The following is a 72,089-nucleotide window of genomic DNA, read 5'->3' as shown; positions in this document are numbered from 1 at the left end:
GCAGAGTGGTCATTACATACCCAAAAACTCACCTCCTCCCCTGGGAGGTATAAACCTAGCCTCAACAAAGCACCCTGGTGCTTCCAAAAATGGGCAGGTGTTTTGAGACATTAAACTTCAGAAACTCTTGTACTCCTCCGTCGCCTCGCTATGTGTATTTTGAAGACTAGAAATGCTGTGTAAGCCCAGTTCAGCAAGGACTGAAACATCCCTGGGTTATCAATGCTGTTTTGGTCACAAATCCAAAACAGAGCACCATAGTAGCTGCTATGTAGAAAAATAGCTCTCATCCCAGAGAAAACCAACGTGCAGCTTCACTAAAAATGGAGTTTAATTAATATCAAGTCATGTAAATTAAAATATTTTTATTAAAATATAGTGGCAAACACATATAGGACATTTTAAAGCTCCTGAAGTAAAAGGTGAGCCTAGGAAATTAAAAACGGATTATGCATTGTTCTAAAAATCAATACATCAGTATAAAACTGTTAGAAGTTTTTCTCAGCTATGCTACATTGATAATAAAAAAATGCTAAAATGAAATGATTAACATGAGTATTATGAAGAAAATGTAAGTTGACCCCGAACAATTAAAATAATGAAGAAAGGAATATATATAAAATATATGAGAAGGCCAGCTCCAATCTGAACTGAACTACACTGACAAATTAATGTTGTTCTCTAACTACTGAATGTTTTTTGATAAGGTACCTTAAACTGAAGTCCAAAAGCAGAACTAATAAACACTAAGTTGATAAGTCCACATTAAAGAGAGGGACACTGGATAAAGAGCACCACCAAAATACCTTAAAAAATAATTTTATGAGGTCAAACTAATTAATGCACGCTCTTTTTCATATTATAATAGGTCATTGTCAAATGTGATATATTTTTAATCTTCTACAAGGTCAGCAGCCTGTCTTCTACTTATTGTAACTATTTCTTTGTGCTGCTTAACAATTTGCATCCAAAGAATTCAACATCCATGTGGGGCTCTTATTATAGGACTTTTGAATACATTACCCTTCTCTGTTGTAATTAATCTTTTAATTGCCTGATCTTACTTCAGCAGAAAGAGATGGTCAATTAATGCAGATACACATGTCTATGTATCCTGTCTGTGCCTGCCGATAGCATTCCTTTTGATACTGCATTTGATGGAAACAATCTTAGTGCTCCTTTTTAGGGTTTACAATGCCTTCATCAAAGCACTTACAATCTTCAGTAGGAAGACTGTTTTCTTTGATTTGGTAAAACTTTATATTTTATTTTGCTTCTATGAAAGAATTTAATTTCTCATTCTATTTGTGGTTTTCATTTTTCTTCAGTTCCCTGTACTCAATGCACATTCAACATGCATTCTTCAGGCAGTTCTGGGTACCTGAGGCATTAAAATCAAGAACTGCAGTGATCACATTTTGTGGCCCATGATGTGGGGAAATTATTTTCTTAGGAATGTGTATCTGAACCAGTAAAAACTATCATTATTAAACACCAAGTGGTTTCATGGACTCTAATTCAGTCTGGAAGCAACCTATTTGAACAACATAATAGGAAAAGATCATCTGACAAAAGGGTACAGTCTTCATTGAAATGCATAGTTAAGGTGTGAGATAATAAAAAGTGTGGCTAAATAGTACCCATCGGATTTGAAATTAGCTTTCAAATCAGTAAAAATCTACAGAAAGTTCTTTACAGCAAACTGGAAAAATCTGTAAGACCAAGTTCCCAATACTAGATGACAAAGAAGGAGAAGTATTCAAATTGAAAAATGCAGTATTTGTTGTATTCAACATGTTCGTAATGTTTTAATTTACTTATCAATTATGAGATTAAGGTATTAATTTTCAGTCAAAATTTGAAATGTGCTTGATGGTTTTATTCAAGGTCAAATGGAAATAGGAAGCCTCACCAAGTGAGAATAGTATTTTTAAATAGAAGTATTTATTTAATAGTATTTTTAAAGTAGAAGAAATATAGAAAAAGAGGAGGCAAAACAGTTCATTAAAAGATTTCCACCATGATTCTTGAAAACTCTGATAATAATTGAAACTAAGCAAAACAAAGATACATTGGAATCCAATATTTCAGTAAAAGAATAATTATATGATTTTGGAAACAACTTTGATATTTTTAATTCAGATTGTAGAAGAAATAAAAAGAATTTGTGCTCTACCTTGTGAATGTTGCTGCTAAGAATGAAATAGACACATTTTTATTAAATGGAGAGTTAAACAGAATCATAGGATTTTGAAAAATTCAAAATCTTACCTTTCAGTCATATAATTCAGCCAGCTTTTATAGTGTTCACTTTTTGCTAAAAGACTATTCATAAGAAAAAAACCAAAAAACTAACATAAAGATCTTTTATACCAACAGCATAAAGTTATTTCAGTAAAAAAGGCAAGCAAATAAAGAATTTGAATGGTTTTGAATACAAAAATAAAATAATTTTGAGTGGTAGGAAAACAGCTTTCTTTTAGTTGAGCTCAGATGAAACAATTACCATCCATGAAACTATAAAATTGGACATGAGATTTTTTGTGGTAGTCATTTCAAGTATTTCTTAGCTTTCTGGAGTGGAAACAAGTCCCATAAGTCCCATCACCCTCACCTAGACATGGTCAAGGCCAATTTAATGCTGACATTTGCAGATAGTCAGCTGGCATACTTGCCCAAGTGTGTTCTCCAAATAGACTTCAGATTCCACATGACCTTATTTTATACTGGAAACTGACACAATGAACCACCAAGGAAGCCATATGAAATGCATGAAAAATGCCTCTATTTTCTCTTTCCATATTTTAGACGGTCTAAATGTAGAGACTACTCTAATATTGATGCAGAAAAGACAAAAATAAGAAATAACTATCAAGGTTTCATGACTTATGGTATGCTTTGGTAGTGTGCCCATTTTGATCTAGTACAGCATTTTTAGGTATCATAAATAAATACGACCTGCAAGCCATTAAGTTTGACTCAGAGACTGTGACATATGGCTATTATACATATACAGTCCCTCGGATTCTTACAAAACCTGACTAAGGTCAAGGAACCCTGTGCCTTCCCACTCTCATTTCTATTTTATGATTCAGGAGCAAGATGAAGTCCTCTAGACAGCTATTACTGAGTCATACAATAGATGGATATGCTTCAGATTATGATTTATCAAGGTCAAAAAGTGGTGTAACTCACCAGATTTTGACACAATTGTCTTCACAGATACTTGAATTATTAGGAAATAGCATAAGACAGCTTAGTTTCACTTCAGGAATCCCTAGTACTTGAAAAGATAATCACTTTTTTTTCCACATGTAATTCATAGCATTAGGAATGTTATCATCAATTCTCTAGGTAGCACACAATTAATATATTCTTTCATATTCATCATGTGCATATTTATATTGATATGGATAAGTGCATTTTTCATTATATTTCTTAGCCAAAAGCAAAATTAGGTCCTGTGCCAGTTTTCATTCTATCTGTACTAAAACTGAAATTCTATACATGGAAAGAAAAAATAATAAATTGATAAATGTGAACTGAATTGTGAGGTATGTTCTTTGTTGTCTTATAGAATCTCAAACGCAAAAATAATGAGATCATCTCTGGCCTGGGGCTTGGATCCCAAAGCTTGTGCACCCACAGGACTTTATGAACTTTTACAGTCTCATCAAAATCAATAGTGGTATTCATGAGATAAAAGTTATTTGCATACTTAGGTCTTTTCAAAGTCAATGGTTTTATTATTTGGATTCAGGCTTAAAGTTTTTAGTGACCAACTGTGTCAGTGGCTCACGGAAAGAGTAACAGAAAAATTATGCCTGTCATGCTGAGTTCAAGAAAAAATACTTTCTTCTTTTCACCTTCACTTCCTCTACTGTGTGCTTTGAATATGTCAACAGCTTGATAAAACAAATCAGCATGCCAGTGGTTTATGAATTTTTTTAAAATATGCTTACATCAGCATTCAGCAAGTATAGATTACTTTTTCTATTATTGTAACATTGTTCTTGGCTGCTGAAGTACAAAAATGTCACAGATTTTATATGTAAATCATACAAAAGCACAAAAATAATACAAATAAAAGAGCTAGTGTGATGAAGACATCTAGGATTCACATAACAGACAGACAGACACCTAGGAACTTCAATTAAACAAGTGGTGGAGGACATAGAAGAGAGATCATCTGTTAATGGGACCAACACTGAAAATGTACAGAAATCATCTAACTCTGATCTTTGCAGATCAGCAAGAGCCAGCAACAAGATGCTGAAACTGCATAAACCAAAACCGGAGCTATCTCACTGACCCCTTGTTAGAGTCAGCAGTAGCAGAAACATTACAGAAGCGCCACTGAAATTGCAATGTCTAATTGTCTTTTTTTTTTTTTACTTCCTACATATGAAAATAGGCTATTCCTCTTACATATCTCCTCTGTAACAAGAACTTGATAGGCTTGTGCCCCTGTGTCCTTCAGCTAGGAGTTTCAGATGGGAGAGAAGGAAGATAGGAAAGCCACTCACTATACATTTTTAAGAACTTAGTCTAGATAAGACCTTACAAAGTGTCAAATCTATCAGGTTGCTCAAAGCTTCATCCATCCCAGCCTTGAACAACTCCACAGATGGGGCATCCCCAGCTTCTCTGGGAAAGCTGTTCCAGTGCCTCTCCAGCCTCAGTGAATAATTTCTTCCCAGTATCTCATCTAAACCTACAGTCTCATTTTAAAGACACTCCCCCTTGCTGAATCACTACATGCCCTTGTCAAAAGTACCTCTCCAGCTCTCTTGTAGACCGTTTTAGGTGCTGTAAGGCTTCTCTAAGGTCTCATTTCTCTTCACCATGTAGAACCACCCCAATCCAATCAGCCTATCTTCATAGGAGAGATGCTCCAGATTTCTGATCAACTCAATGTCTCTCTTCTGGACTTTCTCCAGCAGGTCCATCTCCTCCTTATGTTGAGGGCCCCAGAGCTGGATGCAGTACTCCAGATGATCTCATGAGTTCTGAAAAAAGGGGGACAATAACCTCCTTCAACCTGCTACTGGATATTTCTTGCTCACAATTTTATTAAAACATCCATTAAAACTTTGACATTTAATCCTTAAAGACAATAAGTACAGCTATAAGAGTATTATTGCATTTTTAAAATTTACCTCTCTAACTTCGATGAATTCCTTTTGCAGGTGAAAATCATGGGCAAGTGTATTTCTGTGCTTAACAAAACGGGGATAATATTATCACTACCAAATTTCTTAAATAGCAAACAAGAAATACCATAAAGTCCAATGAGCACATTCTCCCTCTCAGAAAACCCCAGAGGAATACACACAAGGTTAGTATATGCAATGTACTTATTAATAACAAAATTGTAGATTCTGAAGTTCCCAAAGTAGGTACAAGTATCATACATCAAAGAATACTATTAACAGGTTTTTTCACCTCAGTTCTTTAGTTTGTTTAAATATATTTTTTTTTCTTTCCAAACATGTGTTACATAGTTTTTATCTCCATTTCTTCTTCTCCAAAAACTGGGAGCATTGTCAGGAAGCAAAAAAAAGAACACACAACCATTTGATTTTGGTAATATAAACAGTAAGGGGAAAGTACTGCTACAATGCTCCCAGCTGGCTCCAAACTGAAGGACCTCCTAATGCTGTCTGCTTATATATAGGGGATGTGTAAAAAATAGGCACAGTGAAGCATAAGAGTTGAAAAGCCAAAGAAGTTTACACAGGAAGAGGTGAGAGGAAAAAAATCCTCCGGGAGGGGAAGGCTGGGAGTTTTGGCTACACAGACTCTAGTAAAGCCTCTGCAGCCATTTCCCACAGCATTCTACTGGATAAACTGTCTGCTCATGGCTTGGATTAGCATGCTCATTGTTGAGTGTAAACTTGGCTGGATGGCCAGGCTCAAAGAATGCTGGTGAAAGAGGTTGAATCCAGCCAGTGGTTGGTAACCAGTGGTGTTGCCCAAGGCTCAGTATTGGCTCCAGTTCTGTTTAACATCTTTGTGAATGATCTGGTCCAGGGGATCGAGTGTACCCTTGGTGAGTTTGCAGTCAACACTAAGTTGGGCAAGAGTGTTAATGTGCTGGAAGGTAGGAAAGCTCTACAGAGGGATCTGGACAGGCTGGATCAATGGGACAATGCTAATGGTATGAGGTTCAATATGGTGAAGTGCCAGGTTCTGCACTTGGATCTCAACAACCCCATGCATCCAATTTTAGTTGTGCACGAGTTTTGAAGCTACACAGACTGCTCAGTTATTATAGTAGCTGGACTGACTAATTCAATATATAGCTATCAGAAGCCAGTAGAATTTTCTTCTTTATTTTCAGTTCATACAGTTTTGTCATGAAATGTGGCTGCATTTCCATTGTCTCTATTCAGAATGCAGCCTTAAGTATTCTTTCTGCCGTTTGCTGAAATTCAAGTAGCTGTTATTAATGCCTATTTTTTATCCAATCAAAGTCATTCTCATATCAAACAGATGGATAAATATTATCTTAACATTTCCTAAATTCAATTAGTGCACCATGTATATGCACTTTAGCAATACAGACAAAAATTTTTTTGCAAAATTTCCTTTCCTGAAACATGACTGGGGTTAACTGTAGTTTCTCCTTATTCTCAAAACATTAAAACACTACACAATAATGGAGAAGCTGCATCCGGTTTCTATGGATGCTAACTGTGAAGCAGGGAACACGGTGCCTGTGGAAATTGCAGGCCACATAGCTTTCTCAGTCTTGCCTGGGACAGTGGCCTGGGAATCATAAGGAGGAATTAAAACAATCCTCAGAGATAGAGGACAGCCTTGCAGGTTGTTGGGAAGGTAGAATTAGAAAGAAATTATAAATATGACTCTTTAGCCAGAAAGGCTAAGGAAGAAATACAAATGAAATCACGGTTTGAATAATTCAAAGAAACCGGGCTGGTATGCCAGAACACATTCTTTCCTGCAATAAAACTAAGCTAAGACCCCTCTTCCCAGCCTTATAAGGAAAGGTCTGAAGGACCCTGAGATAACTAAAAATATGCAATAGCAGCGATTTCTATAGGTCACACACAAATGTTACTGTATTAGTATACTTAGAAAGATTGGTTAGTGAAAGAATAGATTATTCAAATGAATAGATTATATAAGTAATTGTAAAAGAGAACTTTCTCTCTTAGCTCTCTCTTAGCCCTCTTGGTCTCTCTTAGCTCTCTTGCTACTCTCTTGCTACGCTCTCTTAGCCCTCCTGCCTCGCTCTTTCTACACTCTTGCTGCTCTTTTCCCCGGCTCTCTCACTTCTGTCACTCTCTTTCTTAAGTCTTGAGCTCATGTATTCATATTCTACCCCCTTTTGTATTGTTCCCTCCGAGCCCACTTTGAGCTCTATCTGCTGGCTCATAGCAGGCTCTCTCTCTCTCTCTCTCTCTCTCTCTCTCTCTCTCTCTCTCTCTCTCTCTTTTTCTGTCTCTCTCTCTCTCTCCCACACCCTGAAATAAACTTCTAACAGCTAACTCGATTATAGAGGTCTTTGTGGTGTCTCTGACCGTCCACCCCAGAAAGCGTCTCCTACAGCAGGTGCTTTTTGTCTGTTCCTTGTTTTCTTGCAAGAGAAGGTCGAGGGGTGGTGTACCCCACTGACCAATGATGGTGATGTGTTAGTGCACTAACCAATAAGAGTTTTCTTTTCTGTACTTTTCACGTATCGGTCTATAAAAAAGACCTGAGGTAATAAACCGGAGAAAAACTTCTCCAGTTCTGACTCCATGAGAAAGTCTGTGTCGTTCTTCTCACCACTCCCAATAGAGCAACAAGTTTCAGTTCTGAAAATGAAGGGAAAGAGCACTGGTCCCTCAGTGGCTGATTTAAACCATGTCATCACTGTTCCTATAGGAGATCCTTTATTTCCTGTTTTTTTTGCTCTGTCCTGGGGTGACTTTATGATGTTGAATTGTATCCCCATTCATCTTTGTAGCCCAGAAATAAGTCCTGCACCTTTAAAACTTGATCCAAGAGTGAAGGAAGGGGTTAGCAGTGGTGTGCAGTTTGCGTGCGCAGAAACTTCACTTTCAGTGTCCCAGAATTCCTTTTCTCTCTGTGCATGTTGTCTGCAGCATAGGCAGCGGATCAGAGCTCTCCTTTGCTTTAGTAAGGTTTTTTTTTTAGCTAGCTGAGGCAGAAAAGTTCCCCTGACAGTGGCTTTTCTTTTTCTTGGAACTGATTGACCCTTCTCTGGACTGAAAACCCAGAAAAACACTGGGAGCTCACACCTCTGGCCCACTTGGGCCCAGGACACGGCATTTTCCAGAATGGGAGGGACTGAACAGAGACTGAGCAAGCAAGCTACACCCCATGAAAAGGACTCTCTCTGAATTTGCCAACTCTTCAGAACAGCGAGAAGTTTCATTGTTTAATATTATTCATTTTTTCCATGTTTGTGAGTTTGATGAGTTTTTAACTTTGCTTGTTAAATAACCAGTTTTTTTCACTTTTCTCAAAAGATGTTTACCTCCCAAACCAATTGGTAGAAGGGCTGCTTGAATTTACTTTCTAGAAAAGACCAATTCAGAAGTTTCCTCTCAAAATTTGGCCTAAACCAGGATACTCTTAAAAGTATTCCAAGCACTTCATGATGTGTTCTAGACACAAGACACTTAGTGAGTATATTTCCACAGCCATTTCTTCAAACCTGGGAGACCAGCAACAGTGTTTTGTTTAACTTTCACTAGCAGCAGTACCTATTGTTCCATGGCAAAAAGAAATATATAAATTGCAAGGGGATTTGTCTTTGAGAAAAGCTGAAGATCTCTGTTCTCCCAGACATGAAAAATTGTAGATCATGTGAAGGATGGTCATGGTTTTCTTTGGAAGTCAATACTTAATGCAGCCGTCTTCAGGACTGTATTACTGAACTACCTTTCCATAAACTATTAAAATCATAAAGTTGCCCAGTCTCACTGAGGCCTCATTCCCTTTTCTCCAGAAGTCAAGTATGATAGAGCATACCAACTAGCATAGTAGAGTAAACAAGATTCTGATGTTACTTGTCAGTTTTCACAGCTTTTCAGGTAAAAAAGTATGTATATCCCACACATTTGGCCAAACCAAGCACTCAAAATGAGGCAGAGTAGCAATAAAAAGTGAGACTAAAATAATATTCCTGCTTCTAGATATACTTTGATCAAGTGCATTCCATTATACCTCCATCTCATGGTTAGTTGAAGCAGCTATTGTGACCTACTACAGACTGAAATAAAGAAGGTGGTCTATAAATAAAGGCATAGAAATCTACTCCTTGTTTTGAAACTTCCTCTTTGGGACACTCCTTTGTTTTTCTCTAGGAGAGACAACTTTTTGGCTCTGAAAGGAAAAACTTAAAGTACATAAAATTATCAATTGTGTTCAAATGATTCCTTCCTCAGAAGTTCATAGGCCAAATGTTCACAAGTCTTCCAAATTTAGGAAGGAGAAAATTCCATTCAAGGAATAGAACACTATACAACTTTCTTGAAGGAATTGCAGCTAATCAGGCACAAAATAACCAAAATTCAATATCCTCTGTGAAGTAGACTTGGTCAGTTCCAAGACTGAGAGGTTTGACAATGCCTCATATGAATAAAGCTGAGAAATAAATAAAGCAATAGGCTCAGCTAATTATATAATGTTATTGATAAATGTATGGGTAGATAGATTGTTGATATTTTTTGGAAAAAATAGTTCACTGCAGAAAGAGAGGAAACACTAAATCAGAATTTAGAGAGAACTGTGCAATAACCATGATTAAGCAGAGAATTGGCATATAAAGATATACTTGGATTTCCTTGGGTGGTGATAATATCATGCTTTCAATGGCTCATGTCTTACCAGAATCAGCTGGTTTTAAGAATATAATTATAATTGGTCCCACAGTTAATTGATGTGCCTTAGATCAATCTAAGCTTTTGTGTGTGGTACCTTCACAAAAGTCTGTTCAGAAAACAGAATTAGGTTCGGGAAGGATACTGAATAACCTATAATTAAAACAAAACTGGTGATTTTAGTAGATTGTATAGTGGGGAAGCTTTTTTAATGGATTGTCAAGGCCTCTGGCTATATACAGAAGACACTGAACATAAATTAAGTCTTGAAACAAAAAGGAGTATCCTTGTTAAACATTAGCACTGGATAACTGTGGGAGAAATAGTGTTACAACCAATCAAAAATTTCTTGTATAGGAAAGATCTGATTGGCAAGTACAATTTAGCGGATCTGTGGTGAGAAAACATCACATTAATTTGTGTTCGAACTTTTACAATTACATGACTGGGACAAGGAAAAAAAATGTAACTCATTAAACTTTTAGAAATTGGTACTGTGCATAAGCTGAAAGGTTTTTTCTTATGTCTACCTAAAAGTCTAGAATAACAAAACCAAGAGGATCTCAGCAAGACTGAGAAGCTGTATTTAGAGAAAAGAGGTGAAAAGCCACTTGCATGTAACACTTGTCATTCCTAATCTCAAACTGAAAACAAAGGAAATGAGCAACTTCCTTGAATGGATTTGCCTATACACAATATAAGCATATATAAATCCTATAGAATCTTGGATTTTTGCAGCCAAAGAAAAAGGTAACTTAAGGAACCACTACAATATCAGGTGAATATATTCTTCAGAAATACAGAGCAGATAGCCTCATGGGAAGTTCATCAAGCTGTGATAGGAATAGGCATTCCCAAGGGAACACAACTTGTTAAAATGTACTCAGTGGTCTTGAAAATTCAAGCATGTCAAACTGGGCACACAATGCAATACAAAATAACTTGGTCTAATTCCCTGTATGTGACAGCAAAAGTGAGTCTAGAAGGTTTGTTTCCAGATTTCTGAGGAGAAAAAAATCTATATAAAATTCATTAGAACTGCAAAATACTGTATTCAAGCGGGAACCATCAGCTGCATGATTATAGGATAAGGAAAAATATCCTAGGATGCAGCTGTTCAGGAAAGAGAAGCCATGAATGATATAGCAAGACATGAGGTCAGCTGAATTCAGTATTTCCCCAGTGTTCTAAACAAGATAGTTGCAAGACTGGGAAAATAAACAGTATTGTATCTCATTAAATCCTCAGGTATAATATTTTGAATACTTTTGAAATTTAAATTTTGAGTAAGATAAACCTGTATGAAAAACATCAATAGAATCATGTTTACCAGAACTGCCACTGAAAAAAGACTGAATGAAGTAGCCTTTTTCAGTGAAGACTGGTGGACACGCAGCAGATAAGATGTTCTCATTCAGATATGTGCACAGCTGCTGAAGAGAGAAAAGGGAGAACCAACTTTCAGAGTGCACTATGGCAGATCATACAGACCTGCATGTACTGGTACCCAAAACCTTTTTATCAAGGTACTTCTAGAAATCAGTGAACCATAGTTCAAATTGATTTTCACATCAGGTAACAACAGTGTTGTGGTGAATGGTCTTGAAAGATACAAGTGCCTCATTGATTGAAAGGCATAGTCAACCTGAGTGTATCCATAACCATGTTTCAAAAACCCTACCTGTAATAATTAGTATTCACAAAGTGATTTTAGCTGTGTACCAGCTAGGATGTTTACTCACCTACCTAAAATTAGGTAATTAGGTCAGGGTGTTAGTTCATTTTCTGAAAGATTTTTAAACACTTGTAAGAAATAGGAGAGTTAACATAACAAATTTAAAGTGTACCTTTACCATTCTTGTTACTTTGATTGTCATCCTGAGGAAAATGATGCACTGCAAATCAGAATTAAGAGAATCATCCCCACGAAGCCACAAGATGCATTTATCTGGGATTTCTGTCTTTTATATTTAATCCTGAAAAAAAAAAAAAAGAGAAAGGATATGAAAGAGTAAAGCAGAAGCTGTAGAGAAAAGATCACTTGTCAACAATATTGATACTGAGAAAAATGGTCAAAAAACCATATCAACTTCAGGGAAAGATAACTGAAGTTATTTGGACAGAACATTGGAAAATATATGAAATATATAAAAAGAGCCCTAGGGTTTTGTTGAGACCAATCTAAATAGAAGTCTGCTTAGTCACTTAAGGATAGACATGATAGTGTAGCTCTTTCCTTTTCTAACAGGAATAATATTTCTAAAGGTCATAATGTACTATAATTCTAGCCTTCATACAGAAAGATGACCACTCTTCTAGCAGTCCCCAAATACAGACTTTTTTTTCCCTTCCCAGCAGTTTACTATGTGTTTTATCTAGTTAACAGAAGAGACACAGACTATAGTAAAGATCAATAAATGTGAGGATGTTGAAAGATGAGCAGAGACCTGCAGTCCTGTAGCCCACAAGGGATGGCGGTGACAGTGCCAGTAAGAGACCACAAGCCTTTTGTCAAGCTCATAGACCTCATGCGGTGTCAGGACTCTCTTGGACTCATCTTGGCCTGTCCGTAGCCAAGTCTTTGCTTTTCTACCTGTAACAGCAATCATCAGACAGCTTGATTAATTTACCCTTCTAGACTTCTAGCTTTTTCTTGGTTTTATCAATTACGTTGTGGCTATTGTTGCATGTAAAGCTAACTATAGGAATAAGTGTTGGGGCAGCCCTGGTGGGCCATGGGCTGGGGCTCCAACATGGTTGGAGCACAAATTTTTCCCAGAACATTTGCACAATTAGTCCTTTCACCATTAGGCAGGTGCTAAACCATGCAATTACACCAAAACCTGGCCCTGAGCCCAGGCTGCAAAAGCCATGGAAGGTGGAGAGAAGAGGTTGTGCTCATGGTGTGACAATTGCCTAATTAAACTGTATAGAATGAAATCTCTATTATGACTCTAGAATTTAATAAAAGATAAATAAACACAGGAGACTTGACGGCTGTTAACAAGCCATCAATGGTCCTTCACTGCTCATTAAACAAATGTAATCATGGGAGTTGGCAAAAACAGTTTTCAGGGTAACAGACCACCCAAAAGTACTCAGCATCTATGTAAGACACTCATTTTTCTCCTGATGAAGGTGTCTGGATGCTGATGACTCACCTCTAATGATCATCTTTACACAGTTATAGGGAGAAAGAGAAGTGCACTAATGTCTGCCACAAGTTTCATATTACTATATTGCTGGAGGTTAGATTTTTTTCTGGTTTTTTTCCTGTTTTCTTTCTCTCAGGGAAATTTCTTCCATTTGTTGCCTAAGAGATAGGAAGAACCAATACTTAAGAGACAAAAGTGGCAAAGGTGGGGGAAATGGGTGCATCTGACTGAGCTATTTTGGCTGGGGGGGGGTTTCTCTTGGGAAGGGCAGAGATACCATGAGATTTTGGCTGGGGGGATCAGAGGGCTGGGTTCCATTCCTCTCTGACACTGTCAGGACCAGAGACAGTGTTGTTACTGCTGTGGGGACAATTCTCTCCCACTGTGGAGTTCAGCCCTTTTACTGCTTCTCCTACTCTGAGTGAGGCTTTGCTTGTAAGAGCAGCCATTGAATTGGGACCTTATGAATCACCTGATCTCACTGGAAAGGACCCTCACCGTCTACTCAGGTGCCCCAGGGGAGAACCTGAGACCCCAACCCCTGACCCCCTCCCAGAGAGCCTCTCCCAGATGTTTGCAGTATCATGGCTGCTGCTACACAGCCCTGCTGTTTTCTGCCACTGGTTGAGGATTTTCACTACACTTAAACCCAATATCCCATGTCCACCAGATCCCTTGCAGCTTCTGCTACGTCTGTGGAGCTTCTGCTACATTATTTTTGCCACCCCAGGATCTGCTTCCCTATGCCATTCCAGCCATTACTCCGAGGTTCCTGCCACAGCCCATTTCACCATATGGAGGCACACCGGGTCTAGCTGGCCCTGAGGGCTTGTAACAGAAACCACTTTTCCATCTCTTCCACTGGAGTGTCTGCCGTGGTCCATGTGAGAGAGACGGCTGGACAGCGCCCCCTGCAGCCGTGGGGGAATCATCACACCCCTGCTGCCCGGCCAGGAGCCACCAGCGCCCCTGCTGGCCGTGCCCAGAACTGCACCAAAGGGTAAGTGTGAGGCTGAGAAGGCTGTCCGTAGGTTTGTGTCTCTGTTTGGTGTTAATGCCAGAGCTGTTCTTGTTTGTTTGCCATATTATTCATATATAAATACTAGTAAAGAACTGTTATTCCTTTTCCCATAATCTTTGCCTGAAAGCCCCTTAATTTCAAAGTTACAATAATGTGGAGGGAATAGGGTCCCATTTTCCATTCCAAGGGAGGTTCACACCTTCTTTGGCAGGCACCTGTCTTTCAAGCCAAGACATATATGCAGGCTCTTTTTCTGAGAAGAATATAGCATCCAAGTGTGTACAATATGTAGATAAATTGTTTATAGTAGAGTAGAAATCCACTAGTAGCTTGCTATTCTTATTTTCACTAATTATTGTTCACATTTCAGTCACATTTTGCCGTATGACTAATTTTCCCTCTTTGGTACTTACAGCAATTACTTCTGAGAGAAAATACCAGAAGGAAGTTTTAAAAAAGCTAGATGAAAACACAACAATACTTTATCACATTTATGCTTCAAAAAAAATTTGAAGACAGGAGCTTTAGAGTTAGACTGAAGATTGAAATGACATATTCTAAGCTTCTTTAGGCCTGGGATGGGCATTCAGTAAATGAGAAATATCAACACTTCATTTACAATGCTCTGTTGTGCTTCACAGCTTTGGTAGGTAGGTGAGGTACTTAGGTAGAGAACTGGAGCTTTAAGTAAAATAGTCATGATTCCAAATGAAATATGGATGTACAAACATCAAATCCATTGATAATTTTGCTTTGAACAGCTATCTGAACAGTTTGCTCTTGCGTATTTGTCAAACTTAAAAACTCTGCATAAGATGTCTGAAATTTTTCTTCTGAGAAATATGCAAAGACTCATAAATTAATCATTCTTTCTCTTTCTTCTTGACTTACATACTCTAACCAATTCTTTCTCACTGAAACATGAAAACAGTGGAAATAGAACGTCTCTCAGCTGTTACAATAGAGAATAGCTAATCAGAACTTAATATGTTGTTGTTAGCAAAGAGATGGAAAAAATGTAAATATTTGTTCAGTAAATCACTGCACTTGACATAATGAGACATTCAAGACATTGCAGCAGAGATAATTGTGCAAAAGCTATTATTTTTATTGTTTTGTCTAGTCTGCAATTCCCCTCCCAAAAAAGTGAGTTTCCTTTTTTTAACATTGTCACTAAATGTTGTAAAGTACCTCCAGACAAAATTCTTACGATCTCGTGTTTAAGAGTTTCTTCACTTAAATGTAGTATTTGTTTTAGTTACTATTGCATACACAAACGTTCTCAATAGTAAAACAAATTATTTCCTGAGAGCTGTGTTTGATATAATGCAAATCAGAAATGGAGTACATTATCAGAAGTACATGATCAAAAGAATATTTATATTGCAGGAAATTATTTACTTGATATAAGACATGACTATTTCTCACTATTCATATAACTGATGAAGAGTTCTTTAAAGAGAGCTTTAAAAAAACTCTGTTCACACAGGTTTTTTTCCAAAAGAGCTGGTAAAAGCATTCTATGCAAACTAAGGTTTTGTATATAGTAAGTAGAGAAGTGAAGAATACATTCAGTTGATGAAAAATTATAATGATTTTATGAAGACTAATACAATACCTGCTTCTTGAAGAAAACCGTAGTATTTTTCCCTACACAGACATTGTAATTTGCTTTTATTACATCTTACTGTTAGTAAAGCAAAAATTGCAGGTTTTAAATATATATTAAATATTTAATGTATTCATCTTAGATGAACACCTCCCCCCAAACTCTGTCTTTTTTGCCGTTATTGAGACTAAAAATATTTACAAATCACACAATTAATCACATAGGCAAATCTTTCCCTAATTTCAATTTTTCAAAGTTCTTCCTTTTAAGAATAACGTTGTTTGTAATTTACATCAACTAAACCTCTGGTGTGTGACATTTCTCCAAGAAAGGAAATCGGATCAGAATCTTGTAGATTGGAAAGGACCTCCAGAAGTCCTGTGGTCCAAGACATTGCTAAAAGTCAGACCAGTTAGAGCAGGTGGCTCAGGGCCATGTTCTGTTGAATTTTAAAGATCTCACAACTTCTTGTATGTAGTGTTTGAACATCCTCATGGTAAAAAAATCCTTACATCAAATAGTTATAACTTCCTTTTGCAACTTGTGTTTTCGGTATCTTATCCTTCTACTGTGAACATCCACAGAAAGTCTGATCCTGTATTCAACATGGTCTTTAAACAGAGAGTTGTAGTCAGACTTAAAACTTCCTCCCCACTTTTAGTTCTTTAAATTGGAAATGTCAATTTATCTCAGTCTCTAATTTCATGTCATAGTACAGCCTACTACCATATTTGTGGCCTTCTTCTTCGTCCACCCCAGAACATCAGTGTATTTCTTGCACTGAGAAGTCCAAAATCAAGCAGCACACCAGAAAGCGTGTCGCAGGTGAGAGAGGTGCTGAACTCCTCATGGTAATCTTTTTCAGACCATTCTGTGAGTAGGACTTAAGAAGGAGTGGGGCCAGAGCCTGCCTGTGCAGAATAGTGTCAGAACTGCAGGCTTCAGATTTATTCGAGTATCAGTCATTCAGCATGGAAGCTGGATGAGAGCCAGGACAAGATGCCAAGATATGAGACATGAGACACTGCTGTAATTAACTACAAGGAACACCAGGTGAAAGATATCTATCCTGTGTTTGTGTGTTTCAGCAAACCTGGACACTCCCTGCCTCTACCTTCTTTCTTTCCGGTTTCAAAATTCTCCTTCAGCAAAATTTCACCTTATAAATTCTGTATTCATTCAAAAATTAATCATCGCTTTGGACTAAGTTTCAAGAATTCATTGTTTAGCATTGACTTTGTATGAGTGAAATATTTTATTCTCCATGTATGGAGAACCTCATCAGAGGGTATTAGATTCCTACACTGTCTCTTACTTGAATTTGTAGGTATCTATCAAGGACAATGCTGTATCACTCTAATGGTAAGTTATTCACAGGAGGAGCAGTGTGTACATCATAAAGCTGGAACAGGTCACAGATGGTTGCCCATGTTTTTGCTGCTTCTGGTATTGACTTTCATGAGCTTTAGCTAATGATTTCATTGCAGAGGTGGGTACTTGGAATCTGGTTTTGTAAACTTCTATTAGAGGACAGCAAGAGTGAGGCTGCACTTCAAAGAATGATAAGGCAGGGACCAACTATGACAGCACAGGCAATGCCCTCACTGCCAGGGCACTATCTTGCAGCCCCAAAGCAGGATTATCAGTGTCAGATGGCAATTGCAATGGGTTCCAACAACAGTCCTGTGATCTTCAACCAAAAGAAAGGTCAACAAGCCAGGACTGAGGTGAATCCATGAAAGTTCAGTGACTGCTCAGGGAGGGCTTGAGACAGGATCAGACCCTGGCACAACCATAGAATAATGGAGGCCTTGCCTGATTACCCTGACCTGAATAGAGATGGAACCTTTCAATGGTTTACTTCTTTTAAAAAAGAGACCCGTTATCCATCTTCTTAAACCTGGTCTTTATCCTTAAGCAGAAATCAAATGGATGAAGGGATAGGTTTTGCATGATATGAATATTTATGAAATCATCTTTATGTGTATTGATGTTTTCTAGTAATTAACTGTTCATATTATTTTTATTTTCATTTGGTTTTTTTTAACAGACTTGTGGAAGTTTGTAAATACGTTCTGTAAATCCATACTGTGGCACAAGCAAAGTCCACCACAGAAGATAGACAGCTAACCACTGCCCAACATAGGGAATTAGATGCTAGAAAGCAGTGTCAGGGAAACGAACCTGGGGGTCCTGGTCAACAGAAAGTTGAATATGAGTCAGCAGTGCCCTGGCAGCCAGGAGGAACAACCCTGTCCTGGGGGGCATCAGGCACAGCATGGCCAGCCAGGCAAGGGAGGGGATTGTCCCACTTTGCTCTGAGCTGGGGCAGCCTCACCTCCAGGGCTGGGGGCAGTTTTGGGTGCTATGATATAAGAAAGACATTAAATTGTTAGAGAGTGTCCAAAGGAGGTCAACAAAGACAGTGAAGACTGTAGAGGGGAAGCTGTCTGTGGAACAGTTGAAGTCATTTGGTCTGTTCAGCCTGGAGGAGATTGAGGGAAGACCTCACTGTAGTCAACAACTTCCTCATGAGGGTAAGCGGAGGGGGAGACACTGAACTCTTCTCTGTGTTGACCAGTACAAAGACCTGAGGGAATGGCCTGAAGTTGTGTCAGGGAAAGTTTAGGTTGGATATGAAGAAGAAGTTCTCCACCCAGAGAAGCTTGGGCACCAGAACAGGCTGCCCAGAGAAGTGGCCACAGCACCAGTCTGACAGAGCTCAAGGAGCACTTGGACAATGTTCTCGGCACATGGTGTTACATTTGCATCGTCCTGTGAAGGTCCAGAAGCTGGACTCAATTATACTTGCGGGTCCCTTGCAAGTCAGCATATCCTGTGATTCTGTAATAAAGCTTCCATATCTCAAACAGGACATTTCTTGTCATAGTAAGGCACATTACATCTGACCTTATTATCCTTGGCATTTCTCACAGCCTGAGTCGACCAACAAATTAAACTGTAACACAGGTTTTAGATATAATTAGTTACAAAATACTGAATTCATATCTAAGAGGACTTGAAATCAGCTAATAGCACTAAGAGCATCTCTGTGAAGGGTGCTGAATAGAGCCTTTCTTTGACCTCAGATTTCAGTACTATAAAACATTTTTATGCAGACAGATCTTCAGTATTGCACAAAGCCTCACTAAAACAGATGAGGCTCAGCCTTCCAATCCATGCAGAGTTCAAGTCTTTTCCTCTTGCCAGAGGGAACAAAAGCAGAGTCACACAAGACTGAGAAATTGCACACTACTAGTGTTAGTAAATACAAAAGGTATCATTGGTCCCTTTTTATTTATAGCTGGCAAACTTTTCATTTTCACATCCCTTTTTAACCAAACCTATTTCCTTTTTTTCCTTTTTTCTTTTTTTTCTTTTTTTTTTTTTTTTTTGTTATTGAAGAAAAGTGGATGAAGAGGAAAATGTTTTCCTGTTAGCAACCAAGTCAAACTCAGCTTGAAATACCATACCTGCTGCTTTACTAAAGGGAATAAATTCTCAGCTCACAGGGAACGAATAACAACAGACAATACAACATCCTATTAGGGAGCAAGCAGTACAAGACAAGAGATGAAAAAAACCCCACACAGCATCTACAAAAGTTTAGGTTTAGTAATAAACTTAGAACAAGTTGGAGCCTCGTAACTGAGCTGACACACCAAAAAATCATGATGGAGCTCGTGGAACTAGGTTTATCACTTAAAACTGAAAAACAACCATTTAAAAAATGTGTATCTCCCATCTTATCAGATAGAAAAAAATCATGGAATAGAAAATTACCTTGCTGTGACCTCATATGCTATATGCTGTGTTTTATCCTCACAGATCACTGGATTTCCTGAATATTCTCCTTTCATTTCATAGACTGACTATGACAAGTTCCTACTCTTCAGAGCAAACTCCCACCCACAATTAGTTACACTGTGGGCTATTGATCAGATCTTCCAGCCAGCTCTACACAAAACATATGTGCAGTTAAAACAGCCTGTCCTCATCAACTCACCCAGCAATAGAGCATTCTTTGTTCATACCTGCAAGAAAAACTTAAATATTAGGCCATACCATTATGGAGAAGGAAAAGAGGAAGAAATCTCAGCCACAGACTTTTAGCAGGATATAATATTGTAAGCTATAAGGCATATTGTTTCTGCTCTCTTAGCAACAGGTTAAAAGAAACATTTTGTTGGGTTTTTTTTTAGCTAAAAGTGATTTTTTAATTTGAAGTTACTTTTAATAGGGAATACAGGCTAAGTCTACAGCTAATAAAAGTGTCTTTGCTGTTTTTCCCTTCAATAGGTAATTTTTAACATTAATTTATATTATTCTGTATTATCTCTAAAGAAAAACATGAAACAATAGTGGCCCTAACCATAAGGAAGTCTAAGCAGGCATGTTCACTTTTTTTTAAGGCATGTTTTGTGGAAACCAAGTAAGCCTGTTTTTCATTAGTGACAGTAATTTCTACTCTAAGTAGAACTTATTTCATCCAAGGAATTAATTTCATAGCCTATTTATAATAAGGACGATTTAAAAAAAATGTAGTTATAATAATTGAGCAGTAACAGTAGCAATTAACATGTATGTGTGATAGTCAACCATCACAAAACAATGAATGAATTAAACAAACAAAAAAAAATGTCCAGAAAGAAGCTACTGTCTCCTTGATGTATTTAACAGCCATTACAGATACAGGTTCACATCAGGAAATTTTTCATATTTTTATATCTATTCCTTTCTATCAGAAATTTTATAAATATAAATATATGACATATATCTCTTATTCCAGAATAATTGTTGAATAACATTTGGTAAACAAAATTAATTCAGTAGATTAATGGAATACCGTACAAAATGCCCCATGAAGATCTAAGTTGTAATATGGTGGGCTAGATGTTGGTTAACAGAACTGAACTTCCAGAGGGCAGACTGTTTAGGACACAATGTCCATCAAGAGATATCCCTGAAGTGCAAAGGAGTCCAGAAAAGCTGGATATTCTTCATGGAGGAAATCTAAAAGTCACAGGAGCAGGTATTCTCCATGTGCTGAAAAACAAGCTGGCAGGAAAGAAAACCACCCTGCCTCCACAGAGAGTTTTGGCTGTAATGAAGCAATAAAAGAGAGTTTACCACCTTTGGAAGAAGGGGCAAGCAAGGACTACAAGGACAACAAGGATTTTATTAAAAGATCATTCTGACTTGCCTTGCACAGTTCACTTTAGGGGATTACTTGTGCCTTTTCTTATTTTGCCCTCTGATTTCCACTAGCCATTTCTAAGATACCATTCTTGGTAATCACTTATATTGTTCTTAATTTCTAATCCCTAAGAAAGATCATTCCATTCCTTTCATGAACTAAAATATAATAAAGACTATGTAATAAAATATAAGGTTAGAATATATAATACAAGCTTAGCTGAAATTAATTTAGTGAGAATTTTTCTTACCACTTACAAGCTGGCACCAGTGTACAGTATCCCACACACACACATAGAGAAAGTATTCAGGATATCACAAATATATAGATTGGGATACTAAGATCAACGGAGAACATAGAAAAGAAAACTAAACTCCAATTTTGTGTTACTGAACATAATCACCTTAAACCCACTTTTTATATATGTGATTATTTAATTATTAAAATACATTTGAAACAAAACTTAAATTTCCACTCCCACATAATATGACTGAAATGTTCAAAACAGAAATTGCAATACATCTGTTTTGTCTAATTTTGATTCAGACAAGAATGTAACATTTTCTCCCACCACCCATTGTAAGACATAGTGTCAATCTGCATAGGGGAAAGTCAAAAGAGTGGAAGACTGATGGTTGGCTAAATTTATCTGTATTTCACTCTTGTCTACTTCCTGCACAAGAACATGCTCAAGGACACAACCACTTAGAATCTCCTTTCAAACACTGAAATTATACATATTGTGAATAGTCTAAATACCTAAAAAAAGACTAAGGTGTTCTTCTCTCAGGGTTAAGGAACATGCCAAAGAAGGTATCTGGAATAATTACTGTGTAAAGAAAGAGGGCAAGGGTAAATTGATAAAAATGTCTTAGGCTGCATCAGAACATATCAGCGGGGAAAAGAAAATAGTGCTGGGAGCTGGACTGTACAGGCTGTACAATGAACCTGGGTATTAAAACATGCAGAAAGCAAAAGAAATATTTGTTTGATGAGATAAGGAGGCTAGAAACTATATCAATGAACAGTTACATGAGAAATTTAAAGGGAAGTTTTCATGGAATGGGGGAGAACGGAAATATGTCAAATATGCTCAAACTAGCATGTGAGTAAAAAAACAAGAAGTTGGAGGAAACAAAATGACATATCCAAGGTCGGAAAATTACTGAGGCAAGGAGGAAGAGCCTGGGGTAAGAACTGCAGATGAAAAGAGACCAGAAGGAAACCATATGGAAAAAGAGCATATCAAGGTAACATAGGAGGAATCTTACATTCATCAGCACACTTTTTTTTTCTCATTCTTGAAATAAAAAAATAAAAATAAAAAAAAATAAATAAAAAACTCAACAAACTAAAAGTCTCTGTGACTTCATGAACTTAAATGGCAGCACTTTTCACACTTAGTTCCCTATTTCAGTGGTAGGGTTGCACATGATGGAGTTTTCAGGTAAGATGGAGCGAAGGACATTAGGAGGAAGAGCAAACTGGAAACCAAACACTTTTTAAAGACTTTATTATAAATGAAAAAAAATTGAATTCTAGCCATAGTTCATTATTTTTTAAATGCAAGCTATATTTATTACCACAAATACAGACCTGTGTGTCACGTTTTAAACCCAGCTAACCATCAACCAGCCCACAGCTGCTCACTCATTTCCCCTCCACTAGTTCAGTGAGGAAGGGAGTTGGAGGAGAAAAAGCGGAAAATCTCAGATTGAGACAAAGATATTTTAATAGTGAAAACTAAAGCCATGCACACAAGTGAAGTAAAACAAGGGATTAATTCCCTGATTCCCACTGGCAAGCAGATATTCAGCCATCACCCAAGGACTCTGTTACAAGTAACAGTTACTTGAGAAGACAAATGCCATCATGCCAAATGATTCCCTACTGCTCTTCCCTCAGGTTTATATGTGGAGTATGAGTCCATGTGGTATGGAATATCCTTCTCATCCTTTGGAGTCAGCTGTCCCAGCTGTGTCCTCTCCCATCTTTCTGTGTACCTCCAGCCTCTACACTGGGAGGGCAATACAAGAAGCAAAAAAGGCTGTGGCTCTATGTAAGCCCTGCTCAGTAGTAACAAAACATCTCTTTATTTATATACTGTTTCCAGCACAAACCCAAAAAACTGTCTAATGTTATCTTCCATGAAGAATATTAAGTCTATCCCAAAACTATGATGTTTTGTCTTGGTTTACTGTGAAAGGCCAAGTAATATACAAGATTATATACTAATATTACATAATAATACAAAATCCACCAAGTAAAATCATTCAGCTTGGCTTTCAGGTCCTTAAACTAAAGCATTTAGTCTTTTCATTTTTGCTTCTGTTTCTAGGTATATAGTCTAACCATTTCCCAACTTTCTTTCCGACTTACTGTCACAGTAAGTTTGGAGGTAAGTGGATGTGTTTGTCATTTTCCCCCTTCCAGCTGTTCCTGATAGCTCTCAATGTTCTCATTAAACCTGATGCTTAGTCAGCTGTTCACTATCTTCAGATAACTCATCATTGCATTCATTCTCTTCACCCAGTAAGGTGGCAAAAGATGGCACAAGTATAGCTCATGTACAAACTGCTGATAGAGGCAGCTCCCTTCCTGAACATCCTGACTGTGAACATATGGTTTAACATTACTAGCTTACTACCAAAGGGACTGGAGATAAAAATGATTACAGCTTATTTAGCCCATATTTAAATTTTTGTCCTGGAGAATTAACACAAGCTACATCTTGATATCTCCCAGTAACAATAACAGAAGTTACAGCTGTTTCTACTTTTGCAGCCAAAGAAACTACTATGATAATTTAATAGGATATTCCACATACAGACAAAATGTTCTACTAGTAATACTTTTTGCAGCTTCTAATTGACTTAGAAAATATTGTTTATAAAAACACTAGTGACAGTTTAAAGAACATGTGGGCTTATTAATGTCTGTTCAAGTTTTGATTAGCATCTATGGATGCCTGCTCTGTGTGAACTAGTACTTCGATCCCTGTTGTAAAAAATAGTCTTCCTAACTGAGAAGCTGAATAGGACCATGCAGAGACTATCTGTATTAAAAAAATCTTTACAACTGGAACAGTGGGGCTTCTTTGCCTTTCATCAATGTGTTAATCTCAGAAATCTATTAGGGGACTAGCTGGGTAAAATATAATGCTTGTGATACACTGTGAAAACAGGTTAATGATCTAGTGATTTTTCTCAGCTTTGAAATTTATTTCCTCAGACCATAACTCAATGTATCATGAAGAGCACCCTATACTGCCCAGTTTAATTCTCACAGTCATTAGTGTACTGTGGATCAAGGGGATGATTCAAAAAGAAAAATGCCTTGAACACTCACAGGCACTCACCCAGGGACAAACCTTCCCTGAAGGGGAAGGACAATTTTGCATGTTTTTTGGACAGATGATAGTATACTAGGCTTGCAGGATGGAGGTGGTGACTTCATACAGGCCTGAGCTGGTGCACACAGAGAAGGCTAATGGCCTTGACAGGATGCAGATTTCTCCGATTTATATAATTCCATAGAGTTTGTTTGAAGATTTTATTGGCACTACTAGTTTCAACAATACCTACAGAAACTATTTTTCCTCATTCTAATGTGAATTTATAATTACTCTTCAGTGCTCAAAAAGTACATGTTTGTATAACCAAAAAAAAAGATACCTCAAAACAGTTTATGACTTTGTGTGACTGTAATCTTCCATCAAAAAAAACCACAAAAAAACCCCAAAACCAACCAAACCAAACAAAAAGCAACAAAAACCCAAAACTCAAACCAAAATAAAACAGAAAAACAATACAAAACAAAAAACCCAAAGAAACATACCAACCAACCAATCAACCAACTGAACAAAAATACTCCATAGCACTAAAAACCCAAAGACCAAACCAAATTTTTTTTTTTAATGGCTAGTTTTTGAAAAATTTTACACAACAGCATTAAAATAAAGGCATCTTTCTTAAATTATTGTTTTAGAGAGATAGAAAAGAAATCTCATTCTCATCCAAAATAGCCATATGGAACTAACTTTAAAATTGCTATATTTCTATGGAGTCTTGAGAAATAGAATGCTGAAAAATTTGAGAAAGATATTATCATATGACATCAGGGGAGCATATGAAACAAACACATGACATAAAATAAAATATCAAACCATATATGGGAAATCCTTAGTCTTACCATTTAATGCACTCTATAGAACCACTGAAAGGGTATAGCAGTGAAAATGGGATAAGAATATGTCCGGAATAAAAGTAAGACTCAATAATATATGCTCCTATCTTGTTTGAAAAATTAAATGTTTGAAAAAATCATAGGAGATGCTTTGGCTTGACTGTAGCTAACTTCAATAGACTCACAGTTTTTTCTCCTGTATAACTTTTTGGTTCATACCCATGGAAAATAAAGAAAGGATTTAACTATAAATAGTTTCACTGACCAGTAAATACGGATTCTTGTGCCATTTTGTGACAGTTTGAGTCACTATTTTTTATCTCCTATGAGGAAAGAAAAGTTATATACTACATTTTCATAGCTGGTGTATTGCTTTGCAGAACCATTTTTATTTCAACTTCTGTATATTTATTTGAAAGGATTTTATTCTCAGAACTGACCATTATCTGTTCAGTTTGGTTTTGAGGTCAATCAGTTCGCATTCCTAGCTACACTGGGTTTCCCCCTGGATACCATTTAGTACAAACTCCCTCCAGTTCCAATCCAAAAAATGACTTTAATGTTGTCTTCTAGGAAAGGCTTTGCATTCAACTTTTTTAACAAGTCACATTAATGCAGAGAACCGTAGTAAGGTGAAAAGTAAATATTTATGACTGAAATTCTACAATTTTTTTCCCCCAGAACTTTGAAAAAATCATAAAAGCATAAAAGAAGCAGTACTTGTTTCCAGTCCTGTAGAAGAGAATAACATGGAATAGCATGTTATTCATGGAGTGGAATAGAATAGTTTCATTTGGAAGGGACCTAAAATGATCATATTGTCCAACTGCTTGACCATTTCAGGGCTGACCAAAAGCTAGAGCGTGTTATAAGGGCATTATCCAAATGTCGGTTCAACAATGACAGGCTTGGGGCATTGACCACCTCTCCAGTGTTTGACCATCCTTTTAGTAAAAAAATGTTTTCTAAGGTTCAGTCATAACCTTGCCTGATGCACCTTTGAGCCATTTCCACACATGCTGCCACTATGACATGAGGATATGAGGGAGAAGAGATCAGCACATCTCCACATTCCATCCTCAGAAAGGTGTAGAGAGAATTGAGGTCATACTTCAGCCTCCTTTTGTCCGAACTAAGTGAATCCAAAGTCCTCAACTGCTCCCCACCGGACATTTCTTTCAGCCCTTTCACCGGCTTTGTTGGCCTCTTCCAGACCTTTACATCCACCTGAAATGTTGGAGCCCAGAACTACATACAGTACTCCAGATGTCTCCTCCCGCATTTCCACACAACTCCAGCCTCCTCCTTAGTACAGCAGCATGGAAAAGAAAAAAAGGACTTACTCTTGGGCAAGCATTGTTAAGCAGTATCTAAAATATCCCTGAATTGTCAATATTGTTCCCACCACAAATCCAAAACATAGCCCCATACCAGCCACTCTGAAGAAGATTAATTATATTGCAGTCCAAACCAGCATACAACTTCATGAAATACATCAGTGTTTTGGCCTTCCCTGACACATTTTTAAAGAAGAATTTACTTCCTTTCCTTCAGCGTTTCAGAAAAACAAAATCAATGTAAGCAAAAACAGAACAAAACAAAAAAAGCCTGTTGAATAGCATTTCCTTTTCCCCAGTTTTCACAATGGCATTTAAATGCATCCCCAACCTGCATTTCATTTTTCCTTTTTACCCCATCATAAAAATAAAGACCATAAAACCAAAAATCATAAAACACAGAAACAAAACAAAACTGAGATTAAAAGATTCCATAAAGAAAGGAACTATCTGTTACACATACACAGTTCACTCTGATTATTAGAACATGGCTTGCCTTCCAAGACTTGATTGACCTTATCAAGCATATACATCCTCCATGGAGCTAGAAGAAAATAAGAATTCTACTTCTCAGAAAGATCTTATAAAAAATACAATCACAGATTAAACAAGCAAACACAAACAAGGAAATACTTATTTTCCCAATCTAATGCCCATTGGTAAAAAAAATCTTGGCTTTGTTGTTGGTTTCTTTTTTTTTTTTTTCCTCCCTTGACTCATATATAGATATATAACTGACATAGAGATACCAGGTTCTGCTCCACTGAATGATACCCATTCAAAGATATGCAAATAACATTCATGCAATAATATGCAAAGATATTCAAAGAGATAAGAAAATAAAATTATTTTACACATGGGGACAGACAGACTTCAAATGCATTGCAAGTTTCAACAGAAGCTATACAATCTGTTGCTAAAAATATTTGGAGGTTTTTTTGCCTTTAAAAAATTGTTGCTTCTATTGTGACTATAATTCACTGTAAAATGCCTACAGCTACTGAGGAATATACTATTATCTAAATGTTGTATTACAGTGAAGTTTCTTTCAAATTCTGATGCTCTTGAGTTTCACACTAGCCAGAAGGCAATTTCAGTGCAGAGCAGAAGATCAGATAGTGTGATTCTGCTTCTAGATCTAATATCCCCTGGTAATAAAAGTCCCCACCATACAGTTTCTTTACAAGATTCTTAACTGAAAGGTACCAAACCTTCTCATATGGCAAAAGGATCCATGTAACGTAGTTTGTATGACTGTATTTAATCCAGTGTCAAGCTAGTAAAATTGATTAAATTCTCTATTATTTCCAAAGACCAGCCTATTTCATGGAAATGGTCTAGGTTTCCCTAATAGAAGCTTTTATGTGAAAATGAACATTTTTAATGCAACCCCTAAATTCTAAATTATGGCTACCAGCTCTAACAAAAACACCTCTCTGTGGCCTCAGCAGGCAATTATTACCACATTTAATTTTAAAGTCCTTCTGAGGTTTAGTATCAGTATCAAAAGTGGCAGTGTTAACCAAGATACTTATAAGTAGACCACGTTGCTAAAATGTAAGTTAGTCTGAGAATAGTAAAATAATTATAGCTTGCTGTATAAGGGAATGTTTCATGCATCTGTTATTTCTCAGAGTGATAATGTGGAATAAGACCTCATTATATATAGCCTTTCTTCCATGCCCCTCCTTATTTCTCTCCCTGTGCACTAGCAAAGCAGATGATGAAGATTAACTTGCTCTGCATACTGGCATATAGAACCTCTGCCCCCAACCTTTGCTCATGCCAACCCTATCCTTCAATCTCCAGCTATTTTTCCATGTTTACTGTTACTTTCTGACACATTAAAAGATACTGCTTTTAGCACAGCCAGGACAATTGCTTTATTAGGAAGCAGTAATAACTCTTAGAACAGTAGAATGTCAATGGTGTATTATCTAGGAAAAAATAATGCAGGCAGAGTAATTGGCCAAAACTGAAGATCTCTGTCTTATAGCAGTTATCAATAAGCAGTAAAATGAGGATCCTGTTAGAATATATGATATCTTCATGGATTATTCTAACCCTAACAATGTGTGTACAAAAGCATATTGAAGCTAGAGGGAAGTCATTAAAGAACACCTAATTACTTTCATTTTGAGCTTTCTACTCAGAACTGGTATGGCTTTCTTAATACACAACATATTTAAACCTTTTATTATTTATTCATGCTATAGGATGATCCTGCCGAGTCTTCTTAGGATTCACAAAAGGCTGCTTGTTAAACAAGAAGCAATAACCTACTGATCTCTAAAGAGGGAGAGGATACACGGACTGTCACTAAACACATCAAAAAGCAGCTAAATCCACAAGCTAATTAAATAAGTCTCTGCAGATAAACAGAGGCAGACTAAAATATATTTCAGAAGAGTGTCTCTATGCAGTACATTCATTACTTCAATGTATTTGTTACCTGAATAAATATAACATTCTTCAGACTCCATTCATCTTCTGTCTGACTAATGAAATTGCATGCAACAAATTGAGTTAATTATCCTTGCTCCATACTAACCCTGTGAATATCCCTAGGAAAGTATCTGAGGTTTTCATTCAGTGCCAGACTACTGCAAAAAGGGTTGTTAGAATAGCTGGTTTTGGATTGCTGTCAGAAATACTGAGACAAATCAAAGCAATTAATCCTGTTTTCATTCTCAGGCACCACATTTCACCTCTGGATGAAGATTTGATTCATAGGGTTTTTTTTTTAAATCCATTAATTCAAATTTATTTAATGTGCAGTCATAAAGGTTTTCTGTCTGACCATTTGTTCTTTTAGCAGAAACTTTTTCTATTAGAGAAACTCTGGAACACAAGGTTGCTATTGCATCAAAGGCTTTGGGTTATGACTCTGCCTGCTAGCAAAAAGATTTTTTAAATTGTATTTTTCCTCAGAAACGATAATACTCACATGTACTTAAAGGAGTCCAAAAGCTAGACTTTCAAAGAAAATATAGTGCATCTTTGGAGTGGTGGCAGTGTTACAAAAATCTTCAGATTTAATATTACAATACTTCAAGAAGAGTTACTGTGATTTACTTTCAGCACACTTCCTATATTTTTTTCAGAGAAATGGGCACTTTGAAAGAGAAGGAGAAATCCTACACATGCAGGTAGTTCTTTTTTGCTAGCGGTGGTATTTGTTTTTTGTTTCTTTGCTTGTTTGTTTTCCTTCTTCATCACTCGCTAATCATTTTAAGACCACTTATTCCCATTTGTGAAAACTCCAAAACAACACTTGACCATTAAGAGAAAAATTCAAAATTGTCAATTCTCCATTCCATGGCATAAATTCATAAACCTGATATTTATTAGGAAAACAAATATTTTCAGTTATACTGAAAAGAGCTTCAGTACGTGGTATTGAATGTAAACAGAAGGCATGGAATGACTAAAAATGTAGCCTATATTCAGAGATGAACAGCCAAAAATAATATTTATAAATTCCAATAAGCTTAAGGGAAATAAAGCCTTGAAATAAAAAGTATAGAAGTACTCTTAAGCAACTTTACAAATTAAGCTGTATTTGACAAAAGATAATCTTTAAAGCTGAGAATAGAAGAAGAGTAACCCAGTAGCAAACAGGGCATGAAAGCCTAAGCCGTGTTGGCATGTTTGGAAATTACTGCAGTTTAATGACATTACAGCAGAACCTCAATAGATCTAGGGAAACCTGTTCTGGTGAGGTGTACCAGCAGAAGAAACAGAAACTGTACACTTTTTGCAGCAGTTAGGCAATACTTTCTTTCCCAAGAAGCTACTCTGAGTATTATTCTGACTGGAATGTAATTCTTCATCCCATAATACTGTCAGTATCATCCAGTTCCTTCATACTATTGATATATTGTTGGTTCCTTAGTGGGCATTTTAAAAGGTTGATCACTGGTTGCTTTGTACATATTACAGCAGAAAATGAAGGCTGGGTATGACATATTTTTTTTATTTCAACCCTCTACCTGCAGTTTTATCAATAGTTCTGTTAATATCCTGGTGTGTACTTTGCTGAATAAACTCTGTCAAGTACCAATACAGCATTTCTTAGGTCACATATCCTCCTGCTTTTCACTTACATTAATAGTGCTATTCAAAATTACTCCAGTTTACTGTTTTATAATAAGTACTGTACCATTTTCCCATTTGTCTATATTGTGTTGAAATGTCTCTGTTGTCTTTCCACACTGAGAGTTGTTCATAGAGTTGTATTGAGAAAACAAGAGTCAAGAGACATCCACACATCTATAATCATGATGTACTGATGACAGAGAAGCCATGTAATGAGAGTGACTCAATTGGCTCAGCAAACTAAACACTTTAGTTAAAAAGCATATAGTAACAGATTTTAGTCAAGTAAATTAGGAAAGTACTCATAAAGTACATGAAAATACCTGATATTGGAATGAAATTATGGTTATTTCATCCCTGGAAGAGTATGGAAAGTATCATAATTTGCACAGGAATATTTTTCAGTGAATGCTACAATTACCTAATCAACACATGAAAGAAAATAAAAGCTAAAATGTTTAGCATGTTGTATGAAAGCCTGGAAAGAGAAATTTTTATCCCTCTGCCCAGATAGTTAAAATAAATGACCTTAAATAAAATTTATTTGTACTGAAAAATATGCCAAAATGGGATATCATAAATTATATGGACTGCAAAGTTCACACTTTTAACCCATCACGACTTCTAAAAAATTCTCACTTTTGATATAGCTGGGATGAAATCTCTCCTACAGACAGCAGCACAGAAAGGACAGAAAAAGAACCCAAATGCAATTTTGTTGAAATATATGAGAAATCCTTCCTTATTCACTTTGATAAGACCATGATTAAGAACAACATTCTGTCAGACCCAAAGGGGAAAATATATCTGTAATACTGCTGTGATAAAGTATACTGCCACTGTTTCCCCATTAAATATGTTGCAAATATAATTCTTGCTCTGTGATATGAAGTTGAAAATTAGCTTTCATGTCAGTGCTACTAAATCAGAGTAGATTTGTAGCAAGCATAGAATGTCCAAAAACTTAATTAGTTCACTCACTATTAATTGAAACTACCAAAGAAAATGTGTTTCCAGTGACAGAACTCTAAATTTCCAGACTTTGCAGTTCTACTGTATTGACATGTTCTGCAGAGTTCTGCAGTGCCCCCAGTCCAAAAAATTAAGATAGAGAGTTAGTTAATGGGTATATTGGAAGATTTGTACATATTACATCAGAAAATGAAGGCACATGGAAAATAAGAAAGTGATTTGGGACAGTCAGCGTGGCTTCACCGAGGAGAAGTCATGCCTGACAAAGTTGGTGGCTTTCTAAAATGGGACTAGAGCACTGGTGGATGAGAAAAGAGATATTTACCTCAATGATCTGGCCTCGTGCAAAACATTTGATGCTGTCCTGCTTGCCATCCTTGCCCCTAAAATGAAGACTCATGGATTTGGCAGATGGAACACACAGCAGATAAGAAATTGGCTTCAAGGTCTCCCTCAAAGATTTGTAGTCAATGAATGGCTTGGTATCCAAGTAGAGACCAAGAATACGTGGTATTCCTTGCGCATTGATGTTAGGATCGGCACCATTCAACATCTTTGTCAGTGACATGTACAGTAGGATCGAGCGCATTTTCAGTAAATTTTCTGATGACACCAAGCTGTATGGTGCAGTCCACATGATGGAAGGAAGGGATGCAAAAATCCAGAGGGACCTTGACAGGCTTGAGAGGCCTGTGAAAATCTCACGAAGTACAACAAGGCCAAGTTTAATGGTCTTGGGTCAGGACAATCCCAAGCACAAATACAGGCTGGGCAGAAAGTGGATGGGCAGAATCCCTGAGGAGAAGGACTTTGGGACGTTCATGGATGAGAAGCTCAACATGACAGCAATGTGGACTTGCAGCCCAACTGCATCCTGGGCTGCATCAAAAGCAGTGTGACCATCAGGGTGAGGGAGGGGATTGCCCCTCTACTCTCTAGCTGTGAGACCCCACCTGCAGTGCTGCATCTGACTCTGGGGTCCCCAGCATAAAAGGACATGGACCCCTTTGACTGAATCTAGAAGAGGGTGACAACAGGCTGGAGCACCTCTCCTTTGAAGATGGGCTGAGAGAGTTGGTGTTACTCAGCCTGTAGAGCAGAGGGTTCTGGGGAAACATTATATCACCTTCCAATATCTGAAGAGACTACATGACAGATGGAGAGAAACTTTACAAAGGCATATAATGATAGGACAAAGGGGAATGGCTTCAAACTGAAAGAGGGTAGATTCACATTAGATACCAGGAAGAAATTCTTCACTGTGAGGATAGTGAAGCACTGGAAGAAATTTCCCAGAGAAGCTGTGGATGCCCCATCCATGGAAGCATTCAAGGACAAGTTAGATGGAGCTTTGAGCAGGTCTACTGGAAGGACTCCCTGCCCATAGCAGGGGTGTTGAAACTAGACAATTTTTAAAGTCACGTTCAACCCAAACTATTTAATGATTCTATGATAGAGGACGTTCTTCAGGAGGAAATGTAAAAATATGACAAACATCTGTTGTTTAAGTGAAGGAAGATCACTGACAATTATTGTGAGGTCCTTTAGCAAAAATGAATAACCTATTGAGAAAATGAAAAAGATTCAGGGGAAGTTGAAAACATGTTTAAAAAAGGCAAATTGTGAAATTTCTTCACTTGTTTACAGAACAACAATTCATTAGGAGAATGCTTATATTTCTAAAGCAGCTACCATTTTGCTGGTAATGATCCCCAGGTGAGTAGGAAGCAGACTGATTTCTACATTAAGAGAAAGCAGTTAAAGTGATTCCATGGTGAAATGGTTTCTACTCAAGAACAGTATTCACATGAGATAATAAAGCACTGTGTGATCAAAATAAAGCTGAATGCATTAAAACCTGTTTAAGCCATAATTAGTCTGTATTATGATAACTTGTATTCTTTTTTAATGTCAGTCTTCCTGTATTATAAATTCAAACCAATGGAAACAATGAAACCAAGTTTTTTTTCCAGTTATAGATATTAATTGAAATTATACATATAATTGAAAATTAAACACAAGTTTTAATAGTGTTTCAGAAATATGCCCCTTCCCGATATCCAGCCCTGCTCAGCATGCTGTAAATTTTAAGTTTCTTTTTTAAGTCTTCTAGCTCTTATACAAAAATCCAGAGAGGTCTTTAATATTTTTCTGTCTTCTAACAGGCTAAATGTGAACCTTATTTAGATATCATAGAGTCACGTAGAATTGTAGAATCACAGATTCATAGAATCATGGAATTGTAGAATGACCTGTGTTGGAAGGGACCTTAAATATCATTTAGTTCCAAACCCCCTGCCATAGACAGAAAGCCTTCCACTAGACCAGGTTGCTCAGAGCCCCATCTGGCCTGGTCTTGAACGCCTCCAGGGATGAGGAGTCCACAACCTCTCTGGGCAATCTATTTCTGTGCATCACAACCCTTACAGTTAAAAATTAATTCATAATATCTAATCTCATCCTAGCCTCCTTAATCTTAAAGTCATTGCTCCCTGTTCTATGACTACATGCCCTTGTGAAAAATTCCCTCTCCACATTTCTTGTAGGCCCCCTTCATGTACAGAAAGGCTGCTATAAAGTCACTCTGAAGCCTTCTCTTTTCCTGAACAATCCCAATGCTTTCAGACTGTATTTATAGGAGAGGTGCTGTAGCCCTAGGATCAACTTAGTGGCCCTCCTCTGGACTCCTTTTAACAGGTCCAAGTCCTTCTTGTGTTGATCCTACCTGATAATTTCATTTAAGCTCACACTTGTTATTAATCTTCCGGTATCTGCTTAAATTGCTCTGAAGACTAAGAAGGTTCAATAAGTGACTGTAGATAAACATAGCTAACAATACCAGACATAGGTGGGATATCAGACATCTGAATTAGGTTCTCAGACAGGAAGGAAAGATGTCATGTGATGCTTAAAACAATTAAGGTAGTTAAAAGGCAAAATTACAAATACAAGCATGAGAGTTATTTTCAGTTCTCAATTCTTTATAGGGTGTTTATATTTACTCTAGAATTATACAATATATGGACCCAGATAAAAGTATCATAATTCATTCACAGGTAACTTATAAAAAGGCATTCATCTCAGCATATTCACTGACTAACAGTTGAGCACCATTTCCCAGGTGCACAATTCAGGTGCACTATTACGTGTTTGAGAGTATTTTCACAACATTGTTGCACTCTTTCCAAAGAGAAAACTGTTTTAGAATTCTAACTATGTAGCACTAACATGTATTTAGCTTATTTTGAAAAAGCATGACCTCTAAAGAATGAAGCTATTCATCCTTGTTATTACAAACTATTATGTTCCATCAGGTCATCACACGGGTATTTTATTTTGATACCATGAATATGAACCAGGATTCACATTACTCTGAAATGTTTTCAGCACCATATATTCTGTTTTATCAATTTAGCAATGACTACACTTCTGGAAATAAAGTGTATTGTTTATTTCATGTAATTCTTAAAGTCTCAAGTCAGCAATGTTCTAAGAGCTGTGGCACCAATGCAATGGCAACAAATGAGAAACTCTCATTTGGGAATGTGTAGGGTTAAGCACAGTTCAATTAATCTATAAAAGGAGAGTAATTATATTTAAAATGAAAGTTTGAAACAGAAATAAACAATCCCCAATAACAAAATCAGATCATTATCTACATCTTTTAGACAAATATACATTTTGACTTCCAGAGACTTTTAACACGAGATGGTTAAAAAAAAAAAGTTATTATTTTTATGACTGTTTATTTCACAGAGTTGAGCTGTAGCTCTAAGGAATACTTAACACTTGGCTGTTATGTCTGAAGGACAGTTTTGGCCACCCTGGATTATATTATGAGTCTGACCTCTTACTTTGGTTTGCAATTTTTTTTCCTTGCTGCAAGGCTGGAAAACACACATACTATACTTAAAAGATCCTTAGCTTGGTAGAAATTATGGAAGTGCTTTTGCAAATGTATTGAACATAATACATACATGAAATTCACTTTCAGTATTTTCAGTGCCTTCATTGAACTGAAGAATCTCCTAGAAATTTAAAATTCTACCAGCCATGTTATATATGGTGAAAGTAGTTTGCCTTCTTCCACTAATTCTACGTGTTAATCTAATTTTCAGTAGTGTTAATCTAATTTGCAGTATTTTTAATCTATTTACTAGTTTTGTAAGGCTAGCTGCTTTGTGTGGTTTTCTCATCTGGTTTATATTTAACATGGAAGGATACAGGTGTTTTCTTTCTACTTCAGGTATTATACGTCTTGAATACAAACAGGAAAAGAGTGGTTGAAGCCAGCAAGAACAGCCAAGTAGTTCCAATTCAGGCAAATTACTCAAGATGAAACAGCCCTGAGGTGATGTTGTTTTGAATTCTTTATGGGGCTCTCGAAAATGACAGATGCCTGCAGGATTACATATTAGAAAACCTGGATCTACTTCTAGGAAAATCCCAATTTGTTCCTTCTTGCAGTCTAGTTTCAAGAAAAAAGTGATGCACATGAACCACAGCTACTTAGATTGAAAGTTGCACGTCTTTGAAATGACCAAATCATGGGTTGCAGTGACCACCAGGTTTCTTAAAGCTTCCCTGCTCTATAATTACCTTTTAAGTTTACTATTCTCTTTTTCTTGTCATTCTACATATTGAATTATGTGAAACAGGTAACATTCCAAAACCACTTTCCTTGAATTTGAACTAGACTTAAACATGACTAATGTGTACACCCGGTGTATGCAAGGTTTTGCCTTATATGAGATAAGCATGGAAGTATATTAAAGTGATTCTACTTTAGTATTCTTAAGACTGTATGAGGCGTAGTATCCCACTGCAATTTCTGAAAGTTTGCTTAAACCAAGAACAAGGAACTCTTATTCCTTCTAGCTGTAAGACTAAACCACCAAATTTCTGTCTGTAAGACATAGATGACACTTAAACTTTGTCTTTGAATGTTGCTGCAAAAAGTGGCTTTGGCCCTGCCCCAGCCACACCAGCCAACATTTATTATTTTATTTTTTTTCCTGAGCAAAAGTACTTTAACATATCCTTCTTAACTTTATTTGTGTTTGATGAGTGAACTTAACAGGCAGTTCAGGAATAGTAGAATCTTACCACTTGTTGCCACAGTTTAGCAATTTTATATAGCTTAATATAAATGTAGAAAAATCCCTTATAATAAAATACCATTACGATAGAGTTCTTCTACATTAAGCCAAAAGTCCTAACACATTCAGTTATGTTTTACATTCATTTGTTTTATCTTTGCTCAAAAGTCAACATCTTTAGAAGAAACTTTGCATGAAAAATTGAGGAAAAGTGCTTTAACTGTCTCATATAAGCTAATATTAGTTGTTGTTTAATAATTTATTTTTTTTTAATGAAAGGGCAAGTCTATTCTTCTAAGCTAAGCAGAATGTGGAAATAATTCTGTGCATAAATGTCCCAAAATTTCTATATGTACAGAAAGAATTTCTAAATTTCCATTTCAAAAGCTGAAATATTAGCACAAATTAAAAATCTAAAAGAAGAAGAAAGAAAGAAAAGCATCTATGGGATACACACTCTTTGTAACTAATGCAGTAATTCTAAAGTAATTAGAATGTCTCCTCTATCGGAAAGCAATGCATGGTAAGCTACCTTGGCACACTATTAGTGGTGAGCATATAGTCAGGTACAATAAAACTGAAAAAAGCTTTAAGAAATACTTAAGAAATATTGAAATAGACTGCAGTCATTTGCAAGGAAATAAAAAAAAAAGTCTGCTTCTTCTACTACTGACATTTTCATCATAATTAAATTTTTCTTTTCTTAATTTAAAATTTTCAAGGGATCTTTCCAGTCTTTCTTCAAAATGGAGAAAAAAAAATATCTAGTTTGATTTCTCTTAGTGTTTCAAAATACTTTAGTGAGACTTTTGTGTTCTGGCCATATGGCATAAATATAAATGCTTTCAAATTATTTTCACAACTCAATTCACAATAAGTTAAATAGATGGGTACAAGATTAGTTATCACTTTTTTTTCAAATGAAAAGCAATACTAGAATGTATTTGTCTTTAATTCATTTTACATCTGTAAAATAGCTGTAGCTTCTCAGAAAACATGGGTATTTGAGGAAGCATTTTATGGCTTGACTTAAGAAGCTGCTGTAACTACAAAAAACAGTTACAAAACTGCCAGACACAAAAGATAGCATGTGGTGAAGATCACTGTGAGGTGAGCTGTTCCATGCAGCCCATGGAGGCTAATGTTGGGGCAGGCAACCACCCACAGCCCCGGGAGGACCCAGCGCTGGAGCAGGTGGAAGAATGAAGGAAGCTGTGGGAAGTCCATGATGGAGCAGATTCCTGACAGGACCTCTGGCCTGATGGAGACAGAGAATCTCACACTGGAGCAAGTTTGCTGTCAGGACTTGTGACCCTCTGAAGAACCCACACTAGATCAGTTTGGGAAAAACTGCAACCAGTGGGAAGGACCCCCATTAGAGAAGCTCAGGCAGAAATTTCTCCCATAAGAGGGACTTCATAGTGGAGCATGAGGAAGAAGGAGTGGATTAGACAGCATGAAATGAACTGACCACAACCTCTATTTCCCATGCATATGTGCCACTTGGGGGATAACAGTAAAGAAGTCAGGAATGAAGGTGAGCCCAGGAAGAAGGGAAGGATGGGAGGAAAGTGTTTTAAGATTTGAATTTAGTCCTTATTGCTCTGCTTTGATTTGCTCAATAATAAACTAAATTAATTTCATCAAGTTTGTTTTGCCCATGACAATAATTGCTGAGTGATCTTTCCTTGTCTTTATCTACACTACTGAGCTTTTCATTATATTTTCTCTCCCCTGTGGAAATTAGAAGGGGAGTGAGTAGCTTTGGTGGGCAGATGACGTCCAACCAGGGTCAAAACACGACACTCCTTTGAAGATTTATGTAGGGTAATGGTAGCTTAATTAGATCCCATAACAATTTGTGGTGTATCAGAGATCTAAATTATTACCATAGGTTGGTGAACAGTTAATCTTGTTTCTCGAGCCAAATAGTCTTTTAAAATAAACAATTTACCTCCAGAGGATAACATGCAACCGTTCAAGGTGTTCCTTAAAGCGTGTTTGTAAATTATTGATAAATATTTGTGTAACAGCCTGTTTCTATCCTTCCTACAGTTTAGAGATAGAGAATATATCAATGTATTGATAAACAATTGGTAGGTAGTCCCTTGCAGTTTTTTTCAGTGATTGGTGCAAATAGATGATACCAAGCAGGGAACAAGGATAAATTTATATGGAAACTGAGAACAAACCTTAATTTCTTATCAAATATTTTTATCTTTCCAATGTTTTGTTGGTTTGGTTTGCTTTATGGTTTTTGGTTTTTATAAAAGAATGTAGAGACAGTTTATTATCTGGTAGTTTATTTTTTGTCACTGCTGTTTGGCTGTTGGCTTCAATTTAGCACTCTACCACTACTTCGTAATAGCCCTCCAGCAGACACAGCTGAACGCAGATACCAATCTCAACAAATCTAGCTGAAACAGTAGGGAAAAAGAGTAACTTCCAGACCAAAGTGATCCTTGTCTCCAAGACTATAAACAAGCTAGCATCTAGAGCTAAAGAAGAGTAACAAGAAGGAAGTCAAAGCCAATTGAGGACCAAAATACTGTATTGCACCCAGTATGATACCTTTCCAATATGGTTGCCCATGAACTATGGCAGATTAGGAAATACTGCTTATTCCACTGTGAGAAGTAGGGAACATAAAAGTTGTACAGTGTCTTATTATTTCCCAGCTGCTATGATAGCTCACTGGGATCACAAGAAACCTGGAAGCTGTCATAACTTACATTTAAGGGATTAGCCTGAAGATAGTCTATTCAGCTTATTTGTTCAGCTCCTTCCTAATATCCTTATACATATTACCTGATATTCCTCTGTAGCAAAGGTGATGGCTTCTCTATTATATCCTCCTTGGTGCTGGAACTGAAATACGTGGGTAAAAATATGCCCAGTATTTTAGCGGTGACATGCCTTGCTATCTTCTATTCAAAATGCAAATTTTCTCTAAAAATGTTTTACTTTTGAAACAGTTATTTTTCTACGTGCATATCAGAAGTCAGCAAAAGCCACGGCATTCAAACATTTCCTCATGTTGGAGGTTTCAATTCATCTGAAGAAATAGGCATCTCATTTTAATATTTCACAGCACTAAAGGTTTTTAAAAATCTATGAGTCAGTGATGTGATAAAAGTGAAACAAAATTGTTTCCCCACACCACATTCCTCACTACATTATACATAATTTCTTAATTTAAAACACAAAAATATAAAGAAGAAAGAATAATCCTTTAAGTACAATAAAATTACTGACTTAATCTAGCAGGTTTTATTGTTTGTTTAAACTTGATTGTATTCCATTCTCACCCTCCCATATTTCATCTCAGAAAAGACAGAGATCCTGTTCAGGGGTTCAGGAGCACAGATATGAATTGTAATAGTTCTTTGTATATTGATGATACACAGCTTTGTATTCCATTCAGGTAAGCCAGTCTGTCACTTTTTTCCTGATATTAATATCCAGTTAACATTTATTCTTGTATACTGTGACCATAAACTCTCTGACAGAAAAAAATACATGTAGTGGTATTTTGGAATAAAAATAAAAAAATAATAAAAAAGAAAAAGTAAAAAAAAACTTAGCTGATGCTGAGAAAACCTCTATATATTGGCAGAGCTTTAATCAAATAGATGACCTCTGGAAGCATTTTCCAAATCCTTTCATTCTGTGAGCTATGATTTCATACTTCTGTTTTAGAATATTTCAAAAGTGACTCACATACTACCAAAGACTTAAGAACAATGCTGAAAAAGGAAGGAAAATTGAAAAGGTAAAGATAATATTCAGGTTTGGTTATGGGCAAATTATATAAATTAGTCACAAGTGCATGTTTTAGTCTTTAGCATTAAATTTGTCACAATTTCTTTCCCTGGAGTTCCTCAGATCTCATAGAGAGTGCACCACAGAAATATCAAACACCCAAGAAGAAAGGCAAAAAAGATTTGTCTTTCTTTCTTCTACTCACTGAGTATGTACTTGACAAGATGGAGAAAAAAGGGCCAAATATAAATCTGTGATGATGGAAAGGATAAAAAAAGTTAATTGTGGACATAGTGCCTTGAAATAATGTTCCAAATAATATTTCCTCAGCAGGTGATATGATTTACACACATAAGATAAAAGCAAATATTTCATCTTTAGTACTCTTTCCATTCACTTTCTCCTCTGCCAGTAAGCTCTTGTTTTTTGTCTCCCACTGGGTTTTGACAGTGAATTTATCACCAGCTGTGATGCAGTCATCTGCAGTCTGTGGTGCAGACTCAGATGGCCTAATTTCCACCTGGAGATTTTTTCAGAGGTCTTCTACTGGTCTAGTGCTTCTAAAACTCTGGAGCAAGTCAACAGAAGGGCACTGCAGCTGGAGTGGAATCTGGATCTCAGTACACTTCTGCTTAGCAATTTGATTTCTATTTGATTTCCTTCAAAGCTGTGTTAACATCATTGCACCCACAGCTCCTGTGAAGTGACTTCAAGAAACCTGAGCCACCAGCTCCTACTCTAAAGTATGTTTTCAGAGGATGACTTTTCCAAGGCCAAAGTCCCTCCAATATGCAGCACAGTCTGTCTTATTTTTACTAGAGACAATTAAAGCAGACATAAAGATGACTTTTTTTTTCATCCTATTCCCCCTTGTCTGTGATAGGATGGAAAGTATATTTAATAATATCTAAGAAGAAAGTTTGTCTTAGGTAAAAATTCTGTTAATTTTCCAAAGATTTCAGCGTTTGATTTCCACTAGCTCAATTGGATCCCTCACATTCCTGTCAGTTCCAGATTTTATTAAGTTGGTATTTCTACTTGTTCAATGCTTGTAAAGATTAAAAAAAAAAAAAAAAAGCAAGAGAAAAAAAGCAAACAAACACTAGAAAACTGCAAAACCCCACAAGCCAAACTCCAAAAAATTGCAGAAAAAAAAATATTGTACCGTGTATTTTCTACTGCTTGTAGATTTCCACAATTAAATCCAGTTTCTGAATTCCCAGTGTCTAAATACCAGGATACAAAATACAGAGACACACTTTGGTGAGGTTGTGACTCATATTCTTTTCTCAGCTACTAGAGGATATATTTAAATTATTATACCCAGAAGTTTTCTGAGCCCTGGAATCCAGGTGCTTGGTCCCCTCTCTGTAACAGACATGACAGAGCTATATTTTTGCTTCAGGCTTAAAAAGGAAACTTTAATACACCAAAGAGATACAGACTGTTACATACACTAACTTCATTTGCCTTCCAGTTATGATTTCCAGGAATTTACTGGAAATATGATTACAGCCAAACCATAACCAAATGCCTTGAGCAGTTTCTCTGCTACTCCTTTACATAAGGAGGAAAAAACACTTTTCCCCTTCTCTTTATCTGTGTTGTCTATGTGAACCCATATTGTGTAAGTGTAAATATGACACCCAGTGCAAAATCAGAACAATGGGACCTCACAGACACATGCAGCTAATGTCCTGTATAAGTCTTTCTGGGATGTAGATCTTAGACTGTAAACAGTTCAAGGCAAGAATGCTCTCTTGATAAGGTGCTTATTTGCTTAAGGTAGAGGATTTGATTTAGACTAAGCATTACTTCTACCAGTCACTAGTAACAATGCATCTTATATTTATAATTACATGGAACTCAAGACTGTGCAACTGTGTTTGGACAAATCTAATTTATTTGATAATCATCTCTGTTGGTATTATTAAGTAAAAGGTTTTTTGCAAAGGTCAGGCAGGACATAAACTCATTTAAAACCCCTATTTACATTACTTTCTTTTATTTCCCCAGAGGCATGAATGCATTGCTTACAATTTTTAGCTTTTCATTTTGCCTGAATAATAGAGAAAACAAATGACAGAATGTTTTATTGCTTTTAGAAGCGAACACGAGTCTAACATGCTTGCTATTTTCTTTAAACTTATAAAGCTGTATTAAAGTGAAATGCAAGTTTTCATTCTTTGATGTATGGACTGTATCAGCTAATTACTCCTTTCTAGTCCAAGTAAATTTTTAATAGTGATATAGGTTGTACTTCATTCGTTTGGAAATTTGCAGCTTGTTTTCTACTGAAACAGAGAACAAGTGAGGCCTTTTTTCCTTCACAGTCATTGTTCTCATGGTTAAACTGTGTGTATGCAGGAAAGTTACATTCCTTGTTACGGAGTTCTTGATCAAACCTGGATATTTCAGATTCTTAGATATGTGTTCTATGTACTACATTTTTCCACATTTTGAGCTCTTTGTCTCTTTCTATACAGATGAGAATTATTTCTCTTTTTTGTCAAAATACAGATTTTGGAAATTTTAGTAATTAACTTTGACTTTTCTCTCTAAATTATAATGATGTAATTATTTTTCATATATATATGTATATATATAATTTTATCTGTTAAAATGAAAGAGAACTTTCCTAAAACTTATGAAAATTAGGAGATTTACTAATTTTATTACAATACATACATACAATGTGAATGTCAAGCAATTGAATTTATGAGTTTGATCAATATTTTAAAGACAGAAATATATCTTCTCCCTCAGGCTACATCTACTGTATCCCTTTTGCATTTATGTTCTTTTACATAATATTATCAAAACTAAGTTGGGTTACCGGTGGTCAGAGACTGCTATTGTTTGCTTACAGTGTTCTGATTTCACATGCTCTAATCTTTAATTGGTATACACTAACTTTCTTTTTTTTACCTTCCAGCAGTCTTACTAACTGGGACCTTCTTCTATTGTCTGAGTCACTTTAATGCTTCTTTTCTGAGTTTCTACTTTTCACATCTCTTCTTACCGTTTGTGTTTGCTTTTGTTCTAGCCCTGAGTTTCAACAGTTTGACAGACACTTTATCATTTTGCCCAAAATGTGATGAATGGAGTCCCTGATAAACATATCAATTTATTGATATAGAACAATATAGGCTTTCATTTTAAACCAGCGGTGCATTTTATAGTTGACATGTACTCTCTGTGGAAACACTGCCCCTGTCAGTTGTCTTCAGTTTCCCCTTCTAGTGCAGACAAAACAGTTTTCAATGCAAAGTGCTTTGAAAAGCAGTGGACTGCTGCTTTGACCTATGGATGCCCTGCAGTCCCTAGACATTGGAAGACACAAACACCTACAAAGGATTCGTCTCACTTCATAATGGTATCAGAGAGCACCCACTTTGTTCCGGCTCGATAGTCCATCATGCCTGCTCACTTTTTGTCATTGTTGTCAGTTTGGGTCTCCAACTTCAAACACAGCAGAGCTTAAGCAAAGCTCAAAGTTTAGCAGGTTGTATGCTATTAGGAAGCATTTTCCCTGCGTAGGTTAATGTTCCCTTCAACCCTTCCATGAAGAGCCCTGATTTCTATTTCTGCAGGAAAAGGCAAGGCAAAAAAATACAGGTGCAGCTTTCCCTTTGGTTTTCAGCTACGTCTCCTTATTCAAAAAACAAAGCCTGCATCTACAGACTCTCACCCAGTTGCAAGGATGGTTTTACTCAAAGTGACCTTGTAGCTGGAAATGCTAATAATATTGGTGTGGGAAAATTTAATTTATTATGCCCAATGTTGTTCACCCTCTGCCTATTTTGAGAAGTAGAATTCCTGCACAGGCACAACACATTCTCAAAGACATGTGTGAGCCTTCTGCTGGGGGAGAGAAATTCCAAAAGCACAGCCTTGTGTTTAACTGCAGATGCCTTTTATTACATTGGGGCAAGCAGTGGACTTCCCTGTCCCAGCCTGTAGGATGAACTGAGCCTAATGAAGCCTGTGACCCCATGTGCCTCTGATGCCAGTGTTGTTAGCAAGGTGATGTAATAAATCTGCTCTTTGCATTTCAGCTGTGGCTTGGTGGTTGTTCTGGGTACCTGAATGTGTCAATTCACACACCTACTCATTATATCTAGGCTGTAGAGGATTCAGAACAGATGTTTCCCATTACATAAAAGGAAGTTCTCAGCTCATTTATTGATATAATTGAAATCAAGTTTGACCTGGTCATTCATTTTGTTTGGTTAACACTTGTTTTCCCTGTATGTGTCCACATACACACTTATTTTTTTTTGTTTTGTTTTGGTGGGTTTTTTTGTTGTTTTTTTTTTTCCCCCAATATACAAGAAAAAAGTTCCTAAAGTACTGTGTAAAAACTTCAGGAAATTACATATATATTACCTAAGTATTCAAGTACTACAACATCTCTGTTGACCATTATTCAGTGTAGCACACCAGGCCTGTATAGTCTGGCTGGGTGCTACCTCAAAGATAATCGGAACGAGGTCTGAGGGTGGCGATAAAAAAGAGGGATGGGAACAAATGTGAGAACCAAATAGTAAAGATCTTTAATAAGCAAAATAACAAACACAGTATCCAAATGGCATATGGGGATACACACAAAAGGCCAGGGTTCAGTTTCTTACAGTAACTCATATAACGTAGGTTTGGGTGGAGTTACAGGGGAAAGGAACCAATAAAATCTAGGGATTGGAAATAAGTAAAATAATGCAGCAAAATTTACCCAATAATAGCAAAGAAACCATGGAACTTTCTAGCACAATTAACACATAACTTTTCAGGGGGTATTGTGGGTAACACTTTATTCTCCACAAGTACAAGGGTTTTCCCCATGGCCTTCCATCAAAGGTTTTTATCGACCCAAACAATTCAAGATTTCCTATTCAGGAAAGACAAATATTGTCATTTTATAACGGGGTGGGGGGGTGGGGGGGAGGGTGTGGGAAGTATATTTACATATTTGTAATCAAAAATTATGATATTAGTTATATCAACAACTTGAAATTGGGATGTCCACTTTAAATGGAAAATGCTGCTTTCAAATTATATTTAAAGTTGCAAATTTGAAATCAACTATCTAGTTCAAACTAGAAACTTCTTAGAACAGAAGACTTGTCATCAACAGAAGCATAACTTCAGAATACCCCATAGAAAATTGCAGTGTTTTAGTACAGGGGATGAGAAGAACTGGAACATAATTGCATAATTTGGGAACAATAATATTTTGATGTGTTTTTCTGATTATCAAGGCATATCTTCATCAATGTCATGGCTTCTATATGAAAAAAACTGGACTGTGTAAAGCATACTGTGTTTAGTCTTGCATGAATGCTGTTGACCCCATGTATTAGTAGGAAATTCACAGGAATTCAAGGTACCAAACACAATTAGACCAGGATTTCATGATAACAAATAGGAAGAATTTACATAACAGCAAAATGGCACCAAAATCCCCAAAGAAATTTGCAAGCCCCATATGACATGGTAATTTTTTTTTTCTACAGTGTTATCTAGGAAACTTATATATGTGATGATTACGGATCTAAAGAATGTTAATGTATAGAAATATTATGTATATCTATGGAATGATGATTCTTTCAGAGCAAAAAAATAGTCAGGTTATTTATTTAACTAGAAATCTTACCTGATTTAACATCTAATTTTCAAGAATTTGGGACACTACAAGTGGAAACCTTTTAATTAGCAGAATATATGGAAGGTAATTGGACATCAGCTTTCAATCTAAATATTTTATGAAAATTCACAGTATCTAATGTTCTCAGGCTTGCCAAATAATCAGGATTGAGTCATAAACCTATAAATCTATGTTAGTTTTGAAAATTTGAGAAATACCAACCATTCTCAAACTAAACTGCTAAAAACTCTTATTCAGCCCGAAATAAAACAGTCAGCTAACAACAGGATTACAGAAGTATGTTTGCCAGACCATAACTCTGTTTAATAACTTGCTGAATTTGTCATTCTACTTGAACTGATTCAACAAAACAAAAACCAAATGAAAACAAAACTAAACAAAAAAGAAACACTGCAAAGTGTTAAAAAGCAATTGTTTTACTTATACTGCTATATCTTTGGGGAAAAATAAAATTATATTCTAGTCAGAATGTCTTCTACATCCAGCCTGCATCCAAATTCCACCTAAAATAATGTTATGAGACACTGTACTCGCAGAACCTACATGACTAATCAATCCTGCTACCTTCTGAAAAGATGTTAAAGATCTCCAAGTTCCTCAAAATTTGCTAGCAGCTATACTATTACGTAACATGAGTCACTGAAAACACTTAGAGACCTGTATCACAACAGGTATGTGGAGACATACCTGATGACATTAGGAAATCCAAGCTGAAGGTGAAAATGGGAACAAAAAAACCCAAAACAAAGAATGGAAGATAATCCACCTAGATTTCTTCGTGTTACATTACAGCAAACTTCACTGTGAGATTGCCAATGGAATGGATCAAAGGTAAAATTTGATACTGTGGAAGACAGTCACAGAAGGGTCTGAATTCACATTAAGCAGGACCATTCTCTAAAAATGTGCCTCAAAGGTAATGAAGGTAAACAAATGTGTCATTTCAGTGTATCTGGTACTCAAGTAGGTGATATAATTGGTAATGATACAATATTTCAAACCCTCAAGGAAATAAGATGCAGTGATTAGAAAAAAATGAAATGAAATTTCTGAATGTTAAAACCAGGATCTTGGGTAATTAAAACAGATAGACTTACTCATGCAGTGTATTAGCAAATAATAAATCGCCAATCAGTCATCAAATAAAATAATTAAATCATAATCAAAACATAAATATGGAATAAAATATTGATTTTCAGAAGGGAAAAAGAACAATAAACAAATCAACACGGTAATGTTTTTAAGTTAGAATTGGGCCATGAGTTTAAAAGGAAACCACAGCAAAACCATGTGTTGACCCTCAAGAAGACAAAACTGTTTTATAAATCTCTTTAACTCAGATGAAAATATGGGAAGAAATACTTCTAATAATAGGGTAAAATATTAGACAGGATTACCAACATTACTTTACCAGACAGTAAAATACAGCACTGATGTTTTTTTTACTTATGTTTATTTTGATAAACCATGATGATTCAAGAAAATGAAGGCCATGGAATACAGTAGGCTTGAGTAAATGGAGCTGATAGGGAATTAGCATTAACTGACTTATATGTAATGTGTTTTTATTAATCTTATATAAAACAGAAGATTGTGAAACTAAGGGAAAACTAATAGGCTTGCCAGAGCAAAAAAGCAAAAAACACACAATATTTTGGTTCAAATAATTTCTTTTCATAGTGATACTAGAAATATCTACACCAAAATCAAAAAAGAATGAACATGAAATTGATGCTGTCCATACTAACTGTACTATGTAGTTCATTCAAACCTCAAAACAAAAAATGCATTTCTTATCTGGAGGCAGAAAAATAATATGTGTAGGATTGCTTCCCAGTCTGCCACCTTTTGTACTGTGAAGATTTCAACTTAACTTTGAAATGACAACACTTTATGTATTGTCTTTTGGAAGATAAAGTAACCTAGTTCTTTCACCTCTAAGTAAGAAATTATCTACTTAGTAAACAAAATATTAGGTGTAGGTATAGGTATTTTTCCTCAACCGTGTATGTCATAAATGGTCATTTCCATTAGGAATATGATGGGTCATGTAGTATCCCTGAAAGGAGAGGAAAATGCATCATTCCCTGCTTTGAAATGTATCTATTCCAAGCAGAGAAGTTTATAGGAGTCCCAGGGTCTGTCAGTTAAAGGAAGGGAGTCAGATGTCTCAAGTTCAGTCAAAGGCACTTGGCCAGATATCTGGTAAAAAGATGAAAGTCTCAGAAGATCTGAGAATTTCCATACAAGCCCAGTCTTCTGCAGGCACAGTCTTCTGAGGGCAGCAGATGGCCAGGCTTGGCGAACATTCCTCCTAGGCACCAGAGAAGGTTCTACAGGTTTAGATGGAATTTAAGAAGCCATTGAGCTAACTGAAGAAAAACCTGGAAGCAAGGAATCATCCCAAAAAGGATCCTGCATTAAATCACTTAACTCCCTTATAATGCATCAAGTATCGATGAGTCATTATCATATGAGAGGAGTAAGAATCAATCTTAGCAACAGTGAACATCTTTCCATACTGCAGAAAGAACCAATTCCAAAGGTGTAAAATGTTACACGTAAAACATTCTTCTTAGAAGTTTTGTATTTCACGTTCATGAAACTTGTCTGTAAGAGAGCAAGATTTTCATTTTTGTGTGGACACTGTCCAAGGTATTGTACATATTTCTATGATACTGAAGAAAAAAAAGAAAATGTCTGCTTGATTTGCACTCAAAGAATTTGATTTCAGAACTTACATCTACAATATACAGTTAGGCAAAAGTTACATATTTAGAGAAAAATTGTTTAAGTGATTAAATGTTCAGGAGATCTGTGCTCATTCATTGATTTGTTACTGAGTGAACTCAGACAAATCATTTAAGCTATGTCCTCATCAGTCCCAAGACAGTGAAATGCTTCTGACCTGGTATGCTCAACTCAAATTATTGCCTGTAGAGTGCCTCTATACAGGGTTAAAAATGTATATAATCACCTATGTAATTTGTCAGAATACAATGTCTCCCCATTCTGAGATTTATGAAAAGCTCTCTCTTAAATATTTACAATGAAAATCTGTTTCTGGCCAGAGACATTTCTTTGTCTTGATTATATGCATCTGAAACAGGGGGAATTTAATTTGATTTTGGGATATTTTATTTTACAAAAAATAATTATCTTTTATTTTTCTGCTTATAGCTGTGTATGTTATGAAGGGGGGAAAATTTCTATTAATTTTTTATCCTTTAGAGTATATTTTGTCATCATGCTACTTTTCTTGCCAAATATTTATAGCAAAATGTATATGAAACAAAATATAATTTTCATTTTCTTAGCAAGGCTTTCATTTATATTGATTCAGAAAAGGTAGAATTGAACTTCTGTAATTTTCAGTTTAGGTGGTTAAAGTAAATATTCTTTCTGAAAGCAATTTGTTACAAATGTCTTCAAAATACCCAGTATTTGAAAAGATATTTGACTTGTAGTTTCTACTTGGGGAAGCTCAGGGTCTTAGTAGTAAATTATTTGCCATTTGAGAGGAAGCCAGATGTTCAGAAATATTCTCTGCTGCTGGAGTTTTTAAGAAATATTTTAGCTATGTACCAGAATTAGCAATTAGTATTCAGTAAGCTACTGCTCAAACACCAGTAGTATAAACCCATTTGCTTTAAAAATTATTCATATACAAGAGAGGTGGAAAAAAACCAACGAATCCCTAGTGTTGTGGGAAAAAAACCTTAGTTAGACTTTAATTAGCGCTTAACAGTCATTTAATGAATGTGGCCTCAAAGCCTAATCCATCAAACTGTAACTAGCATTATCACTGGTTTGAAAACTATGTATTAACAAAAAGTTTTACAAAAATTGTACAGAACACCACCAGAGAACTGTGGCACTATGAGTTCCAAGTCTGTGAGCCAGGTCTGATTCCCTTGGGAAATTGAATTCTGTGAAGGTGGCTAGAGTCTGACTTACTGAAAGCAACCTGGGGGTTGGTCTAATGCTTTTGATTCTTAGAAGTGTAAGGTGATATCTTGAATTATTACAAATAGTTTATGACAGTAAAATTAACTACCTGCTGAAGTTCATAGAATAATTATGAAGATTACCCGTAAATTTTTAAAAACATTTCAATAATTGATAATTGGCACTCAGAGCCTTAATCAAATCATAACACTGAAATCCTAAGTACTGGGCTCACTGCTATTTTTGAGAATAACTGCAATTAAAGCATAAGACATATATATATAAAAGCTGTATTTTGCAGAGGAAAAACATGCTTTTCTGAACTACAAGGGTCATTAGAAAAGACTTTAAAAAGAAGCATTACAGAAAAATCTATAATGATGAGAATTTTAGGAAAAAAAAATAGTGTATTTGGAACAGAGGGCAGAGATAATATGTGTAAATTGTAGACAGTGTATAGATCCGTAGAGCCCGTGAACTAGAAACTTACTAAGCATAATGTAATTAATATTACCTTACCTTGGACATGAGCAATCAGTGTATGGCTGCATCCCAGAAAGCTAACTGTATCTTGAACAGCATCAAGAGAAGTGTGGCTAAAAGGTGTGGGTGGTGATTCTGCCCCTCTGCTCTAATGAGGCCCCAGGTGGAGCGTTGAATCCAGAACTGGAGCCGTGAACATAAGTGCAGGAAACTGCTGGAAGGAGTTCAGAGGAGGAGGGCCATGAAGATGATCAGAGTGTTGGAGCACCTTTCCTATGAGGAAAAGCTGAGAGAATTGGAATTTTTTAGCCTGGAGAAGAGAATGCTTTGGGGAGATATTATAGGCAGCCTTTACATTTCCGAATGGGGCCTGCAAGAAAGATAGAGAGGAACTATTTAAGAGGGCATGTAGTGATAGAACAAGGGGTAATGTCTTTAAACTGAAAGATGGTAAATTTAGATTGGTGATTAAGAAGGAATTCTTTACTGTGAGGGTGGTGAGGAACAGGAACTTGTTGTTTTAAAGAAGATGTGAGTGCCCCACCCCCAAATATCCAAGGCCAGTGAGAAATGCTAGAGGAGCATGACTGAGCCATGTCAAGGCAGTTGCAAATGGATGATTTTTAAGGTCCCTTCCAAACCAAACAATTCTATGATTCCATGATTAACTAGTTAACTCCTAAAGAAGTTAACATAAACAAAACTGTGACATAATTACCTGAAACACAGTAAAGGTAATCTAGGAAGAAATCTGTCATCTCTTTTTTTTATTACTAAATTAGTAGTAGTCTGCAGAGATTATTTGGGTTTAGTGGAATTTTTATTTTTGTAAATAATGCAGGCAAGGCCCTTGGGAAGATTCTGAAAGGCTAATACTAGAATCCTTCATGGGCTGAGGAATGTGCTTGCCAGCCTGCATTAAGTCCTCCCTTAATACTTTTCTCCTGTGGTATTCTAGCTTCCCTCTACAGCCAAACATTGTGAATTCAGAAGGCTTTCTATTATTCTATGGGTTTTGCTGTTATGTTACTGGCAAGATGTGGCATGTATTGTAACAAGATTTGAGGCCCTGTAAGTAACTATTTTCAAGAAAGTGATTCATTGTATATCAAGTTCAAGAAATAAGCCTCCAGCTTAGATCCTATTGATAAATGTTGATACAGTGCTTGCCCCTGATAGTTATATTTTGTTACTTTCCTCTGCCTATGAGTGCAATGTGTTTTTCCCTACACTTTTTCTTCTATTTCCTAGAAAATCCAAGATAATAATAATGAAAAGTATCCACAAATGAACACCATTTATGTTTGGATAAACCAGCTGTTAGTGAAGGCTGGTAAAGCTCCACTACAGCTGATAGAATACATATATTCAAGACATATAAATTATTAACTGTCCATAGTTCTCTTTTTAAATAATAATGGATTTGTTTTGTTGAGACCTATGACACACAAATCCATGAAGACCAACAGATAAGTGTGGTATTTGAACTGGAAGTGCAGAGAACTGACATGTGGAATAGTTGTCAAGTAAAAGGTTATATATAACTCATCACGCATTAGTTGTTATGTCAATCATCCTCAAACGTAACCACAAGATCTAAAAACATAAAGCAAGAAAACAAATGATGCCTGCACAGGTATTTGTCTCTGAGAGATCACTGGGAGTGTATAGTATGTTTTCAACTTTTTAGAAAAAAATAAGGGGTAAATGTTTTCATGTTGCCAGTTTGTGCTGAGATATGCTAGAGATATATTATGTTGACTCTGAAAACTCATTGCCTATAAATCTTTGTCCACATAGTCAGAAAATCTTTTGAGAACAACTTTTCTGTCCATGGCAAAATCTTCAGGAACTGCTGCATAACATTGCTTTATGAGAAATCATTTGAAGGTATTTTTTTTTTTTTTTTTTAAATAAGAAACTGCATAGAGGTATTCCTAACTGGAATAGTGCATACATGATTAACTATTAATCATTTATACATGACTCCCATATTTTTAAACTAGAATTTAAGCATATGAACCAGATTAGGCATAGTTTGAAAATATGGTGTCTTTTTAATGCAGGTTGATCATGTTCAGTCACAAACGACTGAATTTTAGATATTAAGTATTGTACCTTTAGCAATGCCACTGCCACCTCAAGCTTCAGGTTACAATCCTTATACATGAAATGGAATTTAAGAATGGAATTTGGGATGATGGAGGGGGGAAACAAAATAGAACAAAAGAAGCCAAACACTTCAGATGTCAACTTAGAGTTGGCCATAAATATAAAAAATGATTAAACATTTGTTTGCAGACTGTTAAGGAAAACATGATGAAACCAAAATATTATTCCCGTGGAAACATTTCTTTAACTTACATCTCTGCATTCAGGCCCAGATTTTTGTACAACTGAATACAAATAAATGCTGATTGCAACTCTGCTAGAATTAAAATACATCTATTGTACATTAAATAACTGGGATGATGATGACACACTTCTATGATGATAGTGACTTCTTCTGTGCCTGTCATTTACTCCAAATTATTATTAAGCAGATGGAAACTTTATACTTGTGAACTAAGAAAAGTATATCTCAGAGCTTTTGATTAAAGCTAATTGAAAATGAAACAATTTTTTGCACGTGTGGCAGCTTTCTCCCTTTGTAGATGCTGACACACAAAATTGCTAGTTGAAAGAACTTGCTTCTCCATGAGTTACATGCAGAAAAGCAATATGATACAGGGCAGAAATTCTGGTTGCAAAAACAGTTAAATTTGCTGTGTATTAATTCCTTCTCTATGCCTAGGCCAAATGAAAAGTTGATAGACTCACAGAATGGCTTGAATTGGAAAGGACTTTAAAAATTATATACTTCCAACACCTCTGCCATGGACAGGGACACCTTTCACCACACCAGGTTGCTCAGAGACCATCCAGCCTTGAAAACTTCAGCGGTAGGGCATCCACAGCTTCTCTGGGAAACTCCTTCCAGTGCCTCATCAACCACAGTGAAGAATTTCTTCCTAATATCTAATCTAAACTGACCCTCCTTCAGTTTAAAGGCATTCTATTTGTCATATGACCACATGTTCTTGGAAATAGTCCATCTCCAGTTTTCTTGTAGGCCCCCTTCAGGAAACTGAAAGCTGCTATAAGGTCTCATTGGAGCCCTCTCTTCTTCAGGCTGAAAAACCTCAACTCTCTCAGTTTGTCCTCGTAAGAGAGTTGTTTCAGCCCTTTGATCATCATTATGTCCCTCCTCTGCATGCACTCCAAAAGGTCCACATCCATTCTTTGTTGGGACCATCATACATCAATGTCATATTCCAGGTAGGATCTCGTAAGAGAATAGTAGAGGAGGAGAATCACCTCCCTCAATCTCCTGGTCAGCCTTCTTCTGAGCAGCCCAGGACGCAGCTGGTTATTTTACATATGTCTGGACATAATTTACAGTAGGATGTGCTCCATTTTTTTGCCAGGAACAGTGATAACACTTACAGGCCTGTAGTTCCATGCGTCTTTCTCTTTTCCTTTTTTTAAAAACTAGGGTTATGTTTTCCTTTTCCACAAGGTGGGAACTTCACTTGACTGCCATAACTTCTCAAATATGATGAACAGTAGCTTAGCCACTTTCTCCACTAGCTCCCACAGGACCTGTGGGTAAATCTCATGAGGTTCCATGGACTTCGGCACCTTCTGTTTCCTTAGAGGGTCCTGAAACTCATCTCCTACAGCAGGTGGTTCTTCATTCTCTCAGTCCCTGCCTTTGCCTTCCAGGACTTGGGTGGCATGGCTGGAGCATTTGCAAAGGAAGACAGAGACCTAAAAAAGGCTCTTGATCACCTCAGACTTCTTCACACCTCTGGTAATCAGGTTTTCTGCTTCCATCTGGAGAGGGTCCATATTTCCCTGGTCGTCTTCTTATCACCAGTGTATCTATAGATATTTTCATGTTGTCATTGACGTGCCTGGACAGATTTAATTCTAGCAGGACTTCAGCTTTCCTAACCAAATCCTGGCTGTTCATATTCCTGCAAGCCTACTTGCCTTTGTAGACTTTCCTTTTGTGAGTTTGTCTAGGAGCCCCTTACATATCCGTGCAGGCCTCTTGGTGGCTTTGCTTGACTTCATAATGAGCTTGGCTCCTTAAATATTGATCATCTTTCTTGTGCTCTTCTTCCCTCCAGGGTTCTATGCCATGGTACTCTAGCAAGCAGGGTCCTGAAGAGGCCACAGTCTATGCCCCTAAATCCAGCACAATGGGCTTACTGAACCCTCCTGGCTGCCCTAAGGATCTTGGCACCATCCCATGGTCACTGCAGCCCTCTGAGCTGCCCTTGAGCTTCACATTCCCCAGCAGTCTCTCCTTGTGTTCCAGCACCTCTCCTCATTGGTTTCTTTATCATCTGGAGAAGGAATTTATCTTCAATGCCTTCCAGGAACCTCCTAGATTGCTTATGCCCTGCAGCATTTCTCCTCTAACAGATAATCTGAATAGTGTAAAGTCTGCCATGTGGACTAGGGGGACCATGTGAACACAAGGCTCCTGCTATCACTACAGAGAGCCTCATCCACTTAGCCATCCTGACAGGGAGCCTCTAGTGCTTCCCCACTATAATGTCACCTGTCCCCACCTTTGCTTTAATCCTGACCCATAAAATCTAGGCTGGCTCCTTATCTATATCCAGGTGGAGCTCCATGCATTCCAGCTAGGCATTGACAGAAAGGGCAACACTACCTCCTCATTTTCCTTGCCTGTCCTTCCTAAAAAAGCTGGTGTTCTTCCATTCCAACACTCCAGTAACAAGAGCCACCCAACCATGTCTCTGTGATGCCAATAAAACCATAGCTCTGTAGGTGTGTGCATGTCTCTAATTTGTTTTACTTGTACATCATGCTGCATGTTTTTGTGTAGACACCTTGAGTTGTGACCCCAATGAAGTGACCTGCCGGATGAAACAGCAGGAATTTCTTTGTGTTGCAGACAAATATTAAGTGTTGGCCACTTGCTGTGAGAAATCAATGCAAGTAAATTTAAGAGAGGCTCCATATCAACCTTGACATTTTTGTGCTGTCTTCAGGCTTTAAGTTCTAGGAACAGAGCTGGTCAGGACAGGTAACAAATAAGGTGTAGCACAGTCATCTCAGAAACTCCATAATACACTGTTGCATACGGTAATGCTACCTAGCACATTACTAATTCAACTAATAAATCACAAAGACTGGTCTTTGCAGGCACTATTAAATCAGAACTTCACTGAAGAAAAGAAAAAGATACAAAAGAAAATGAACAGACCAATATGTAAATTCTCATTCCCTAATGTACAGCAGCAAAATTTACTTAGAATTGTTTAAAAATATTTAAATACTGTTGTTCTCCATCCTGGATCTTGCCCAGCAGCAAAACCACACTGCAGGAAGAGCAGCCACTTCTGATCCACTACCTGCTCTGCCTAATCACCACTATCACTAGCTGCTAATGGTGTTTATTTTTGGGGTTTAGTAATATTAAACAGCCTAGAAAACATAGTTTCCTGGAATGTTTTATTGTTTTTGGGGTTTTTCTAGGGTCATCTCTTCTGCCCTCAAAATCATAGAATCAATGGCTTTAGCTTTCTTTTTATACTAATTCCTATGATTTGGGTACCTTTCAGCTCAGGCACACTTAGATATATTTCCCTAGTTTTGCATAATGTCTAAACTAGACTTTGTCCTGTATTTTATGGCAGACCTACTTTTTAAATAGAAATTAATCATGAACAATTCCAAATGTTTAGTATCAATTGAGCAGTTTTAAGGCCTATACTCTTGTTCACCTCCATTTATTTCTCAGCCAGGTTTGAAAAATATTCCTTCTCTTCTTAGCAGTCAGGGATTAATTTTTAAAGACTCCACCACAAGGCTTATTAATAACAAGAAAATATGCACTGTGGGTTTGCAGTGAGCATTCAAGTCAGTGATGTTAATTGTCTTGTGGTTATGGAGGACATGAAGGTGCTAATCAGATCTGAAGTACATTTAGGTCCCTAGCCAGCTCTGATTCTTTGAAAGGAAAAAAGAGAAGGAAAAAAACTCAAAAAACCCCATAACAACAACAAAAACCACCAAAAAACCCCAGTAAAGATTTGGCTGTTTGTTCAGGCCAGAAAACTTTTGGAAGTCTTAATTTCTTTGCACCTTGTATCCTCTTTTGCTCCATATCACTTTAACTTATTTTCCAACATTGTGGAAATTTTGAGAATTATTTCATTAATACTGCAAATAAATTGAAATGTAATGAAATAGGAGCAGTATAAATATCTAAAAGTTGCAGAGACTTGTACAACCTCATTAATGAATCTTGAGCTTTAACTAACAATGCCTTGGTTGGTAGCCCATTACTGCCACTGCTTTAAGAAATAAAATAATAGTGTGTGTCTTAAAAATCAGTGTCAGGTTACCAGGTGAAAGTAGTAGTGCCTTGAACTACTGCAGGGCAATCCTATTATGTACATGATTGGCTTTGACAGTTCTGTGGGTTCAGAAGAAAAGCATTAAATTGTCTTCCTCTGCTAAATGTCTTTAGCATTAGGCACTATATGCAGTGAGTGTGCAAAGATGATTTATGTGTCATGCTGTATTCTATTTCTCTAAAAAATTCAACCAGAGGAAGTAGATTCAGATATCTAGTAAGCAGTTCTCCTTAAAAAAAACAAAAAACCAAAACTTTATTAAATTAGAGAAAATATATCTATTCACTGAAATACTTATTTTTTAAATATTTTCTGTTCAAATAATTTGAATGCTAAAAACCTTAATATAATGTGTCTAAGCAAAATGCATGATGAAACTAAAAACTCAGGTACTAGTGTAGTGCTAACCTTCAACATTATTTTAGGTAATAAAAAAACTGGATGCAATCAGTGCAGTTCAGGCCTGCGTCTGATTTCACATCTGAAGAACAACCTTCTGTGTGTATCCTTCTATTAGTTTTGTTATCCTTTCTATTTTTTTGTCTCCTTTTTCCTTGACCATGAACAAAACTCCAGAGTTTATCTTCATCCACTTCTGTTGTTTTAACACTTTCTCAAAAACATGACTTGGACTTACTGAATATCCATGTCTGATTGAGTCAAGAAAATGTTTGGGGATGGTTTGAAGACAGATTCAATTTCTCATGGTAAAGCTGAAATATATTCTGGAAATATGAAAAAGGAATAATATATAAGTAATTCAGTTTTCTTGGTATTAATTTAAAACATGTTAAATCCATCCTAAATTTATATATTACTCTCCTTAAAATTACTATGATTGCTTTATTTTTATTATATACAGACTGAGGAGGAAGACATGAAGGCTAAAAGGAAGCAAGGACGTATTGTCTTGCTACAGAGAAACAAATAAAACAAAGAATGTCTTATTAAATAAAAAAAGGAAAAATAATTACATTTTATCAGGAAAAACAAGCATAATCTACAAATGTATATGCTTTTCCAGTTAGCCTATATTTTCCCTGTGATATATTGCAAGACACTGCAGACAAAAGTCACAATGCACAGAGTAAAAAAAAGACTGTGAGAAAGTAGAGATTAAGAGATTTTGAAAATGACAGCTGTCTGTCCTAAGAAGAACACAATGTGTGAATGTTCATTTGTCATTTATAGAAACTGAAACACCTGGTAAATAAAAACCGACTTGAGATATGTACAAATAGTTACAGCCAGTGAAATTATTTCTCAAAGTAACACAGTACAATGATCATCTTAAAGACTACAAAATTAGCATTATGCCAAAAATGATGAAGGTAAATTTTAGGAGCAACAACTATCGGCAGCTGCAGACAAATACAAGATGCATGCATATGCAAACCTTATTGTGAAAAGTTATGTTAAATGCCAGAATTTCAAAAATTATAAAGCACAGATCTGAATTTGCTGAGAGCCTGCCATTTAATTTTAAGGAATAAGACGACAGGGTATGGTGTTTCAACACTGTGGATCTACTGGGATTAATCTTAAAATCTGGTTTTCCATGATTTTCCTTCTATAATGCCATTAACAGAATGCTGAAAAAAAAAATGCGGATTCATTTTTCTTTTTAGTAAAACAAAGCTTTGAGGAACAAGCATTTCCTTTTTCAACTTCTCTGTATGTGATGAGAATTTTAAATAAGCACCAAAAAGCAAAGAGGGAAAAACATCTAGACACATCTGAAATTAAGCCTTGCATAATGAAAAAAAGAAAAAGAAGAAATAAATAAGAATCAACCCAGGAAACTGAAACATACACCAAATGTAACTTACCCAGGAAACTGAAACATGCACCAAATGTAACTTATGTTTATCAAAATCCAAGCTTACCATAAATAGAATTTTGCTGGTTAATACCACTGAGGAAGCCATGTTCATGTGCTTTATTGGATCCTAAATTGAACTAAGAATATCTTTAAGGAATTTAATGAAAAAAATTGCTGTATCAATAAAAGTTATTGTAGGGACATTTCCTGTCTTCATTACAAAGGGAGTTTGAATTATGACTTTTAGGTTAGTAAAAATATATTAGTACTATTAGCAATCTTTTTACAAAGAAAAGAAACACAAAATAATAATTAAAGCATCATTCTAGTTTAGAAACTCTTGAAAAGCTTTGAAGATCTAAAGGGAAAAAAATATGTCAGCAGTTACAGATAAAAATTTCTCTTGTTTTTGGATAAAAATGACCCTAATATACTGTCAGTATATTGAAGCAAAAGTCTTAAATGAAAAATGCCTTAAAAAATACATGGATGAAGAAATTTACTGTCCTAACATTTCAGGAAAATCAGAGTTGTTTCTAGAGGGAACACAACTGTTAAAAGAATGATATTTATTTAGGAATGTGCTGACTTCAATGGAAGTTGATTTGAGACAGAAATTAACATTCTGAGTACAAGGAAGATAAGCAGGAGGTAGATGAAAATGTAAGAAATTATCCAAATCAGGAAATGAATTAGAAAATGAGACATTAATGATTTCCCATCTAGCAGATAATCAGTTGTTGCAGTGACACCTGCAAAAATAAAGTCTGATGGGAACTAGATCTAGCAAACATGTCTTCCACTTAGTCCTATTATTTCATTTTTAGTTTGAGAGATGCTTATTTTTTAATGCTTTTGTGCATCTTTACTTAGTTCTACAGGAAATATGTATTTTTACATTACCAGCAAGGAGAACCTGTACATGTAATTAAAAATATGAAGCTTAAATATCAAAAGATACAGAGCAGAAAAGTGATGCCAACTTCTTTCAGTATTTGTCCATTGTTCTTGACTCCACTTGGAGGGCAAGAGAAAAAAAGAAAAAAAAAGAGGAGAAATCCCTCCTTGTGCTCTACAAACCTGAGAGAAAATTAGTATCCCTTGATATTATTTAGAATGTATTTCTAAATAATAATTTCTAAATTTATTTTAAATTTTATCAGTGTTTGTTTCGCTTTTAACTTTACTTTGGTATTTAATAAGGTTTTCTCTGTTCATGATGTTTCAACATATCATCACAGAATATAAAGCAGTTGCCCCAAAAACATAGCTGAATGTAAGCATTTTATTTATTTATTTAGTCATTTTACCCAGCAAAAACCCACAGCCTTTCATTTTAATAGTTGACATTTAACATGTACTTTATTAGGCTGCAGTTACCAGTGAGTACCCAAGAGTAACTGCAGAATCAATTTACTTTGATTGTTTAACTTTTGAAAAATTTTCTGTAGAGTGTTTCCATGTAAAGAAAGATACTGAAACTTTCACAGAGATTTGAGGATGAATTCTCCCCTCTTTAGTGACTCAAGGACAACTGCAGAGACACTGCTTTTCAGGACTGCAAACCTGCAGGTTCTCCCATATTTATTTACCTCAATAATAAGTGGTGTCATTGAAATTTTTCCTTTATATTTTCTTGCTGCTGGAAATGTTGATATCAGCTGATTATTTGAGGATACAAATAATCTTATAAAGTCCAATAAAACCAGGAATATGTCTAAAGTATTGTGTAAACCATTATTGTCTTCACTACTTTATTTTGACTTGAAATAAGGTTATTAAATACCACAAGCATGCATTTAAAAGCCAATAGCACACTGTATCTCTTACTGTAGGAATTTTACTTGGGAATAAAATTCAAGAGATTGCAGTACTCTTTGGGAACAGATGGAGTCATGAGTAATGCTCAGGACAATAAAGAATAATGCAGTGGCATTTCACAATGCATATACTTTTCTACATATTGGAAAAATCTTGTCATCTTTTGAATTGTAGAGGGATTTGACATAGATTTTAATGCAGTTAGGATTTCAGTTGACACTCTTAAAACATGAAAAAAGACAGTTTGTTCTTGAACTCAAAAGTCAGTACAAAAGACAAAGAATCAGAGGGTATGAAAACAGTTTTTATCTTGCCAATAGTCAGTGTAAGGTGATTGGCTTTCACCCATGAGAAACAGAATGGTATGTAGAGAGAACCTCTCTGTGGAGAGAAGGAAATAAATTTAATGAGGTATGCAACCAAAGAAAAGGTATTTTAAGTCACAAACAGAAACGTTCCAAAATAGCAAGCATAAGAAAAGAGCTGAAAAAAAACCACTTGGACATACTTATCCTCCAAAACAAACCGTGGGAAAGCATGAGCATCATTTAATGGGACTTGTAAACAAGTTTTTAGCCACTATTTTGCTATATTAAGAGCAGAATAATTGCTGTTCAAGAGGAACAGAAATTAAATGAGAAAAATAATATTTATAAAATAAGCAATTATATTAGGTTTTATACTAAATTTGCTGATCATACTAAATTGAGAGGAGCTTTTAACTCCCTTGAAGGTGGAGAGGCTGTGCAGAGAGACATGGACAAAAAGGAGGGCTGAACTATAGGAAGTTTAACAAAAACAAGAGCTGGATTCTGCACCTGGGATGATGCAACTCTGGCTGTATGTACAGACTAGGGAATGTCAGGCTGGGGAAATCAGGGCTGCAGAAAGGGACCTGGGGGTCCTGATCCATGACAAGTTGAATCTGAGTCAGCAGTGCCCTGGCAGCCAGGAGGAACAACCCTGTCCTGGGGAGCATCAGGCACAGCATGGCCAGCCAGGCAAGGGAGGGGATTGTCCTGCTCTGCTCTTGAGCTGGGGTAACCTCACCTCCAGTGCTGGGGGCAGTTTTGGGTGCCACAATATGGAAATGGCATTAAAGTATTAGTGATTGTCCAAAGGAAGGCAATGAGGAAGGTGAAGGGACTGGGAGGGAAGCTGTATGAGGAGCAGCTGAGGTCACTTGGACTGTTCAGCCTGGAGGAGACTGAGGGGAGACCCCATTGCAGTTACAGCTTCCTCATGAGGGGGAGAGGAGGGACAGGCATTGATCTCTTCTCTGTGCTGACTGGTGACAGAACTCAAGGGAATGGCTTGAAGCTGTGTCAGAGGAGGTCAGATATCTGGAAAAGGTTTTTCACCCAGAGAGTGACTGGGAACTGGAACATGCTTCCGAGGGAAGTGGTTGCAGCACCAGCCTGTCAGATACCCTCCTTGAGGTTGCTCAGCACACTACTGGCTACCTCCAACATGGGGACAAAAATTCATAGTTCATTCAGGCAAGTAGAGAGCCTGAGTTTTGTAATAATCATGTGTTCAAGATTTTTTTTCTTGATGATGGTTGATAACAGCAACAAAAAAATTCTGATTTATCTACAATGAAATAACTCTGTGAACTTGAACCCAAAGCATGATGCTACATGAGATGACCAGATTTTTACTCTATTGTTGGTGAAATTGTTGTCTTATAAACACTGTCCGCAAATGGACAAGATGGCCTTGTCCATCTCTCTTCTTCTTTTAAATTTAAACAGTAATTTAATCCATTGCAATTTTTGTAGAAAAAGCTGTTGACCAAAATAACTGCCTGAAATTTCAAAATATAATCTTAAAATCTGAAAGCATAATTTTAACTTTCTAGGGTGTCTTCCTTTGTCTAAAAAATTACTATAGTGTTTCAGACTGTAACTAGAAAATGAATGATGACTGGTATTTTTTTCTCTCAGTTGAAAAGATGAGTCATTTCCAATCCTGTGATGCTCATCTTGTCTAATAGAGTGAGTTTTAAAAAAAATGTTTATATTTGCTACTATTTTTTCCAGATAGAACTATATATATATATATATATATATATATATATATATATATATATATATAGTTATATATAGTTATATATAGTTATATATTTCTATATTTATAGTTATAAATTTGGAGGTACACTTAAGCTTGGTGATTTCTATGAAACCTACTTAAAAGTTGTTTTCATTAATCACTCTGGTTATTGTGATGATATTCGGATGTTCATTAAAATTCATTAAATTTTAAAATTCATTAAAGTTCATTCAATTACCAGAAACAGAGAAACAGAGAGAAATTTACATTGAATTTTTGTTATCCTTCAAACACACACTCACTGTTAAGCAGAAAAATTTCACATAGAGAAAAATATTAAGAGTAGTGAAGGATTATAGTTTTAACTGAAAGTCTTAGAAAAGTAAATATTCTACTTAGATTTGAATCACGATAGAAAATATTAAGCTAAGATTTTTCAAGTTGTAGTCTTAAAAGTCTATTTGAATTTGACATGTTTCTGCTTTGAGCCATATTTTGTAAAAACCCCTCATACATTCCTTAAAAGAAATGTGTCTATTTCTTCCCTTTTCCTCTTAAAGCCATGTGTTTTGCAGTAAATCAATATTGGCAAATAGATTATCAACAATATTTAAACTCTGTTCCTTGAGAAGATGGGAAGAATAATCAGGATTTCTATCCGTGCAATTAAATACCTTTGCTCTTATTCCTAAAAGTCTTTAAAGTCTAAGTTACCTGGCTATTTCTGGTCACAGATGCCAAATTCCTGCAACTTTTTCTGCTTAAAATGAAGAATCATGACTAATTTAAAAATTCTTTCACAATTCAATAAAACCCTCAAAAAAAATGACATAATAACCCATTTAAAATCTATTAGTATGTGTGAATTAGTCTTTTAGAATGCAGACTGGTGTACAAATTGATTGATTTTGCAAAATCATTTTCTTTAAAATGCATACTACTCTTATTTGTGCAGTGTAGTAATTTGAAATCCAGACAGCTAGAGAGGTAAATAGTAAAAATTAAAGTACTATTGACATACAGAAATTTTAATTATAAAATTTTTCTATTCTGGTCTTGCAGAAAATCATGATAAATAGCAAACTAAAGCTACATGAATACTACAAGGTAACATAAAAAAGTAATTAATAATTATTTGAGAAAAAATCGTGAGTGTGTCTTTTTAATTGATATCTTCTTGAAAGCATGTGTCTTTCCACTGTTCTATCAGAAACTTGTATCACACAACAGATGAAGGGACTACACACCAATCACTCAGTGGCTGTGTCAGGAAAAAGGGGTTCCAGGGCCATTCTTTCATTCCAGTGTTTGGGAATCCAGAGAAAAGCAAATAGTAAAAAATGCTAAATAGTACTAATGACTTAGTACACAAATATGAAAATAACACTTGTAATCAACGTCAATGTTTTTCATCTGACAGGAAAAGAGCTTTTAGTTGTCTCAATGGGTTCTGATCATATTTTGTCTCAGGAGGATGTACTAATTATGCATTTTACCACCATTCATTTGAGATTGGAAAGAATTTATCTAAATTGCTATTTGTATTTCCATCTCTGGCCTTCCAAATAATTTGCAAAGGCATGTGATGTTGCTAGACATCTTTTGAACAGCTTCAAGGCAAAGTTTATGTCTGCCACATAAAACTTGCTGTCATCTTTAGAGCACTTATCAGTTTAGGCTTCACATGTGTTTACTTTTACAGGCTCTGCTGCTGCTGCACTCCTCTCTCTGCAGTGCAGCAGCTGTACCCTGGGGTTCAGACAGCTTTATACTGCAGAACCACTGCCTGGCTCCTTTCGAGGACAAGTGTGTTATGAATACTTAAAAATTGTCTTGCCTCCATTTTCTATTTCATGTACCTTTTCTGCAACACTTGAACAAAGAATGTGAGAAACTGTTTCAGTGTCTTTTTATGAAAATAGGTTACTGCTTCTCTCTTCAGCTCCACTGTTCTATCTGGCAATATCAAAATATTTATCACCAAATTTTTGTGTCAGTACTGTCCCATCAAAGAACTGTGACAAGGCACACTGTGAGTTTAATCCAATTGAAGTGTGCAAAGAAAAGGATACAGTATCTAGAAACCGAACAATATATTTAAAAGACCTTCAAAATCCTTCTACTTTGCTAAGCTCCTGAAGCAACTTCTGTGAGAGAGTATGAAGTGAAAGGTGTTTCTTTCCTGTGTTCATAGTCACTAAAACAATTAATTCAAAAGCAAAAATGTTCAACCACAACTGTAATTCAGGGAGAGATGTTAAGTCCCACTGCCACATTAAAGCAATTTATACTGCAAAGTTCACATAAGCTTATAATTAACATTGCCCCCAGAACAGGTTGCACGGTATTAATCAAATATGTAAGTCAGATTTTTTATTGAATGGGCTTTGCTGCACAATCTGTAACAAACCCAGTTCTGTCTGAGTTACTTTTTGCTTACTGAAAAGAACACAGTGAAGTAATGACTCCTGAACTTGTGGAGTTCATGATTTCCACGATTCAGTAACCTGGAGGGGTACTATGTACAAGAGGATACCTAGGAGATAGGTCATGAAAGTGTATTTTGTTTCTGACAGTTAGCATTTAAACTGATGGACAGGAAAAGATGGATAATAAAAACTCATTTTAATGAAGATGTGATAGTTCAGAAAATGAAAGCCTAATATGCTCCACAATAGATAAATTAAATAAACTTACTTATCCCTGTTATGGGATTCAGAATTCTGGACCCATTTATCTCACATTTTCTGTGGAGTTATGACATTTGATTCTTTATATGCCTCATAAGGAGAAGTTGAATTTAGCACAGAATCCAGAATCACTATTACTATTACTTATTTATAATACAAAAGCGACCATATAGCAACAAAATTGTAAATGTGTTTATATGGTAATTCTTACAATCATTCACTTTGAACTGAAAATTTGTACTTTTTTCCTTTATTTTCTTTCCCTCCGGGAAGAGTGAAGGGGAAATTCTTTATTCTCCTTGATACAGAAGAATGCTCTTTTCAAATATCAAGTACCTCTTCCTTTTCAGGCTGGGGTACATCAGCACTGCTCTAGTGTTCATCATTCTCTCAGAGAAGCCATTAAGAAAACTTCAACATGCTGAAGTTTTTCTTAAACAACAACCACAACAGAAAACATTCACATTATTTTTCTAAAGAACCTGTGAACATTTCTAACTCTCCAGTTGTGGATCCTGATGCTACTGTTACCTTTGAGGATATGTACAATTTCTACTCCTGCCTGGTTTTTTGATAATTTACTCCAGTAAGAAATGTCAGCAGCACTCTGCCTTTTATGCCTATTATTTTCAGAGACAATCCTTGATATCCTCATGGTCTTTTCATCACAGAATTTCTGCTATTCCCTCTTCCTGTAGTACGTAGTACAAAAAATTGCCTGATAAAAATCTGTGAACTATTCGTATCCAATAACTCCTCAAGAAACTTAAAAAACCTTAGTAAGTCTCACTATCCTAACCATACCTTAGGGAGAGTCTGCAAAATTATTTTCAGTTTTCAGAGTGTCTTTCCCTGCTGTGCTTTCCCACCTTTCCTTCTTTCCTCATACCACTCACGTAGACACATTTTTTTCAAGAGTTCTTGTCAATATTGTCATGTCACATGTTTTTTCAGAAAAAAAATAAAAAGATAGATTCCTATCACTGCTTTTGAGACATTTGCCAGAGAAACACATTCAAATGCATTAACCTTTTTCTATAAGAATAGAACTATGCAGCGTGAGTTTGTGCATTGCTACTGTTTCATCTCTGCCTCTTATGAAAACTGGTGCAATATTATTGCTTTATGTATAAAGCACTTGGCAAACATTTAACAGGGCTCAATTCTAAGGCTGCTATTCTGATCCAATTTTACGATGAACTCTACAGAAATATAATTTTTTTCCCTGAGAATACAGGAAATATTAAGTAATTTCAAAGACACACAGATATAGAACTTGTTCAAATATTCTTACAATTATGTCATTATTTCTATGCTTCCCAACCTGAACAACATGTGATTATTTCACGACACTTGAAGCATCATCTGCCTAACCATAATCAAATTAATGTAAACTATCATTCATGTAATACTATACAAAATTCTCATTATCTCAATAGCAGAAACTTTAACTTTTTTCTGATTATTTTTCCCCTTCATTGTATAAATTGAAGGCAGAGAATCCTTTTCTTGATCTTAAATTAACTGCTCTCTCCCTCCCTCTTCCTCAGTCAGTCTCTTGTTCCAGTAAAGAAATGGTATCTTTCTAATGTGTGGAGGTTATTTTAGATTAAAAATACAATTCTAACCTTTATTTCTAACAGGTTTTGATATTTTTAATAATCCTTGAAGGACAGTGTTCAAAAATAAGGTATTCTGGACTTTTCTAAGTGAAAATGAAATCACAGGTTTTTTTCTTATATCTTCTAATAGTTTTAGACACTTTTGTTACTTCCTTTGATTTCAGAAATAGGATTTTTTTATACTGTAGACTGAAGAATATAAATCTCCTCATATGAACTGTATATGCTTGCAAACTACAGACAACAGTGGCAATAGATGGAGAGAACCTGTGAAAAAGCCTTCTGTTTACTCTTTAAAATACACTGTATAGTAATTACGACACAATGGTAGGGCAGAGTAATGTTAATGAATGCAGTGTAAGAAAGAAAGAAAGATGGAAACAACACTTTACACATGCTTTATATCATCAGCATTATGACATGACACTAAAGTCTAATGACCCAAAGAGGAAAGCAATTATTGCAGTAAAGGACAATAAGGAAGACAAGTTTTGACTAGCCTAAACTGAGCTGAGAAAAAGCTGATCTAATGTCACTGGCATAAAAATAGTTGTATGAACACTGGAGCATGAAAGCCAGTGAAAGATTTTTAATAGTACTGTGATGCTATTTTTGTCAAATGTATAGAGAGATAGTACCATAAATTGTGAATGATACAGTAAATACTCTTGCTGCCTCTTCATTTATGATAAGCTGTGAGGTGCCCCTGCCCAGGGAGGCAAAGATTTAGTTTCAGATAAGCATTGTTAAAGTGAGAGGCATGGCTGTAAAACCCAGCTAGTGTGAATTCTAAACCCCTGCCTCAGGGTATGTGTCCTGTGAGCCCAGAAAGAGTTGCCCACCCCAGATCCTCCTGGGGTGTCAGCCCAGGGAGTTCTGACTGGGTTTGAGCCCCTGGGGTTTCTCCCTTGCTGTGTTCCTAGTGGTCCCTGACCCTGAACTCCACCCTGGTTCTGTCCCTCAAAACCCATCACCTGCCTCTGTTTGGGGCTCTCTGTCTCTGGATCTGAGTTTGTTCCTGTGTTGAATAAATGGTTTCATGAGCAGAAGCCCGTCTCCTTGGTGTTCCATGCTGGTTCCTGGTAACTGTAGCTTCTCTGGACGTGATCCTGTGGCTGCAGAATGCAACATTAAGCAGCAACAGAACGTTTTCTCTAACAAGCTTTCTTCAATAAATTTGAGTAGAGGAAATTTGAGAAATTGTCTTGAAAGATGCAGCTCTCTTTCAAGAGATGCACCCAAGAGAAAAAGTGGTATATATTTTGTAATACCGGAGTTTTCAGACCTGGTCTTCACAGGTTTTCAGTGAAGGAAATAGGCATTTTCCTTAAGAGATCAAAATATTACAATTTTTTCAATAATTCTCAGGATTCTGGGGGTAACTTTGAAAGTTAGAATACATGCATATTGCATGCAATACTTCGACAAGAAGATGCTGCAGGTAGAATTTCTTTATCTCAAGTACATCCATACAAAAAAAAAAACCAAAAAACAACCAACAAACAAACAAACAAACAAAAAACAGATGCCAGAATTACTTAAATATAAAAAGGTAAAAATCATACAACTTTCTCACCCCAAACTCAAGATTTAGCCTTGGTGGAAGATCATGTCAGGGAATATTTAGGCAAATCTGACATACGTAAGTCCATGTGCCCTGATGGGGTGCACCTATGAGTGCTGAGGAAGGTGGCTGGTGACATTGCAAGACCACTGTCACTCATCTATGATGTCCACCAGCTTTCTCTGCCGTTGTGGATTCATCCCCTCAAGGGCTATGAACCTGTGGATTTCAACTTTGTCTAGCTATTTGTCTTGGGCTGATTTATGATGTTTTAGTCTATTTCCTGGTCCTCTGCTTTATGCCCAAAAATGGTTGCTGTATCTTTAAGATGGGGATGGGGAGATGGGGAGATTTAGGCTCTTTGGCAGCTTTCCCAAAACCTCACTCCCCAGGCATCAGGGATGTGGTGTGGTCTGGGTTTTGTTTGGCTGGCTTGGTTTTGTTTGCCCAGGCAAGAAGTTTGTTTTTCCTTTTCCTGGCCCTGAAGAAGATGCAGTAGCAATTCCTCTGAAACTTTTTTGAGGTGACAAGAGATAGTCCAAGACCAGAAAATGGCATCTGTGGGAAGGGGTTGGAAGGAGCTGCAGGAAAGGGGCCACTCTGTTCCACCCCCAAACCTCAGGAAAGCCAAGCCAGAGAGAGAAAACAGACCCAGAGACTGTAGCCCAGCTGCTTCATCTGCTGTGGAGAGGAGGTTGATGCCAGAGAAACCATGTTTTTTTCCCCTGAGACAGACACTGGTGTCATCATCTTCCACTGTGTGGCATGAGCCAGTATTTTTTCCCTGGAATTTTTGAGTTTTGTTCTGGTGTGTAAGGTTTAATATCTGACAGTTCAATATCTAGCATTTATTTACTTTTTTCCCACTTGCCTTGTGGGTGTTCTGTTTGTTAATAAACTATTGGGGTTTTTATCACTTCCATCCATTAGTATTCATTTCCTATTGGTGGAAAGGGATTGTTGGAACCCTTTTAGAGGAGACAGCTCATTCCAGAGTGTCTTCTCATAAATTTGTCTTTAAACTGAGAGAGGGTTCTCTAATGTTGAGGTTCAGTATTACATGACTCGATACAGCATAGGGAAATGTTTGACAGAAATGCTCCAAGGAACTCCAGGACACAATTAGAGAACAATAAAGTGTAGCCATCAGGCATACTGTGACTGATAATTCTTTCACAGTATAGACCTACTGCCAATTTTTGTACCTCACAACTGTATCTACATTAAACCATACTAGTCACTACAGAGTATCACTGCTTTAGCTAAAAAAAGAAACAAGTTGGTTTTGAAGTGTCTTATTTACTTTCTTTTAGCAGTGCTTCATATTTTATTGAAGCACTGTGAAGAAAGATGTCCCTTTTGAAACAAAAACGTACAGTCATGGACCTCACATAGGAGACATTTAACCCTGCTTTTGTGTATCATCTTGAAATCTAAGTAGAGAGCTGGGAGAAGGGCAAGAAATGTGTTGTTTGTTTTTAACAGTGAGACAAGAAAAAGGGAAATCATTAAGTTACCATTGGCAATAAAGAAAAGGGACTATTCTGTGAGATTGAGCATATATCAAACAAAGACATGCCCTTTCCCTCCCTAAAAGACCAGATTATCGGTCAGAGTGACTTAACAGCCCTTTTTAATGCCGTCCTGCAGAATCACAATTTAGCAAAAGGAGATGCTCTTGCTAGTCAACCTCAAACACTCTTTCTTCCACCCCCCCAATAAGCCATTTTTAGTGTTAAGGCATTGACTTTTTATCTCTAAACTCGAGGCAAATTAGTAAATTTGTGTTTTGCACTGTATCTTTCTCAATGAATTCCAAATGACTACATTGCCTCTTGCCCAGAGATCAACTGCTTCACCCTAGGATAAAATGCATTTCAGCACTGTCAAATGCCCCTTTCCTTCCATTACCATCTCCATCAGAAGAGACATGAAAAATAAACACAAGACACAATTGGCAGGACAAGATTTTACCTTCACAACAATTATCTAAATTATATGCCTATATGATTAAATAAGGGGGTGTCAAAAAAACACAAATGTAAAAATAAAGCATACAAGAGATGGAAGAAGGGATGTGAGTTAGGAGAAATATAAAGACATTGTCAAAGCTTGCAGGAATTTGGTTAGAAGAGACAGTGTGGCTTAGGGACTAATAAAGGGGACAATACTGTTTAAGATCTATATTCATGACTTGGGTGATGATCAGGTCTGTGGATAATTCAAAACCTGAGGGAGCTGTTCATACACCAAGGTTGTGCTGCCATTCAGATGGGCAATTCACACCCTGCAGTAGTACCTGCTACAGTAGGCTGGAAATCAGCCTTGAAGGAAATGACATTGGTATCCTGAAAGACTACAAATTTAACACGTTCCAGTCATGTTTCCAGTAGCAAGAAGGTCAACAACATTTGGAACTGTACTACAGGAATACTGTCAGCTGGGCAAGGGGAGGTGACCATTCCACTTTACTGGTGAGGTCACACCTAGAGTTCTGGGTCCTGGACTTTACAGTATGAAAAAATAGATACTGGTTTGTGTCTGGTAAGGGATCATAAAAATTATTAAAGGACAGCAGAATCTGTTGTATGAAAGGCTGAAAGAGATGGGACTGCTCTGCCTGCAGAAGTTGAGCCTTGGAGGGCTGGGGAGGGAGAAGAAGGAAACAAGAGGATAAGGCTATTACAATAATTTTATTCCTTGTTTTTCTGTTTTTCTCATTTTGGGAGTAAAACCTAAAAACCAAACCAAACCAAACAAACCAAGTAACAAAAAACAATGCACCAAGGATGTCACCTTAATACCTTTATGGTGATCTTGACTAGGAGAACAGAAGAAATCTTTTACTAATGGCCATGAAGAAAAGGAAATAAAAACCAGGCTGCAAACAACATGCCATTTGGAACTGTAAGGAAAGCTGAAACTTAAAAAAAAAAAAATTGAAACAAAAAACAAAAAAAAAAAACAAAACTTAAAAATAATCTTGGCAAACTTAGTATTTTTTTGCTACTGTCTCCAGTAAAATGATGAGGTAACACATACTGCCAGGTCCAGAAGTGCACTTTCCCCTTCCACAAGATTACCTTGCTGGACACAGGGTCAGCTTGCTGAATAAAATTGTTGCAAAAAGCCAGAAAAAACCTCAATGGGGGCTCAGCTCATCTTTTTAGATGCTGTTTTTAAGCTGATGTCTTTGTTCCTGTCTCCCACCTGAACTCTCTGTCACAGAGCAATAAGAAGGGGCTGATCTGCAAAGCAAAGTGAGCCAGACTCATAGAGAACCCCCTAACAGCCAGCAGGACAGTGACCTCACCAACATGGACATATTCCACAGTGCCCAAGCAAGGAGAATGGTTCTAAGACAATATGCAGGATCATCAATCACTCAGTAAAATCACAGTAAGAAGATAAAGTCAAGATTGAAAAGTAAATCAAGCCTACAGGGATAGAATCAGGGAGGTATAAAAGTATCTGAAGTCCCAGAGCAGGTACAGTGCAGCTTACAGAAGGTCTTGCAGGCAGGTCCCAAGCAAAGGTGGTGGAAGGGAACATCTGCTGAGGCTTTTTCAAGCTCTTCACAGCAACTCTTTTTACTTGACAGCTTGGCAGTCAGCTAAATTCCTAGAAGGAGGGAAGTGAACTCCAGGTCCTGATACATAACATAAGAATTCCCATTAAGATAATGATTCT

Source organism: Cyanistes caeruleus, chromosome 1 (genome assembly GCF_971803275.1).
Source record: "Cyanistes caeruleus chromosome 1, bCyaCae1.hap1.1, whole genome shotgun sequence".
Classification (NCBI taxonomy): Eukaryota; Metazoa; Chordata; class Aves; order Passeriformes; family Paridae; genus Cyanistes; species Cyanistes caeruleus.
This window is presented reverse-complemented; position numbering follows the sequence as displayed.